The sequence below is a fragment of the Furipterus horrens genome, unplaced genomic scaffold (assembly GCF_987537825.1).
Source record: "Furipterus horrens unplaced genomic scaffold, mFurHor1.1.pri manual_scaffold_2, whole genome shotgun sequence".
Lineage (NCBI taxonomy): Eukaryota > Metazoa > Chordata > Mammalia > Chiroptera > Furipteridae > Furipterus > Furipterus horrens.
In genome coordinates this window covers 84,022,078-84,094,166 of record NW_028327172.1, presented here as the reverse complement: position 1 = coordinate 84,094,166, position 72,089 = coordinate 84,022,078, and the positions used below count along the sequence as shown (strand labels likewise).

General features: G+C 42.0%; 2 protein-coding genes across 2 annotated transcripts in view; both read right to left on the bottom strand.

Moving 5' to 3' along the window:
• The window catches only part of HTR3A (5-hydroxytryptamine receptor 3A), a 13,579-nt gene extending 6,658 nt beyond the window's left edge, over positions 1 to 6,921 (bottom strand). Inside the window, exons 1-4 of the mRNA XM_090267891.1 lie at positions 6,751 to 6,921; positions 4,373 to 4,539; positions 3,275 to 3,319; positions 929 to 1,038 (exon numbers count right to left, since the gene is read on the bottom strand). Coding sequence (XP_090124017.1) covers positions 929 to 1,038; positions 3,275 to 3,319; positions 4,373 to 4,539; positions 6,751 to 6,817 — 389 coding nt within the window. The 5' untranslated portion in view covers positions 6,818 to 6,921. The remainder of the gene's footprint in view (positions 1 to 928; positions 1,039 to 3,274; positions 3,320 to 4,372; positions 4,540 to 6,750) is intronic.
• Positions 6,922 to 30,784: 23,863 nt separating this feature from the next.
• On the bottom strand, positions 30,785 to 71,832 carry HTR3B (5-hydroxytryptamine receptor 3B). The gene is made up of 9 exons (XM_090267344.1): positions 71,787 to 71,832; positions 67,589 to 67,749; positions 41,889 to 41,933; positions 41,453 to 41,562; positions 40,867 to 41,036; positions 40,204 to 40,361; positions 32,112 to 32,322; positions 31,794 to 31,976; positions 30,785 to 31,020 (listed from the first exon to the last, which is right to left on the bottom strand). Exons 1-9 carry the CDS (start codon positions 71,824 to 71,826, stop codon positions 30,785 to 30,787), a joined length of 1,314 nt encoding a protein of 437 aa, XP_090123470.1. The 5' UTR covers positions 71,827 to 71,832.
• Between the last annotated feature and the right edge of the window lie 257 nt (positions 71,833 to 72,089).

Here is a 72,089-nt window from a genome sequence, read left to right as displayed (position 1 = left end):
CAGAGACTTTGTTCTGCTTTCTCAGTAGATTCCTGACCCCTAAGGTCTCCCAAGTGAGCACTGTGGCATGCAGTGGTCTGAGCCCAGGGTCCTGAGCCTGCAATCTTCTGTGGAATCGGGCTGAGAGATGAGAACTCAAGACTAAAGTTGCTTCATTGTTGCCAGAAACTGGAATTTCCCCAAATACCTCCAGCCTGCGCTACGCAGGGCACAAGCTCTAGGTCAACTGCCTCTTATGAAAAACTGTGTGAATGGCACCCCCTGGAGCTGGGCAATGCAGTGGGTCCTGAGTGGAGGATGACTGGCCCCCCTCCACCTTCTCCTTCCATCTGTCTCCCCCAGCCATCTTCTCTGCACTAGCCTCAGAAGCCCAGGCACCGGAGCCCGAAGGAACCCAAAGGATGGGGAGAAGGAATGTTGGCTGGGGCCAAAGAGACAGCGTCCGGCTGCTAAGAGCAAAGGCTAGTGGAACCCACTTCAGATTGAGGGTGCAATCTGTGGCTGGTCAAGCACAAGTGTGACTTGAGAGATGTGACTGTGTCCTAGTCCCAAGTCTCCCCTGTGGTCAGGAACAGTGGCCACCACCAGCACATCATTCCTTTCAATAATATTACTGTCCCTTTAAAAATGCAGCTGTCCCTCATTCGGCCATTATTAAGAGTAGGAATTCATTCACTAGCTTCCTTTCCCCAGGAAGGGGCCTGTGGGTCAAGAAGTACTGAGTTTCAACATTAAGCATAGAAAAACAGGAGTTTTTAAAAAGAAAAGAAGAGAAAGACCACAGGGAATCTGGGCCCAAGCTAATTGGCCTACAACTCCTTGAGTCTGGGTGGGACATCCCAAATGCAGCAGCAAAGGTCTGGTCTCCCTGCCCTGCCTGCCCAGCCTGCAGCTACCTGGCTGCCCAGTACCTGATGGCAGTACTCACAACTCATTGATGAGGATGTCTGGGACCCAAACACTGTCCGTGGGGATGGACATCTTGGTGATGTTGTCGTAGTCCTCGGGGTTCCACTGGAGAAACTCGTCAGTCCAGTACTAGGGAATGAGCAGGAATAGTCAGGGGCAGCCCCCTCTATCTCGGATGGGGGTCATCCCCAGCTCAGGCAAACTTCACCACTCAGTGCAGGAGACAGGTAGGCATGTTCCTGGGGAAGTCTGGGTGTCAGTGGCACCCAAATCAGTCAGAGGTGCCCGAGAGTGCCCCACCTCTGTACTCACGCATTCCCTCCATGCAAATACAACGCGGCTGCAGCCTCTCCCAGGGAAAGCATTCATTTATTTCTAATGCTTTGAATCTCCTGGCCACCAGCTGAGGGATCCTAAACATAGCTTCTCAGGTCTTGGTCTGCATATATGTAAGAGGGGATAATAGCATGCACCTCACAGGGCAGAGAAGGTTACTGCTAACTTTTGCATTCTCCGCTATCCTGCCAGAAGGACTGACCTAAAATATATCTATATTTTAACATTTCACATTCTATTTGAAAACATGGGAAAAAGATGGTGGGTCAGTGTAAGTGGTCTATGAGAACTGGCCTACTAAATATTGGGTGCTATCCTTCAGAAGTTAATAGTTATTTATTATCACGGATAACTAGACAACATAATGTGAACTAAATATAAGCATGATTAGATTAAAATAAGAATATATCTTTCAAATATCTAGGAAAAAAAGCAAAGAAAACACACATTGAAAAGGTTATTAAAACAGACTATAATGGATAATGCCATTACAGAAACAAAAATGTAAATTCTGTCGTGTCAGTCTCTTGGTTAAAATTCTTCAGCGGAGCCTCATTGACAATAGGATGAAGTTAATCCTCATGATCAACAAAGGCCTACATAATCTGCCTCCGTTTATCTTTCTAGACATAATCTCTATCCCTCTCCTCCCTCACTCCCGCCCCTCTTGTCATGCCTCTCTTGGAGTCTGCACTCCAGCCACATAAAATTAAACACTGCGGAAACCTCCACATCTCTAAATACCCTGCTCCGTCTCCCACACTGCAGTCTCTGTCTTCATTATCAAGGTGAGTCTTACTCATCCTTCTAGACTTAAACAAGGCACTGTCTTGTGCCATCCTGTGAACCCCATTCCTCAGGCAGGTTTTATGTGCTTTCTCTATGCTTTCATGGTTGACATCTTGCCTTGCTGCCTTGGGGCAGCTGCATGTAATTATTGTCTGTTCACTTGTCTATGGTCTGCACTAGTCTGTGAGCTCACTGTGGGCCTAGTTTGTGTCTCTAGTTTCAGTCTCTTAGCACATAATAGATTGGAATCCTCTCACTTCTGGGGCAGACAAGTGATCCTAGAGGTCCTGAGGTGGCACCTAGGCATTGTGTCCCAGGAAAGGAGTTCCAGGTTGCCTGTCTTTGCCTGCGTCCATTCCCTTGAGGCAGGGTGTGCTCTGTATTTAGGTATCTCCCTGAGACAGAAAGGGAGCAGTGTGTCAGGAATCAGCATTTGACTTCTTCCTTTATCCAACTGCCTGTCCCATGAGCTCGTTGCAGTGGAGTGCATCCATGAAGGGCAGGAAGAGATTTAACAGAGACCTGTGTATGCCAGGCATTTTCCCAGAGTCTCTCTCAGGCTTGACCTCTATGAACTGCCCTCATCTCCCTGCCCCCACCCCAGCCCCCTGCCCCTACTTTGAGCTGCTTTGGTTTCCCTCTGTTCTGACACCTTCCCCACATGCCAGAAGCTACCAGAGCAGGACATACCTGTGGATGGCAGCCTCCACTGTTTGCCTGCCCTCCCCCACCAGCTCCAAGCCAGAAATGTTGCTAAGGCCTCAGAGATTCTACACACCAGTGCCTAACCAATGTCTATCAACAGTAGGAAGACTCGGAAATGGTCAAGGACATGAAGACTCAGTGGATGGATTCATCCTGTTTCAATCACCCAATTTGGTTGTTGTCCAGTTTGGAGTGAAGTAGCTGTTTCTAGGTTCTCAGTCACTGAAGGTCTTCAGTCAGCAGAGGTTGGATATATACTTGTTTGGGACGCCATGAAGAACTTCAGGACCCAGAGGGGGTTCAGAAGATTTCTCCTCCATTGATTTTTCAGGTCCCTTCCATCCCCAGTCCTGGGTTAGGGGAGCCCAGACTTCTGGATCTCATGCTGCATATACCCACAAACCATCCCCTTCCTTCCCTCGCCAAGGCCTCTGACGTCCCAACACCTTGAGATGGAGAAATCCTTCCTGGAAGGATAAGTCCTGTTCCAGGAAATGAGACGGGGTGGGATGGGGTGAAGGGCTGGCCTACTCACCTGCCGGTACCAGATGTAGGTAGTCAGTACCTGATTCTTTTCATCCTGGAAAAGAAAAGGAAGCTTGGCATAAGTGGCCCCATTGGCTGGGGTCCACCCTACACACACAAACCCAAGAAAAAGCTCCTACTTTGTGTCCCTATTTCCTTGAGAAGTAAGAGTGAAGGGGCAGGAGAAGGGCCAGCCAGGAAAAGTTGGTCTTTTACTAGGATACAACTAGGAAGAACTACAGTGATTTCTTCTTCAACCACATACGGGTGTAATTATAGATACCTTCTATTATCTTCTATTGTGTCATGTATATTAATATGTCTATTGTTATATATCTATATTTTATATATATGATAAACATAAATAATAGAAGATAATAATATAAAGCATATATAACAGTACGATATGTATCTCTCTATACATTTATATCTGTTTCCTGCCTTAGTATGAAGTCAAGAGGTACAAAACCACATAAAGTAAAAAATTCATCACACTCCCTCTCTCCCATCCAATGACCAGTTTCCCTTTCCAAAACAGCCACATGGACTTCAGTGGAGACTGTGAAGTCAGCTCCCACCTACCCTAACCCAACACAATAGCCTGAATCTCTGCATCTTCACGGTTGCTTTCTTATTCATCTCTGCCTAGTGTCTGACCTCCTTTACTGGGTGATGCATCCCACCCTCCTACCATAATTGATGAAGGAATCAATTAATTAATTGAACTATGATTAACTCACTAGAACACCAGTATGTACCAGGGAACCTATGTAATGCATGGCATAGAGAGGACAGTCTGAACCCTCCACACAGCTTACATAGGGAGATGGTTACCATGATGCAATGTGTGAAGAACCACATGTGGTGAGTGACCCACTGGCTGTAGGAATGTGGGAGAGGCCGCCACAGAGGTGACCCCAGTTTCCTGGTTTGGGCAGCTCTGCAGGCAGTGGGTGCTGCAGTCTGTCCTGAGCCATGGTGCCAGGCTGCAGGTACTATGGGTACTTGAATGTCCACCATGCTTCCCAGGGGGTGACTTGGTTTCACGTGACCTCCCACCCCAATCAGCCCCTTCTGAGTTGGGGGCGTATTAGGGTTGAGCGCTCACCACGCTGAGGATTGCATAAACAATGACGTCAATAGACACAGTGGTTGGCTTTCTCCAGTCCCGCACCGGCCGCACACCCTTCTTGTAGTTGGTCAGGAGGTGATCTGACAGCCTCCGCAGAACAGGCCTGGAGGTATTAGGGGCCTGGAGGCCCCCCTTGCGCCTGGCTGGGAAAGAGAACAGTTCACAGTGCACATCAGAGCCTGAGTCACCTCACAAAATTTCCAGATACCCCCACCAACTGAAATTTCTACTTTGCAGAGATTCCCGCCAAAATGCAAAGGTATTGTCTCATAAAGGAGACATTTACATGAGAGAGGGAGCCAGATTGTAAGAGAAGGTGACACCAGACAAGTGAGGTCTGAAGTAGGCCAAGGGCTGAGAAAGGTTGAGAGAAGATACCTGCCCAGAGGAGGTCAGCCTGTGAGGCCCCGGTTGAGGGGATCTGGGGAAATAAGAAGGTGCTGGCTCTGGGTGTGTGATACTGGAAGGTGAGAGGGGTACAAAAAATGTGGTCCCAAGGGCACAATTTCTGAGCCCAGAGGTCTGCAGGAGGGTTTGCCTCAGTCAAGGTCCGATCTCAGTGTTTGCACGGCTTGTTGTCTCCTTGACCTCAGCCTACAACTGTCAAAGAAAGAGGAGAGGGCATCCAGTGAAAATTGACATCTTCTCTCCCTCCTGCAAAATCCTCTCCAAGAAGCTCCCCTCCTGCACATCCACGTGCACACAAACTGCTGGAAAAAGGTGTGCCAGGTCTCCTTCATAGGGTTGCTATGTGGGAAATTTGATGGGGTTAGGAAGAGGGTTGGGGTGAGCTGTGGAGGAATTAAGGAGAGCACAAATTGTTCCCAGAGCAGGAGGCCAGCAAGGACAAAACAGTGATGAGAAAACCCAGATCCTAGGCCCTCCTAACCCCATTCTCTGGGGATTTCATGTGCACCTCACATGTCCTTCTGGAAAACAATAGAAGCACTTCAAGAGATATGAAGGTGAAAGGCATGTGTGAGGGAGGGGAACACCCTAAAGGACCAGGGTACAGGCTACAAGGCCTTGAGGGGTCAGGCAGGGTGAGAACAGGTCACAGAAGGCCTGGTTCTCTCTAAAGAACACCGCTTCTTCTCTCATCTTGTCTAGCATGTATGCAACCTGTACCACAAATCGGTCATACAGAGTCCCCTTCCTGCCCCTACCACCTATCCCTGATAAGCTTCCAGCTTCCTCAGGACAGAAGAGTAGAGAGAGAGGAAAGATGAGAGAGCATTTACTGAGTGTTCTCTTTGGAATAATGTCAGTTAACATTTTTCATTTCAATCTTAGAACAACTCACTGGGGTGGCTGTTATGATAGCCTGCTTCACATAGAAGAATTTCCCGAGGCTCAGAAAGGTGAGTATTGTGCCCCACAAGTGGAGGAACTGAGATTTCGACCCAGAGCCCTGTGTGTCTTCACTGCAGCAGCAACAGCCCAGATCCGATCGTCTGGGATTCGGACCACTTTGGAGAGGGCCTCAGAGGAAAGGGCCATTTCGGGGGGGGGGGGGGGGGGACAGAGCTTCTGCTCAGCTGAGGAAGCCCCAGAACAATCATAACTTGCAGCCCAGGCCTGCTTGTTCTGCTGAGCTTTCCCAATGACAATTCATGGGGAGGAAAATCATCATGCCTTAAAGCCCTTCATATCTGCCCAGCCCTGTGCCCAACCTAATTGTACCCCAGCCCCAGCTTCAACTCAGCTCTGGATGAAAGAAAACCTTCAAAAATGAAGGATAAATATTGTTTGCAGCAAAGGAAACTGATCCTTTTGTGACTAAAACACCCTGTGTCTGCACGGGAGGCAGGAAAGGATGGGCTGGCATGCAGAGAGGTTTGGAGTTACTGGAGTGGAGCCCTGGAAGGAAACTTTGGGAAACAAAGGCCCAGAGAACCCATGCAAAAAAATCAGCGAAACTGAGGAAAGATGACTACATTTGTTCTGGCCTCCACTCTGCTGCGGACAAGCTGTATGGCCTTGATTGAGTGATCCCCCCTCTCTGGACCGCAGCATTCCCATTTATGACAAGGAGGGCCGGACCAAATGAGCTGCCTTTTGATGAGTTTAGGGCAGGGCAAAGAGGAGAGGAACCTCTCTCTGCACCTGTCTATGCATTTCCAATACAGCAGGCTGCTCCACACTCAGCTCAGGGCCCAACCTCCTCAACTTCCTAGCTGGATCGCAGTGTCTCAAAGTGCTCTCACGCTCATATGTGGTAAAATTCCTGACTTTCCTGCAGCCATCCACCCTCCAAATCCCAAGTTCCCCCAAGCTTGGGAGGAATCAGGCACCCCCTACCGCCCCTCTGTGGTGAGCCAGCCAGTCCTACATGTCTTCCACTGCCGCCTTACCTTCTCCCTGTGTCAGGAGCGTGGGCAGAAGCAAGGCCAACAGAGTCTGCGGCACCCACAGCAGCATGGTGAGTACCCAGGGTGTGGGGGCCTCAGAGTGCACTGGTGTTCAGGGTGAGTCCCGCCGAGGGCCAGCCTGTCTGCACTCAACCAGCCTCATGTCCCGGCCAGCCTGCCTCTCCAGCTGCTGCCAGCACCTTCTGAGGCTGCAGCCTCGTGCTGCCCGGGCCGCCAGGGTTGGGAAGCGGCCAAGTTTTCCTGCAATCAATCCTTCAGCTGAATCAGGTTTCAGGATGGGAGGGAAGGGGATAGAAGCACTGAGAAAGGAGCCTGCCTGTCCAGCTGATGTCATTCCCCTAAAGCTCAGTCCATGCATCTGTCAGGTCAGGGGTCAGGGGGTTGCAGGATCCCCCAGAGCCCCTGGAGCAAGAATATAGCCTGTCTTCTGAGAGGTGCTCCAGACAGCTGCCTTCATTTCTATCCTACGCCAAATATGTTTCCTAGCATTGGGCGGGGGCTGGGTGGGGTGAGGTAGGAGGAGCAGGAGGGCCATTCTCTTGTGCCACAGGGTGACATTGTGTCCTTAGCTAAGCAGGTAACTGGGCACCCCTGCAGACAGAAAAAAGAGGAACTGGGGTCACCACATGTCTGTCCTTTTGTCCTCATCTAAATATTTATATTTAAATATTCAAAAAGTAATATATATATATCTATACTATGCAATTATTTTATATATGCTATAATTATTTTCTATATACTTTATTATGCAAAGTTAATATGTATAGTTAAAATATAATAGCAATACATGCTCACTGTGGAACAAATGAAGAAAAATTAAAATCATCCATATGCTTGCTTATAGCTCAGAGACAGCCACTGCTCATATTTTGGTGTATATTCTTCTATAATTTCCTTCTGTAATATGAATACAATGAAGTAAATATACCATACATATAAACTTGTATCCAGCCCCCTTTATTTGTTTAATATCATTTCATGTGCAGTCACACACTTTTCTTTTAAATGTGGTTTTCTTGAAAGAAGTCTTTCTTTCTTTCTCCCTTTCTTCCTTTATTTCTTTTTTATTAAGTTAAATAGGCAAGTATCTATCCCTCATATACCCAACTGTGTGCCACCAAATTGTCTGAGAACAGAATTGCTGTAGATTTGTATTTGGAGATATCCTACCCCCTCTGCACCATTTGAATAGATGTGGACTTTTCTATCTTGAGTGTTTTCAAAGTGAGATGCACCTGTACCAAAGTGCAGTCATGTCAAACTTCAACCACAAAACACTTTCATTCCTTTTAATCCCCTTTCCAGTGTGCAACAGGCTGAAAACTCTGCAAGAAGAACAAATTTTCTGTATTTTAGTTGTTTAAAAAAACCCCACCTTGGTCAGAGGTAAGTCCTTCTTGGTTCTGTCTGGACTTTTGCTCTTACTGTTTGTGTGCAGGATGAGATCTGCATCTAGCATTATACCTTTTGTTGACATGGGTTTGGCCTTGGGATATTTAGTCAAGCTCAAGCCAGCATTACTCTTCTTTTAGGTCATGTGTTCTGTTACTGCACAATCTAGAAAAACAAGGAAAATCAGCTCCAAGGATTCCTTTTGGGGGAATGGAGATGAGGAGAAGTGGTAGAATAGGAGAAAATAAGGGACCCTAAACTTCTAGAGAACGTGAAGAGTCAAGTCCCCCTGCCCTGGAAAAAGGTGCTTGGATTCCAGGCTTGACAGCAGGACAAGGCAAGATTGGAAGACTAGGCTGCCCGTGTGCCTCCAGGCAGGCTCAGGTCTTAAAGAGGCTCCACCTCAGAAGGGCTCCTTTGAATTCCTCAGTGCACCCTCGAGCACAACATCCAGAGTGATGAGCACAGTTCTGAAACTCTCTCGCCTCCATTGCCACTTAGAAATCTGTTGCAGATTTCTAGGAGGCACTCTCTTCTTGTTTGTTTGCATGATGAAATCTGCATATAGCCTTATACCATTCACTGATGGAGTCCCTTCATATGGCAGTAACAAACCCACTTGGGGTTTCATTACAGTTGTTCTATCATCAAAGAACAAACAGATAATGAACCACTCCCCTCCATCCACTGACACACTAACCATTGCCCTAAAATGCTTCCCATCTCTTGCTCCAAACCAAGGCTGGTGTGGCCTGGTGCCCATTTCTTCCATAGAGCCAAGACATATGGAGACAGAAGGCAGCAAGAGGTGGCAGGCATGGCACTTTTTTCTGAAGGGGGCAATGCCAAGGCAAGAGAGAAAGGGCCAAGAAGAGGATGAAAAGAAACAGAAGAAAAAACTATAGAAAATGGGGAATCTGAAGAGGAGAAGGGAGAGAAGTAAAAAATAAAAGGAAGAAGAAAAGGAAAATGAGAAAAGAAGGAAAACTGGTAAGAAACTGAGGAGGAAGAGGAAGGCAGGAGTAAAAAAGGCAGGGAGGAAGAGGAGTAAAAAGAGGAAAATACTAAGAGGAAAAGAAGAGAAGGAAGAGGAAAAGAAAGGAGGAGGCAAAAGCCACTGGAAGGGACTGAATGTGGCTCACCCCTCCCCACCATGGCACTCTGGAAAGTGGACTCTCCACACTGTGGAGTGGAGTGCCAGCTGTGGGCATGTGTTAAGACCTGTCTCGGGGCAGTGAGAAGGCCCAGACATCCTCTCGTATGGGCCCCAAGCATGGAGTCCTGGAACCCTCCAGGACTGCCCAGTTATGTTAGAGAAGGAAGAGGATGTCTTCAGCACAGTGTGCATTAGAGAATTAGCTTCTTAGGTAACAGGATTAGAGCGAGTCAGGCAGGCCACAGCCTCAGATGGAGACATATTGCCTGGGAGCCTCTCTGATGGAGCAGCAATCAAGTTTCCCCTGAAGAAGTTTTTTATTAATGGATTTAATGGCACAACAGACAGTGGGGAGTTGGAGCTGTGGCCAGTGGCCGGGTGTAAATTGCCTCCAATGAAACTGTGGAGTCACTTTTGCCCCTTTTAAACAAGATAAGAATTAGTTTGAGGCCTTGATGAACTCCCCTTGGCCAGTGGAGATCAGGGAAAAGCAGAGGCAGAGCTAATTTGATTCCCACACTCCGGTTGCAGACGGCCAGGCTCCTCCCAGGGAGAGGAGGCAGACACGTGGATGGCAGCGATCCAGTGTGGGTAATGAAAAGCTCAAGCCTGCGGACCCACAGGCCCAGGACCGACCTCTGTGTCTGGCTGCTTCCAGCACCCCAGAAAGTAGGACTGTTTTCACACATGTGCCAAGAGCCTTCCACCCATTCGTCCATGTCACTCTTCCTGCTCCTATTTTCCAGGTTAAAACACAGAGCCCAGAAAGCCTTCATGACATGCCTCAATTCCCACAGGTAGTTACTGAGGGAGCTGAGATCCTCTAGACTCCTGGCTCCAGTCTTGTCCATTACAGCTGTGTTTCCCATCTTCTGCAATAAAATTTTACTGGTCTGTAAAACTTTCACCACCAAAGAGCCTGACCTTTTAAAAACTATAAACTTAAAAAAACTGCAAATGTGGTAACATCTGGCCCCACCAGAGACCCACCTGCTTGGGAAGAGCTGGGGGAGGTTTAAGGTTTATCATCATGGTGCTGAGTGAAAGCTAAATCTTATCCTCCCCATCACCTTGAGGAGAGGGATCCATGAAGCCCCACTAGTTAGACACCCAGGCTTGACATTTGCTTGGAGTCCCCAAGAGAACCACCTCTCTCTGCTCTGGGGATGGCACAAGAAGGACAGACAGGTGTAGCCTTTTCTCCACCCAGTTCGTTGGCCATGATACATCTTGGCCTGGAGGTTAAAAGATTAAGGCGTTGTCTGCCCATGGAGAGGGCGGAATCCAGCAGGATGAGAAGATACTTGGTTCAGTTTTCCTAGCTTCCCTGCCAAAGAGACAGCAGTGGCTTTTACAGAAAGAAAAGAGGATGAGCAACAATGTCCTTAACAGACATAGGAGGGTCTCTTCCTTACTGTCTTTCTTTTCTTGATATCCCATCATGCCCCATCATGGCCTTTTCTCTATTAAGGCCCTTGTGCTCAGAACGGCCGGATTCTGCCCCACTCCCCCAGCAGTACCTGCCATTTATCAAGCACATACTACATGCCAGACACTGTGCTAAGCCCTTTATCATATTTAATCTTGATTTCCTCTGAAGAAGATATTATTGTTCCCATATTGCATATGAGAAAATTGAGACACAGAGAAGTGAAGCAACCTGTGGAGAATTACATAGCTAATACGCAAAGGGTGTGGTATTAGGTCTTGTGACTTGAAAGCCTGGGCTCTCAACCACCTGGTTGCACTGAGTCCCAGAGTATTGCACTGGATTACACCCAGGCTGATTGGACCCTGGCTCCAGTCCTGGGAACAGATTCTTGCCTTGATTGCTCTTGTCATAAGGGCAGGCTCATTGCTCTGGCCCTACAGAAGCCTGCTAATTAAATTTTTTTTTTTGAAGAGTATCATAAATAAGAACACACAACTTAATGGACCATTAAGTTTAGTGTTTTCCTCAGTACAAAGTGGATTCAGCAATGCTGCACTCTACCATCCTGGTCCCAGAAAAACCAGCTTCCACAAATGTCAGCTGTACGGCATCGTGGCGAATTTGGGACTGGTGACCTCTGCAGCCCCTCCTCATGGAATGGCAGTGGTGTCAGAGTTCTGCTGGGCCCAGGTGCGTGGGCTGTGGCCTCCTTAGAAAAGGGTTATTTCTTCTCTCTTATCACCTGGGGAAGAGAACTTTTCTAGCCCTTTGATCAGGTAGGCTAAGATCAGGAAGTAAGTAGTATAGTGGGGCTTTTTCCCTCAGTACTGACCCCAAAAGGTCAAGATGACTGAAAGTTTATTTTTGGGAGGTCGGTGCTTATGTTGCCACCTTCCACATGCAAACAGGCAAGGAGAAGGAATGGAGAAAGCCCAGCAAGGGCCCGTGGAGTTGTGCTTATCTTTTGGGACTACATGAAACTGTTTCGGGATTCTGGGAAGGATGTGACAAGTCTGGGGGACCTGAGCACCCTGTGCCATATGAAACAGACTGTTTCAGTCTTCGCACACTGCGTTGCTTACATCCCCAGTCTCTTAGCTTTCATTCTCCACACTAAGAGGACACAAGGAAGGGGTCTTGGTTCCTGAGTAGACCAATGTGGTGGCAGCAGCACGGGTCTGAGAGAGAGAACCCAAGCAAAGTGAAACCCAAGGGACCACAGTGGGCTGCTTGGTCCCACCATCCATCTTACCTAGAGATCTTCCTGCTGTAGACTCTGGAGATTTGGGCACTTATTTTCTTTTTTGTTTAGTTTTTGTTTGTTTTTTGTTTTATTTTTTAAATTATACTTTATTGATTATGCTATTATAGTGGTCCTGATTTTTCACCCTTTGCCTCCCTCACCCAGCACCCCTACTCCCTCAGGCAATCTCCCCATCATTGTTCATGTCCATGGGACATGTGTATGAGTTCTTTGGCTACTCCATTTCCTATACTGTACTTTACATCCCCAAGGCTATCCTGTGACTACCTATTTGTACTTCTTAACCTCTCATCTCCTTACCCATTCCCCCACAACCCCTCCCATCTGGCAACCATAAAAACACTCTTTGTATCCATGATTCTGTCTCTGTTCTTCTTGTTTGCTTAGTTGAGTTTTAGATTCAATTGTTGATAGATATATATTTATTGCTATTTTATTATTCATAGTTTTGATCTACTTTTTCATAAATAAGTCCTTTTAATATTTCATATAATAATGGTTTGGCGATGATGAACTTTATTTTTTTCTTATCTGGGAAGCTCTTTACCTGCCCTTCAATTCTGAATGATAGCTTTACTGGGTAGAGCAATCTTGGCTGCACGTCCCTGCTTTTCATGACTTTGAATAGTTCTTGCCAATCCATTCTAGCCTGCAAAATTTCTTTTGAGAAATCAGCTGACAGTCTTATGGAAACTCCCCTGTAGGTAACTCTATTCTTTTCTCTTGCTGCTTTTAAGATTCTTTCTTTATCTTTAACCTTAGGCATTTTAATTATGGTGTATATTGGAATGGGCCTCTTTGCATTCTTCTTGTTTGGTACTCTCTGTGCTTCCTGGACTTGTATGTCTATTTCCTTTACCAAATTAGGGAGGTTTTCTTTCATTATAGTTTCAAATAGATTTCCAATTCCCTGCTCTTTTTCTTCTCCTTCTGGCACCCCTATGATGCAAATTTTGGAATACTTAAGGTTGTTCCAGAGGCTGCTTAACTATCCCCATTTTTTGGATTCTTTTTTTCTTCCTGTTGTTCTGAGTGGTTGCTTTTACTTCCTTATGTTCCAAATCATTGATTTGATTCTTGGCTTCATCCACTCTACTGCTGTTTTCCTGTAAATTGCTATTCATTTCAATTAGTGTATGCTTCATTTCTGACTAGATCTCTTTTATGCTGTTGAGATTCTTACTAAGTTCCTTTAGCATCCTTATAACCAGTATTTTGAACTCTACTTCTGACAGATTGCTTATCTCCATTTCATTTAGCTCTTTTTCTAGAGTTTCAATTTATTCTTTCATTTTGTCAGATCATGTACACCTGGACTTTGGTATATGCTAATCAACCTGGCCCTGGACTTTCCAGTTCCCAAAAGATATGTTGATGGATTGAAACTTTCCCACAGGAAATGCTAATGGACCTAGCCTGATATGTTAACTAAACTGGTGTGGGAGGGGGAAAGCAATGAGATGTAAATAACCTACTGACTATGCCAATAAGCAAACTCCCCCTTACCGAAAGGTGCATAAAAAAGGGTGCCTGCAGAAGTGCCAGTGGTGATTCCTACGAGCCCATGAGGAGGACTGGGTGCCACCTTTCCCCAGCTTCCCTTGCTCCTACGGGCCACGAGGAGGACCTGGAGCTACCCCAACCCCTTCCACCGCTGTTTCCCTTGCTCCTAAGAGGAGCTCCCCCCCCCCCCCCCCCGCCGCCATATTTCCCTATCTCCTACGGGCTGTTGAGTCAGTCCGGGAAATTGTCTTTCCCCTTAGCCCCCTTCCCCCTTCCTTTGGTCCCTCAATAAACCAGTTATCTGTTCCCACAGAAGTCTCTGGGCGATTTCTCAGAGCAGGGCTGCCCTGACACATTTGAGCCATGTTTCTTTGTCTCCTCATTTTGGCAGCCTCCCTGTGTTTGTTTATATGTATTAGGTAAAGCTGCTTTGACTCTGTGTCTTCGTAGAGTGGCCTAATGAGGTAGGTGTCCTGTAGGTTCCAGTGGCACAGCCTCCCCTATCACCCAATCTGGGTACTCAAGGTCTGCCCTTCATGTGGGCTGAGTACTCCCTCTTGTTGTAGTTGAGCCTTCGTTACTGTTTGCAGATCAATGGAAGGAATTTTCCCAGGGCGGTCAGCTGCAAGGGCTGGCTGTGACCACTGACCACCACCTTCTGCTCTCTGTGAAGAATCAGCTGTGCAGGGTCAGGGTGCTGGTGCTCTGACACGGTCCGTAGCTGCACACTGGGTGCACAGGCTCTGGGATTTCCCAGGTGGTGCAGAGCAAAGTCAGCTCCCACCTGTGTTTTGCCTTTGATTACCCTGCCTGAGCTATAAAGCATTCTGAGATGGCTGCTACTTGTGCTGGGCTTGGAGATTCCCAGGCATAGCCAAGCTGTGAATCTAAGCTGCTTGCTGCTAGTGCCAGGCCCAGGACTCACAGAAGTCAGCTGTTGCTTGTTTGAGAAGATTTAGGAAGTTGTGAAGCATGGGCTAAGACCAGCCATTCATATGAAAAAGAAGCTTGGGTGGTCCTGTAAATTGAGTGGGGTGGAGTCTCTGAGGATCTGAATGGTGGTGAGGCAAATTGTGTTAGCCAGGGTGATGGAGTCTCAGATATGGCACCAGCTTACTGGCTCTGTAGGGGGAGGGCTCAGAAAAGGGACAATAGCTTCTGCTCGCCTTGATGCCAGACACTTCAGTCTCTCCCATATACCACTGGTGCCTTTCAAGCTGCTACCCTGGTGCTGGAGCTCAGGGAGTGAGTCTGAGTAGGTGAGTCTCTGTGTGGGTTCTTTAAGAGGAACTGCTTGGGGCTCCAGCAGTTTCTTCCACTGACTCAATCCGCCCTGGCTTTTGCAGCCAGAAGTTGTGGGGACTTATATTCCTGGCATAGCAACCCTGGACTGTGGAGCCTGGTGTGGGGCTGGAACTCCTGAAATATCCCTTCTGAATTTTTATCCACCGCATGTAGATGTGGGAGCAGCCTGTTCTACATTTTGCCCCTGCTACCAGTCTGGATGGATGTGGTTTCATTATTTCGCTATTTGTCAGTCTTCCATTCAACTTGATTTCTGATGGTTCTGGCTGATGGTTGCTCTAAACTTTAGCTGTAATTCTGATATGTTTGTGAGAAGAGGTGAGCCATGTCTGTCTACACTGCCATCTTGACCAGAAGTTCAGGGACTTGTTTTCATATGGAGGTGGTGATCCTTCATACAAGCATGAGGGAATGATGGGTATGAAAAGCAGCAGAGCAGGCAGGGTCTGTCCTTCATTCTCCCTCTTCCCCTCCTTTCTGACACAGAGGGATGAGTAGTCCTTGCAGGTATCCAAGAAGGGCTATACCATCCTCCTGAGTATGTCTTATTCCTATAAGATGACACTTTCCCCCTACTTCTTCCCCCAAATCTATTTCAAATTCTAGCCTTTTCCTCTCCTTGAGGGTGAGACTTCTTTTTTGTGGCCTAAACAACAGAACCAACTCCAGGGTGGTCTCTAGAGTGTGTCAACTTGGAAAATGCTTCTAAGATTAGCAAAAGGGTGGCAAAGGCTAGGCCTTCATGCTGCTGGTGATCAGTCATTAGCCCATCTGGTTAACCCAAAGCTGAAGCTGGGTTTGAAGAGAGAATTAATAAATTCAGGATGGAAGGGGCCAGAGAGACCATCTTATTCCTGATGAGTGGCCATTAGTCGGTCTGGCCACCGCAGAGCTGGACCTGGGGCAGACAATGGTTTGGCTTAAATTTCTCTCCTACTCAAATTCTAATTTCCAGAGACAAAGAGACTAGAAAGATCTTTCCATCACCCCCCAACCCCTTCTGGGAATATTAGTGTCTTAATATACTGTTATTAGAATTTTCTGAGAAATTTTAAAAGAAAAAACCTTATAGGCCCCTTTGGGATTCCAAAACAAAGTTTACTCTAATATCTAACTTTAATTGCACTTGTAAAATTTGAATCATTTCCTTTTATGCTGTAGAAATGACTCCCATCTTCCATCTATCCTCTCCACTATCTCTGAGAGGCAACAAGAAGATAGTGGTCATTTCTGGGATCTTCCAGAGGTGAGAAAACAGACAGAGAACAATAACATTTGCCAAACTTTGTACATTTCTGCATGGTTTACAACGAACCTCCATGCATGTCCTCTCTTAGAGCCTGGAAAGGGGAAAGGGGAGACTGGAAAGCAACAGCTTAACTGTGACCCCAGTGGGCTATCAGCTTTTCAGATGTCACCTTTTAGACCATCTAAAATTACACTCCCAGTTCTCCCCATTTCTTCCTCCACCATCTAACATACTATATATTTTATTTATCTTGTTATTATCTGTTTCTCCCCATAGAATGTACGCTCCACAAAGGAAGAAATTATTTCCCCATCAGCTTCATTGAGGTAAAACTGACAAATAAGTTTATGCATATTAAAAGTGTACAATGTAATTATTTGACATGTGTGTACATTGTGAAATAATTACTACAATCAAATGAATGAACATATGTGTCACCTCACATCATTATCTTTTGTGTGCATGAAAGAATGCTTAAGAGTGATTCTCTTAGCCAACTTCAGGTATATAATACAGTGTTATTAACTATAATCACCATGCTATGCATTGGGTCCTCAGAACTTATCCATCTTATAACAGAAAGTGTGTTCCCTTTGACCAACATTCCCCCATTTCCTCTAGCCCCCAACAAGCCTCATTCACTCTACTCTCCACTTCTATGAATTTCATTTTAAAAAAGAAATTTCCACATATAAGTCATACCATATAGTGTTTATCCTTCTCTGGCTTATTTCACTTAGCATAATCCCTCCGGGTCCATCATGTTGCAAATGTCAGAATTTCCTCTTTTCATAGCTGAGTAATGACTATTCATATATCTATATCTATAGATATATTACTTTTTAAAATCCATTCATCCATGGACAGACAGACACTTAGGTTGCGTCCATATCTTGGCTATTGTGAGTAATACTGCAATAAACAGAAGTGCCGATATCTCTTCCAGGTCCTGATTTTGTTCCCTTTAGATATATACCTAAAATATGAATTACTAGGTTATAAAATAGCTCTATTTTTAACTTTTGAGGAACATCCATACTGTTTTCCATAATGGCTCTACCAATTTACATTGTCTCCAAGAGTATACAAAGGTTCCCTTCTCTCCACATTCACACCAATGTTAACTTCTTGTCTTATCTAGCCATCCTAATGGATCTGAGGTGATAATCTCATTGTGGTTTAGGTTTGCATTTCTCTGATCATTAGTGATGTTGAACACATTTTCATATGCCTATTGGCCATTTACATATCGTCTTTGGGAAAATGTCTACTCAGATCCTTTGCCCATTTTAATTTTATTTTTTTACTTTTTATTTTTTAGAGACTTTATCCATATATTTTTAGAGAAAGAGGAGGGGGAGAAAGAGAGGGAGAGAAACATCAATGTGAGAGAGAAACATTGATTGGTTGCTTTTTGTACACTCTCTGACTGGAGACCAAACCTACAATCCAGGCACATGCCCTGACTGGGAATTGAAGTGACAACCTTTCACTTTGCGGGAAGACGCCCAATGAACTGAGCCACACTGGTCAGGGCTTGCCCATTTTTAAATCAGATTATTATGTTTTGCTATTAAGTTGTATGTGTTCATTATATACTTTATATATTAAATGCTTATCAGATAGATCATTTGCAAATATTTTCTCCTATTTCATAGTTTGCCTTTTGATTTTGTTGATGATTTCCTTTGCTGGGCAGAAGCTTTTTAGTTTGATGTTGTCCCACTTGCTTATTTTTGTTTTTGTTGCTTGTCCTGGGTGCTATGCTACTTGCCTCATTAATTTATTAATTCTATCAATCCCTTCTATTTGTGACAGGAAGGAAATTAACAGCTGTGTAGTATGTGCCATGTCCACAATGTCAAGGAGCTTTTTTCCTGTTTTCTTCTAAGGAGTTTTATGGTTTCAGGTCCTACCTTTAAGCCTTTAATCCATTTTGAGTTAATTTTTGTAAATGGTATAAGATAGGGGCCGAGTTTTATTCTTTTGCATGTGGCTATCCAGTTTTCCCAACACCATTTACTGAAAAGACTCTCCTATAGGAGGAGAGATTTCTATCAGTTCGTAGTTGAATTTCCAGAACCTAGAAGAGTGTCTGTCACATAGTAGATGCTCAATAAAAAGCTGATGGGTGAATGAATGAATGGCACTAGCATAAGGGAAGAAAAGTAGGGGGTACTTAGCAAAGTCTACCTGTGCTCCGGAGCTCCCCTGGTTCCTCAGGGGCCTTGTGGACTGAAGTAGAAAGGATACCTCCAGCCACGAGCTGGATCCTTGGCTGGCCCCTCTGGTTCTGGGGGTGCACTGAGCAGACTGTCCTAGTCTCACTGCTGCCATGACTCTGGTCTGTTGCTCAGTTGGCCACCGGGAGGCCTGTGCAGTATGCTTTCCTTAAAATGGGGAACATTTGGATCCTCTGAACTGTTATTACCTGGAGAGAGGAAATACTCTAGGACACAGAGCCTGTAGTCTTCTGTGAGTAGATAGAGATGGGACAACATGGGCAAGACAGGCATGGGAGAAATCTCAGCCCCACTTCAGGCAAGGTGCAGATAGTAAGCTCTCCCAGCAGGACTCAGCTAAGAATCAGCTAAGAAGCATTCTTCATACACCACTGAGAAGAAAGGCAGGACCAACCAAGGAGGTCACATGGCCCTCCTGCTTCAGGGGTCACTCTGTCATTCACCTTGGCATTTATGGAAAAGCAATCTGTCCCTGAGCAAGATCCTCAGCACATCCCAGAAGACACAAGTTACTTTTTATCAATGTCCTTTACTTTAGAGTTAGAGAGATCATAGAAAACTCCCTTGGTCTTTAAAACCATCTAGCCCAGCCTCCACTCAGCACCTGAATCTCTTTGACATCCCCAGAAAATGATCTCTCAGTCTCTGCTTGCAGACCTTTATGATAAGGGGACCTCTCATGACAGCCCGTTTGTTTTTTGCTAATATCTTTCTTATGTTGTCCCCAGATTTATTTCTCTAAAACTTCTACCCATCCAGTGCTATCCTTTGGGACTATTAAGAAGTCTAATTCCTTGTTGATGCAAAGTCATTCCACCATCATGCCTTCTTGTCCAAGCTCCTCAGTTCTTTCAACACAGAGAACTGAAGCAGGAAAGACCCTGGACAGGGAGAGCAGGCACTGTACATGAACCACCTTGGAGCCTGCAGCATTGGGCCATGTGTCTGAGTCCTTACTGGTGCTTGATGGAGTCCACTGAATGAATGGATGAGGGAAAGAATCTGGTGCAATTTACAAGTAAGGAAAGTGAATCTCAGTGAGGATCAGTGACATCAACAAGGTCACACAATTCCTAACCCAGAACTAGCTCCTACTTCAGAGGGTTTTCCAGAATTCCATACCAGAGTGTTTAGAGACCTGGCATTGCTTTGTCTTCTCTTTTCCTTTTCAGGTTTGCCTGGCTGGCTTCACAGAGGTCTTTCTAGCCCATCAGCCTTCTTCCTGCTCCTAGTCTCACCAGTCATCTTCTTTATGCCTTAGGGCCTTTGCTCTAGCTCCTCTCTACCCCAGCTCTCTCGTCACAGATGGCCACTTAGCTAATTCCCTCTCATCTCCTTCAAATCTTTGCCTCAATCTTACCTGCTCAGTAAGGGCTACCCTGACTACTCCATTAATCCCTTCATCTGCTTCATTCCACCCCAGCCCACCTGATCCCTCTTACCCTGCCCTACTCTTTTCTTTTTTCCACGACCCATCACCTCCTAACATTCCACATGATTGACTTACATTGACTCTTTATTCTCTGTTTCCACCAATAGAGGGTTAGCTCCACAAGAGCAGGGAGATTTTGGGCTTTGTCTACGATATATCCCAAACATCTAGAACAGTGAATGTTACCTAGAAGGGACTCAAAAAATATTTGTTGAATGAATCTCCTACTCAAAGAACCTAGCAGGGCCTCCATTCTGAATTGCCTCCCACAAGACACAGTATGTGCTGAATATACACTTGTTAATAGATAGATGGATTGGTTACATGACACATGTTTGTTGCTCTGTAGCACTGTATCCTAATAAGAGGGAGGCAGAAGAAAATTTGATGACAGAGAGAAGGCCATGTGACGACAGAAGTAGAAGCTGGAGTGGTGAGCCTTGAAAATGGAGGAAGGGACCACAAACCAAGAAAATCCAGTGACCACTAGAAGCTGAAAAGGGCTAGAAAATGAATTCTCCCCTCAGAGCCTTCAGAAGGAACCAGTCCTGCCAACACCTTGACTTTAATCCAGTGAAACTGATTTTGGACTTCTGAACTTCAGAGCTCTAAGAGAATACTTTATATTTGTGTGGTTTTAAGCCACTGAGTTTTTGGTAATTTGTTACAGCAGTCACAGGAAACTAATACATGCTATTCCTCGGCTTCCCCTTCACAACCACCAGCACAAACCCAGGTTTGTTTTCTCACATTATACAAAATCTCAGACCCTCAGAAACCAAAGTTGAGGTGGGAGGACCCTGCAATCTCCTGAGTGATTTCACCCTGGTAGCCCCATGCTCCTCCTCCAGAGTACGGTTTGAGCTGAGCCACCTACCTACTCCTACTCTGGAGCTTTACACTGTAAAGAGGCCCTGAAGCATCTTGCTGGCCTGGAGTAGCTTCCCCCAGAGGACCATCTCAATCTTCCTGCTTCCAAGTATTTAATTAGTCCTAAATGAAGAGTTCTCCAAAAGTGTACAGCACTTTGCCCATTTGCTGACATATTCACATTTGCACATTTGCTGTTGCCACTAATTGTCATCCTGGAAACTTTCCTTCCCCTCTGGCTCCCCTGAAGGTGATTTCATGAGCACAGAGAACAGCAGCACTTTGCAAGGCATGTTCTCTTGTCTCATGAGAACCTTCTGAATTCTATAACTCAAGTTGTCATTCCATCACACTGAGGTTGCTTCTCTTCAGCCTTGGCAGGGAGCAGATGGAGTCCTCAGATTCTGGTCCAGGACAGTGTGTATATCTTTTGCTCGAGGGCACTGGGGCAGAGGCCTCTTTTCCTGTAGAATACTCAAGGGAAGCACACTGCATTGGGAAGCAGAAGACCCCAGCTCTCCTCCAGGCTCTGCAGTTGAGAGTAATACACTATTCCCTCACTTATTGCAGGTATTAGGTTCTAGACACCCCCGCAATAGGTGAAAATCCACAAAGTAGGAACCTTACATTTATTTTAGTATTTATATATATTTTAAGGCTTTATAAACCCTTCCCACACACTTATAAACCATTCCCAATCCCTTATTAACCTTTTCCACTCCTTTATTAACCTTTTCCACACTTTTATAAACACTCCTTTGTTCTTAAACATATTCTACACTCTTAAAACCTAAGTAACTTTAACAACATACATATACAGTACCACAAAATCCCATGATATAGCAAAAAATCCTCGATAAATAATTAAATATAATGTTTTTAAAAATCCTGCAATACAGTGAGGCTGCGATAAGTGAACTGCAGTATAGAGAGGGACCACTGTAATTCCTTACCTTTGTGGCTTCCACCCCAACAGGAGCTCATTTAACTGCCACAGCTCCCTGTGACAGAGGGGGCACTTGTTATTATCATCACCTTTCTGAACACTAGAGATACTAGATGCATCTAGATACTAAAAAGCTAGATATTACATCAGACAATCCTGAGTTCAAATTCTACTCTTTCACTTACTCATTGTGTGGTGGGCAAGTCATTTAACCTCTCCAGGCCTTGGTGTCTGTATATACAAATTTATCCTACCATAGGACTAAATTAGATACAACATGAGAAGTCCTCATGCAGTGAGTCACACACAGTAAGTGTCCCATAGGCAGTAGCTATCAGTAATCAGCATAATTACCATCATCTTCATCATTATCTTGGGTTTATTGTTATCCCTTCTGGCTGGTTTGGCTCAGTGGATTGAGCATCGGCCTGCGAGCTAAGTGTCGCTGGTTCGATCTTCCAGTCAGGGCACATCAGAGAAGGAAAACTCTGATTCCAAAAAACCTCCGCTGCCTTGTGGCATACCTCTTCAGGGGAAAGGCTAAGGGAGTAAACCCCGACAGAAAATCCGGAGCCGGAGTCCCTAAGGCGGTTTGACGTTGTAGTCAACACCGGCAACTCCTGCGGTGCACCTGAAGCCAAGCTGTATTGACTCCGTCTTTCCCTTGGATCCTTCAGCTGCGAAGAGAAGGGGGGTCTGCTGCATGGGCAACAGCAGACCCTCCATATCACCCTGCCCAGGCTCTGTAGCTTCAGCTCCACTGGAGAGGACACTCCAGCGTCATCGCAAGATGTCGATTCAACACGGGAGGAGACAGATACCCTGTCACTCCCGAGTCGGACTGCACAGCCATTCTCGGCGGTGCAGATAGACTCTTAAGAAGCTACACCATCGTCTCTCGAGACGGACGGCTGCCTTCCTATTGTTATCCCTTTTTAGCTTTATCTACAAATGAGAGCTTCAAACTAGCTGGTGTAGTTTCTTTCCAACTTTGAGTCACCACCTCAAACACACATGCACACACATGCCCGTGCAAGCACCCTGCTACTCAAAGAGACAGTGCGGGGAGCCCCAGGCCTGCAGAGCCACAGTGATAAACCTGGGCTCTGCACGGGTACTCTCAGTGTCAAGTTCAGGTGTCAGGGAGAGTATTGTGGTAGCTGAAAGGCAAGAGGACAGGGGTTGAGGGGAAGATGGTCTTAGTGGCCAGAAGGGTCTGCAGGCTATAGGGAGACCTGATGGCCAGAACTGGAGCCCCAGAGCCATCTCCTCCTGTAGCTTTGGAAGCAGTGCCCATAAAATCTGATGGGTGCTTGAAATCTCACCAGCAGGGGCAGGTCTGAGATGGAGACAGTTATCCCTCCCAGGGGCTGGAGCTGAGACAAGGTGGTGGGGAGAACAGAACCCTGGGTAGGCTTGGGACCTGATGGAGAGACAGGCTGTTGGCTTTACTTTAGTGGCACCTCCTGCCAGCACTGGTACTGCTGGTGGCAGGGTAATAAATTTAGTGACAGCAGCATGGCCTATCCTGTCACCTGGGGTTCTTCTCCTCTCACCCCCAATAGCCAGTGCTTTGATAAGAGATGGCAGCAAGGGGCTTCCCCTACTGCAGCTTGGCTGGCCTCCTTTCAGGGAGATTGGAGTGCATGTTCCTTCATGTAGAAGCCCCTGTGCCCGTTTCCTTGGCCAGGCTGGTACAAGGTCCGGAAGATACTGGAAGGGTGAACTTGGCATGGTCCCTTCGGTCTTGGGTATACCTCTTCCCGACAGAGGTGGATTTAATGGCAGGTGCACCAGACGCACACCCTGGCCCCCGACTTCTGAAGGGCCCTGCAAAAACCCCAACTTTATACTTTTTTCTAATGACACTAAGTTTGGTTTCATTACTACGCCGCATAAAATATGATTAACATGTATTTTTTTTCCCCTCTCTCTCTCTCTTTTTTAAGGGGCCCAGTATTTTCTTCTGCTCCCAGGGTCTCAACCGACGTTAATCTGCCTCTGCTGCCCAATGCTCAGTGTGAAGCTCTGGGGAGAGGAACGTGTTTGGGTGAACTAAGGAACTATACCTGTACATCACACAAGGCAAGGGATTCACACAAATGAGGTCCCTGGAGACCCTGAGGCCATGACACAGAAGGCAGGAGGGCTCATGGGTTTGCCCTCTGCAGTGAGTGGGTTCTGGGGGAGAGGAGGTTCCTGACTGCTAGTGGTGGCAGCTTGGTTCTCCAGAAAAGAGGGTGTCTGCTGTCAGGGGAAGGAGGACAGTGGAAGGGGCCTTCCTTTATCTCCACTCCCTTTCTCTTTGGACGGCACACAGAGAGCCATCGCCGTCAACTGCCCACAACCTATAATTCAGCCACCCAACCACACTGAGTGGTTGACTGTTCTGATTGTGGGGAAGGCAGATCACCGAGTGGATTGCAGTGATTGGCAGGTGTCTGGCCAGCCCAGCTGCCCTGGGAGCAGAGGCAGGTTCACACGAGCCTGTAACAGCCCTGAACACCTAGCTTCTGGGCCTGTCATGGGGATCCCTCCAGAGCTCCCACTCTCTCCCCCTACCTTCATCATTCTTGTGCTTCTCTAACTGTAATATGCAAATGTGAACCCCCTGGGACCTGGCTAAAATTCTGATTCCCATTCTGGAGGTCCAGGAGGGCCCAAGATTCTGCATTTCTACCCAGTTCCCAGAAGGTATTGATGCTGCTAGCCCAGGGACCACACTTGAAGAAGGAAATATTTAATGTTGACATAACTTTTTCACATACATAATCTCTCTGGGCTCTTGTCCAATAATAATTGTCGAGATCTCAATGTTTCTAGTGCAGAGCACTGTGCTGGGCACTTTGTAAAGTATCTCATTCAGTCTTCACAGCACCTTGGTTAAAGAGCTCTTTCCCAGAAGTTACAGGTGAGAAAACAAAAACAAAAACAAAAAACTGAGGTTCAAGGATAACTCAGTAACTTGCTCAAAGTCACAAATGGAATGAGCAGTGGAGTTGGAATTCAAACTCACATCTAACACTGGACCCTATGGTCTTCCCTTGAGAGTCAGTCCATTCACTTGTATTGCCTGTTTGCACTGAAGTACCCAGAAAAAAAATGATTGCATACCGCTGAGATGCTCAGATGGGCTATGTTATCATACCCGCTATTTTCCATATTCTGAGGCTGTGACATCTGGGGCCTTGCTGACCCTACACAGGTACTAGACATAGCAAACAACTGATCCATCTGTTCACTTCTCACATGCAAACCAACCAATCCAGAGCTCATGCTCCAACCACCTCCTTTCTGGGGTTCTCCTCCTTCAGCCCACACTATCCACCTGCCCTAACTACCCTAGGGACCAGGTACTAGGCAATTAGGGACAGTCAGCCTGCTGAAATCATTCAAAATAGCCTTTCCTACACCTGGTTACCCTGCCTTGCCTGTTTCTTCTGGGGAAACTGCAATGAAAGCTCTTGCCCAAACTTCCCCATTCCCTCTCTCTGCCTGCAATCAACACTGGTGTTTTCTTGTGTGGGTCCCCCCGCCCTCCCCCTCCCATGGCGTGCCCCCTCCCTCCTCCTGGGTACTATGAGTGATAAACTGTTTTCTCAGTGGCAGTTGTCTCTTGAAGTGTCATCTTTAGCACACCACAAGTTTTCTATTAGTACACTACATTCTAAAGCAGGAACAGAGCCAAAGGAGTCCCTCCACTTCCATGAAGTCTTAAGTTTTATCTGAATTCTAATTTTTTTGCTTCTTCAACAAAATACATTGGTATTTGTTTTTATTGGAAAGTAAATTATTTTCCTAACAACACCATACTGAATGAAACTAATGATCTAGAAGATGAGCCCTGTTCCTTCTGGGCCTTTGAGTACACGCAGCACACTGCAGTGCCCCTCTGGGGACATGCATGCCCCAGCTGAGATTTTGGCATGACCCCTCTCACCAGTTAGTACTTGGGGATAGTTGAGTTTTAAATGACTGTCTAGGAATGGGTGTAAGTGGAGGGGTTATTATTGATTTGGTGCATGATGTTGGAAAAGATAGACTTAGGAAGAGCACAGCAGTGAGAGGTTATTTTGGTCAGTGTGGTCACATAGGTCCCCAGGTAGACATAGAAGGGGAAGAGGAAGAAGAAGGAGCAGACAGAAATTTAGGCAAACTTCAGCTATTGCAAACCTTGACTAAATTCAGTCTTTGTGCTCAAGAGGCCAGAAGGTGGGAGGAGGCAGCAGGAGGATGGAATTGGGGTGGAGGAGGAAGCTTTTATGGGGAAGAGCTGAGAAGCCAAGATTGGGTAGAGAGGTGGAGAGATAAAGAATGGTCTGCTGCCCCTCAATTTCCTTGCTTTCAGCCTGGAGCTCTCCTGAGAGGATTAGCAGGGTGACTGGGAGTGGGGTCTGACCAACGGCTGGTGGTCCACTTGCAGCTTGGCTCCTAGTGACACTGCACAGGGATGATAATCCCACTAGACCTGAGAGGGCTCCAGGTCTTTGGAGCCTGGCACTAGGCTGGGGGAGAGGTTGGGAGCCCAAGGTGAAGGGGAGCAGGGGACTCCCCCACCTCCAGACCTGGAGTCTGTTGCCTGTCACAGAGCTTGCCCACTGCCCCACAGCTGCTTCCCACTCCTACAGTTGCTGCTTTACAAACTGCCAAATGAAGCACAAACTTAAATACATCACCCCCCTGACAGGACAGGGAGGGAGCTGCTCAGTCCCCCAATCTAATCACTGGCGTGGGTCATTTCAATTACAGACACCAGAGTGTGGTTGGGGGTGTGGCTGCTCATAAAAGCCTCCATGCTGTTGCTCAGCTAATTATGAAGCTCTTACCATCTCGGCAGGTAGATAACTCAGAACTGAGAGGTTCTGGTGGCTGAGATGGAGAGTGAGCCAGGAACAGGAGAGGGAGATGCCTACGATGGGCCCCAGGGCACAGTTGGAGTTGCAGGGAGGGAGGCACAGCCTTCCTGGAGGGCACATGGGAGCAGAGGTCTCAGCTGTGAGGTAGCCATCACAATCCGGGAACTTATGGAGGAACGCCTTACCTGCAAACCGAAGATTTGAGGTTTTCTAGACAGCTCAGAGCCACAGGGTAGGGTAAGCATGTAAGCTTCACCCCTGCTGCTGACCCTGTAGATGTATAATTAGCTCCTTGAGGGGTGAGAGGATCTGGGAACCTGGAGGATGTGCTGAGAGGTGTGCTAATTCTGTCAGGGGCAGTCTCATGCTCGCAGCTGGTTGGTTTGTCACCTTGTCTAATCCGTCCAGGCTTACAGCCAGACCACCAGAGATAATTTGGTCCTAGACATCTAAGAAGTAAGGGTTCAGCTTCCTTAACCACAACAGCTCCTCTCCTCCAGCACAGCCTGAGGAGATAGGGATGTCTTGGGAGAAGAGTGAGACCCTCTGCCACCTAACTAATGGCCATGCAAAAGGCTGCAAAGGCTCTGAGAAAACAAAACAGCAGCACTTGGAAGTTATTCTGAGACATACTGACAAACAGAGGGCTGCCTATCTAGCCTGGGGCTGGGCTTAACTAACTCTCTATTCTAGACTTTGGTGAAGCCCCCAGCATTGGAACTGTGATTTCTTGGTGAGTGCTAAAACTACCTTAGGTTCTGGGGAACAACAGATGGTAGAAGCAATCACAGCTGGGAAAATCTCATTTTTGCTCTGTTCTTCAGTTTCCTTCCCAAACAGGGGAAGGAAACTGGAATTGGAATTAATAAATATTTGGAGGAGCTGAGCTAAAGCTTCTCTGTAAATAAGGGCTGCTGGGATGCTATCTTCCTCCCAGTGCAGAGGGACACTGTCTCAGGAGCAGGTCTCTAGTGCCATTTGTTAATAATGGTATTGCTTCAGAATATATTATACAATAGATGTGACCCTAGGGCTTAGAATGAGTTCCTGGTTGCCATGTTGATATCAGGGACACTTGGCACATGAACAGAGGAGGGACCAGCTTATCAGCCAGTTTCCACTCCTGAAGAGCTGCTTCTTACAGGCTGGCCTAAAGAACTTGAGACGCATTCTCTGGGAAGGGAGCACAGGAAGGAGGTGTAATAGAAGTGGAATAGAAAGTCCCTTTGGCAGCCCCCACAACTCAAGTCCCTTTCAAGGAAGCAGGTGATGGTTTCAGCCCTTGGCCTTGGGATCCTAGGGTAAATGCATTTCTGGGGAGTACCAGAGCCTATAACTGGATTTGGATGGAGGTAGCTGGAAGTGTAACCTCACATCAAAGACTCAAAACTGGGATCCATCTAATTAAAGCAGCCAGGTCTTATTTTTATTTTGCGATGCATTATTTACTTTTTAAAGTGCTGTTAAATACATTGCTTCATTCTGATCTTCAAAATTCTGTAATATGGGTACAGTAGGTACAAGCAGCCCCAATGTCAAACAGGATAAGCTGAAGCTCTGAGACGTTAAGCTTAAGATTCCCCCAGCTAGACAGTGGTGGAGCCAGGACCCAAATCAGGTGCTTTCTCTAAGACATGGTTGGAAAGGAAGAAGACTCCATAGTGGGGAGTCTTTTTCCTCCTCTAATAACTGAAGAAGTGAAGAGAGATTGAGGGATCAACTTAGAGGCTAACTGAGCAGGTTGAGGCAGAGGAAGCCAGTAGTAGAAAGTAGGAAGTGAGGAGGGAAACAGGTGGAGGTCTGCATGGCCACTTCCTGTTCACAAACTTCTTATGTTCCTCATTTCATTAACAGCAGCAGTGGAATTTCATGGACAATTGGCATTGAACAATAACTGGGAGGTAATGAGAGAGAAGGGATGCAGGTAAAGGCTGTTTGAATTTAAATTCTTTTTCTTCGGGAGGGGGGATGGAGGGTGACAGATTTTTTTTAAAGGCAATTTTAGTGGTGGAAAAGTTTCTAGCAAACAGCTTTGGACTTTTGTGTCCTCTGGCAGTGTTAGAGTATGACTGTCATTCAGCCCACTGTGTTCTTCTATCCACCGACTCCTGGTGGCTTCCCTGAGTGAGGGATGCTGAGAGACTGGGTGTCTGATCCTAGGTAGATTTTGTCCCTCAGACTTGGGAAGACACTCTAGAAATATTTCCACCATCAATGAGCTAGAATCAGTTGCTCTGTGATAGCTATTGCGTAATTGCCATAAGCAAAATTCTGTATGGATCTGGGCAAAGGTGAGGGATAAACTAGAAACAGAAATTAGCCTTACTGTTCTAACAATGTGTGACCTATCTGAAAAGTGACGTACACACACACACACACACACAGCCACAAAACATTCAAAAGGAAAAGGATAAAAGGTAATGTAAGACTAAAGATAGAGAAGAGGACAGAGTCATGAGGTGATAAAGTGAAAAAGGTTGGAGGAAGAAGGTTGTTTTGATCAGGATTCTCATTGATATACATGTTGGTGAAACAAAAGTGTATTGTCAACTAAGTAGAGGCCTAAATGGAAATAAAGCCCTTCCTGAGGAGGATGGCAAGTGGGTTGGCTTGTTTGGATTAAAGACTCTGTAACAGAAAGCAATGAAAAATGAAGAAAGTCAAGTATACGGGAAGGGAAATTTTGTGGAAGGCTTGAATTCTAATCTTAGGATTCAGGATATGAAGCCACAGGAACTGCCATAAAATAGGCTAATCAATGCAGATTAGGCTATAAAAGAATACAATCCAGAAATTGATTAGTTACCAAAGTGCCAGGTGATCTGGGCTCTTTTGTTGAAGACGAGTAGCTATCGGCATAGATAGCAAGCTAAGAGGTCATCAGGACTGTGACGGTTAACTTTATGTGTCAACTTGGCTAGGCCACAATGCCAAGATATTTGGTTAAACATTCTAATGTTTCTCTGAAGACATTTTTTTTAAAGATGGGATTAACATTTAAATCAGTAACTTTGAATAAAACAGATTATCCTCCAGAAAGTGAGTGAGACTCATCCAATCATTTGAGGACCTTAATAGGAAAAGACTGACCTACCCATAAGAGGAAACCCTGTCAGTAGTGCCTTCAGGCTCAAACTGTAACTCTTGCTTGTTGTCTCAAGCCTGCTGGCCTAGCCTGCAGATTTTGGATTTTGCTACGCCTCCACAATCGCATCAATGTTGTGGGCTGAATTGTCTCCCCAAAATTTACATGTTAAAGTCCTAACCCCTAGTATCTCACAATATGATTGTATTTGTATACAGCGTCTTTAAAAAAGTAATTAAGGTTAAATAAGGTTACTAGTGTGGGTCCTAGTACAATATGACTAGTTTCCTTATAAGAATAGGAAATTTGGACAGACACATACAGAGAAAAGACCACATGAAGATAAATGGAGAAGGAAGCCATCTATAAGCCAAAGAGAAAGGCCTCAGAAGAAGCTATCCCTGCCAGCACCTTGATCTTGAACTTGAGGCCTCCAGAGCTCTGAGAAAATAGGTCTTCGTTTAAGCTACCCAGTCTATGCTATTTTGTTATGTCAGCCCAAGCTGACTAATACAGGATAGCAGATTATAAAGTCCTTGAACTCAAGGGCCATGCATTAAACCTATGTATCCCCCCAGCTCAGTGCCTTATATGTGGTGTGTGCTGACTAAATGTTGTGGTAGGTTGAGCTTGGAAGCCTTGGCATGCGGATTCCCTCCAACAGTAATGCACTGACTGCTGAGGTGGCAAGGGGGAAGATGGACTCAACTAGGGTAGTGGAAAAAGAGCTTCAGGACACAGATATGGTGGAAATTTTGTGTTCTAGTTGATACATGGTTGACTTTAGGCATAAAGCAAATAAAGAATAATCTGTGACTAACTTGTATTTTCTGGCATGCTTAACACAATGCATAGACTTAATTGAATGATTGACTGAATAAGTGACCAAGACTAGGCTGAGAGATGAAGGGATCTTACACTAAAAAAAAAAATAAATAAATAAATAAACCTGCTAAAAATACATGATATGCTTGTATGTACCTAGAGATTTTCTGAAAGAGACTGCCATCAGTGATCACTTGGGGGGAGTGAACTGGGATAACAGCAGACTTACTTTTCCTTGTATGCCCCATACTATTTATGCATTTTCATCGTGACTACATTACTCCTGGGCCATTTAATAGCTCATTAGGTGTACATAACTGGACTGAATGAAAAGAGGCAACCGGGGCTGAAGAGCTTTTTAAGCCGCCATTTCTCTCCTCTAATATCCCCACAAAAAACATTCATCGTTCCCAAAGTGCTGTGAGAGCATATTGATTGAGACCAGACAGCTTCAGTCTTCACGAGCTGCTCCAAAAGGCCCAGAGGGAGCACAGGGTGATGGCATACAGTCCCAACACGACGAGGTAGCCTTGAAAGAGCAGTTGGTCAAAGCGTTCCAGGAAGGCTAGCCACTTAACCTCCTGTCGGTCCATCTGGTCCTGGGTTTGGAAGTAATTGCTGATGGAGTAAAGCTGGGACAAGACTTCATTCAGGGTCCCTGACTGGGCCTGGTGATCTTGACAGATAAGGGACTCTGTGTGAGAGAGGAAAACACACTATGTCAGCCAGGTACTACTAAGGCCCCTCCACCTCCAGACTTCCATCTGAGGCTGATGGCCTCATCCTTCAAGGAAGGTTGTGGGAAAAACTGGGAAGTGGGTTGACTTGGAGTTCAGGACTCTCTCCCTCCCTGCTGAGGGGAGGCAAGACTGCTGAAGGAAGCCCTAAAGAACATGGCAGACTTGTTTTTTGTAAATAGGGTGTTTAGGCTAGATCGCTCCAGGAGATTTTCTGAGGTAAGGGCCAGCTCCTGTTAACTCAGTTGGAGCCTTAATGGCTGAGATGATTCTTAAACCTTTTCACATTAAACAATATGTGTGTCTGAAAATAGAACAAGCTTCCTTGGCTGCTGTGACTCAGTGGATTGAGTACTTGCCAGCACACCAAAGGGGTGCCAGTTCGACTCTCAGCTAGGGCACATGTCTGGGTTGCAGGCCAGGTCCCCAGTTGGGGGCATGCAGGAGGCAACCACACAGTGATGTTTCTCTCCCACTCTTTCTCCCTCCCTTCGCCACTCTCTAAAAATAAATAAATAAAATCTTTTTTTAAAAATAAGACTTTCTGGGAAGCCAGGAAGAAGTGGCCTTTGGTACCCAGAAAAGTAATTTAAATGCAGCGCAGAGGCTAAGAAGCAGATGTTTCACATTTCCATACAGCCAACACACAGCCTGGTACTCCACCCATGGGAATTGCTGCTGAGGGTGAGAAGGCAAGACAGAGTAGGGTACTTCAAGGATTCTCACAAACCTGTCACCCCAACAAGTTGAGCCCTGGGATCCATTCTAAGCCCATCAGCATCAGTCTCCCCTCGAAGGCAAAAGAGGGGCTGCTGCTGCCCGCTGCACTGCTCATTGCGAAGGAATTTAACCAACAAAATGGACTTTGATAAGCTGAGAACCAGGAAGGCCATGCAGACTGTGAAGAAGACCCCTGAGAGAAGGAACCAGAGAAGGCGAAGTTAGCTGGAGCCTCAGGGGCCTCTCCATCCCCAGATCTGAAATGCAACAGCAGGTCTTCACCAAGAGTCATGCAAGATGGGTGTCTGGCACCCCCAAGGCTGCGTACCAATCAGAGGGGTGCTCACTGCACTCCGTGGGATCTCATCAGACATGTTGACCCTGAAGACGGTGTAACCCACCAGCACACTGGTCTTGAACACAATCCTGGCACGGCAGGTAGGGGGTAGGTAGAAGCTCCCTAAGTCCACAAGCATGAGGAAGATGCTGGGAATCAGCAGGCTTACCACATAGACCAGTGGGCGCCTGCGAATCACCACCTGGCCAAGGACAAGAAATCTGTTGAAAAGAGGGTCTAAGCCTATGGACTAATATTTGACCAAATCCATAGCCCTGAAGTCCCAACATGTCTGCATATGTGAAAAGTCTATATAGTTTAGAAATAGGAGACTATTTTGTGGTTTAGAAAGTAGAAAAAAATCTTTAAAGTTTTTACATACAGTTGATATTAATATTATTAATAATTATAATAATAATAATAAGCTACCATTTATTTACCACTTTCTGTTTGCTAGGCACTGGACTGTTTCATATGTTTTGCCTTAGTTAATCCTCCTCACAATGACTCTAAGGGCTGGATATTATTATCTCCATTTTATAAACAAGGAAACAGAGGTTCATAGAGATGTAATTGCTTGTCTAAACTCACACGGCTGGCGAGTGAGAAACTGTTTTAAAACCAGGTCTTACACCAATTCATTCTTCTTAAACCCCTCATTATGCAACATATTGCATTGTCTTGGGTTTAGTCTATCTTACTTGGAATGAGAGCTTCTTAGCACCTGTTAGTGTATCTGTCAGAGTCTGGGCAAGAGCAAAGCATAATTAAATTGGAAAATCTGAGGAGGGTTTAATAATGAGACTGTTTACAAGGTATGGGCAGGGCATAGGAAAGCCACAAGAAAGAGGGCAGTGACCCAGGGATTTGGGGGGACTGGGTGAGCTCTTCCTAGTCTTAGGCCTGAAGGGACCAGGAGACAAAGCTATATGAAGAGGACTGTGGACAGCTGTGGCTTCCTCGTAGGGACAAAGCCAGCCAGGTGGTGATTCCACAGAGAGGAAAATGGAGAGAGAAGCATCCCACTCACTCCAGTCTTCTGCCACTGCATGACCAGGGATCCTATCTCTGCAGGCCACAGCTCAGTCTCCTGGAGCGCGGAGCACCGGGAGAAGGGGAACATGGATCTGTGTCAGGGGCCAGCTGAAGATACCCAACATGGCCTACAGTGTGGCCGGTGTACTGAGCTGCTGAGTTCATTTTGTAGCTGGGAATTTGAACCTCATAAAAGTATCGTGATTGTTGTTGTCATTTTTTAAGTTTCTCTGGGATGGTGACTAAGCACAAACTATTCTCATCCTTCCTGGAAAGAGACCAGGGAATGACAGGGCTACTTTCCTTACCAGATGGTAGACGCTTTGAGGGTGAAAGCAGCAACTTTTAAAAATCTCTCATAGAGCCAAAAATAATACCTATTTTATACCTATAGATGTTTATTGAACGAATTAATGATCTGGGTGTTTACTGTTGGATTTGGAAAAAATAATGTCTGAAATTTTATATTTCTCTGATTCACGAAGAAATTTCAGGTTTCCTATATGTCAGAGAGTGCTCTCGATGCTTTTATGCATGTGGTGTGATTTTAGTTATTTATCACTGTAACCTTGTTGGCAGGTAATATATAATATCCTCATTTTATAGATTTTAGAAAATAAAGCTCAGCCCCCTTAAGTAAGGTAAGTGGCAGGGCTGGGGTGTTCCCCTACATCTTCGGATTCCAAGCCCAGTGTTCCTGTTCATATAGCAGAGCTATAACTCTTGATCTGACCAGACCTCTGAGTTCAGTTCAGGGCTCTTCTCCCTCATCCCTGTCTTCTGCTCTGGAAGAGAATCACAGAGAAATCAGCCAGATAGTTGCCAAGGATGGTGCAGACAGTGGCAGGGAAAGAGCTTGACTGGGTGAGACCAGACATCACCTTGCTGATGAGAGCAGGGACCTCCCCACCCCGCCCCGCCTCAAGCCATTGGGACTGAGAGCATATTCCATCTCAGACAGGCCAGAGCCGTTTGGTGGATTGTAGTCCGGCTATTGTCTTTCACATGAAACATAATTGGCTGCAGATATCTAAACCAGAGCAACACTCACTGCTTTGCAATAATTTGGTTAAAACACTTTTCTACCAAAGTGCAATCAATAAGGAAAACAATGATAAAATGAACTGCCATCAACCTGCACCTTTTTAGGTCCCTTCATAATGCTGTGACTGAGCTGGCTGTGGTTAGGTGGGGGCAGTAAGCAGGGAGCCAAGTGGTCAGAGTCCACAAGGGTCCTGGATTGTGGGCCCAGGCTAGTCTATTGGTGATCCAGACATATAGGATGGTGGTTGGCAGGGTTTGGGCATGGGGTTGGAACCAAGCCTGCTGTCTCTGGTGGGTAGAAGCAGAAGACTCCTTAGAGACTTCATGGCAGTTATTACCTGAAGGGGATGAAAGTATAGGAATACCGCCATAAAGAAAAGTACAGGTAGGCACACTGGTTAAGCAGAAAACAGTCCAGATGTAGTCAAGGAAACATGGTTCCAGAGTCTTCTGGTTCTAACTGCCTACATGTGCTAGTTTCATGATCCTGAATGAGGTATTTAACCTCTCCATGGTTGATTTTCCCTTTTTAAAAGAGCAATTTACTTTTGCCTTACCAAACATCTTGGGTACAATTGAGATCAGCTGTTGTACTCTTTAAATAAAGTTCCTGTGTAAATACATGTGCTGAGGTGACTCCTCTCCACTCAGTGGAGATGCAGAGGATGGATGTAAATTTGGGCCAGAACCCAAAATAGGCTGTGTGGCTTCTCTGAGTCCCTGATGTCCAAGAAAGTGCAATTGCCAGAGGAGAGATGTGGCAAGAGCTACGAGGTTAGGAGGCAGGCTATCTCCATGGCTTGGACCCTCCTAGTTGCACAAAGCCCCACATTTAGAAGCGCCCTGCACTTGGTTCAGTGCTCTGCTGGTGTAGTTTTGAAATTCTTAAATAATTTTTTAACCAAGAGCCCTGGATTTCCACTTTCTACAAGGCCCCACAAATTATGTAGCCAGTCCTATCAGGAAGATATTCCTCACTGGATCAACAGTAGCTGAAAGGAGAGGGAAAACAGTAGGAACAGAAAGAGACAATTAGTTTCTGGTGCAACATAAAGCAGAAATCTCTCCTGTCTTATGCGCTCGGGAACCAGACTCTGGTGGTTAGATATTTCCCAAGTCCAGAGATGAAAAGGAAGTTTACTCCAGAATGGATCGTACCCAGACTGTATGTCTGATTTAGATAATGATATTTGGGTTCTTTGGTTCTTTTGAGTTTATATTTAGATGATACTTTGATCTTTGGGTTGGAGCAGGGATGAGTTAAAATATTTGGGGATGTTGGGACAGGGTGAATGAATGTATTTCGCATTCAAATACATACACAGAGAGTGGTAGACTGTAGTAGGTTGAATAATGAGCCTAAAGAATTCACATCCTTCCTGGAAGTTCAGAATGTGACCTCATTTGGAAATAGTAATTAGTTAAGATGAAGTCTTACTGAAGAAGATGTGCCCTTCATCCAATATGACTAGTGTCCTTTTAAGAAGAAGAGACACAAAGGAGAAGGCCATGTCAAGATGAAGGCAGAGACTGGAGTTACACATCTATGCGTCAAAGATTGCCGGCAACACCAAAGCTGGGAGAGAGGCATGGGACAGACCCTCCCTCAGAGCACTCAGAAGGAACCAACTCTGCTGACACCTTGACTTCAGGTTACTGGCCTCCAGACTGTGAGAGAATTAGTTTTTGTTGTTTAAAGTCACACAGTTTGTGGTACCTTGTTGTGGAAGTTCTAGGAAACTACTATAGGTGACTTGCCCAGTAACGCACCATGGACAGATGCCAAAGAATGGACTGGAATATATTGCATTATGTTCCATTGTGTCGTCATCATATAGAATTAGACGTGCAGTTTCTCAAGTTACATTGCCTGGGTTCAAGTCCTGGCTCCACGAGTCACCCTAAAACCTTGAGCAAGTTACTTAACTTTCCTGCACCCCGATTCATCCATTCATAAAAATGCAGATAGTTAGAGCACTCATCTCATAGAAGTGTGAGGATTACATGTACAAACTCTTAAAATGGTGCCTGACATAGAGGAAATGCTCAGTTTTGTGGTTATTGTTGTTTTGTCTCCCTGGGAAGATTTTGAAGTCTATGATAGATAGGTATCAGAAACCTTGTTTTATTCATGTCTGTGTTCTCAGTGCTTACCACTGAGCCTGGTTGCATTGTAGTCTATCAATAATGCTATTTTGAGTTCAATGGGTGGGATCATGGAGTTAGCCCAAACGGCGGTTCTCCGACTGAGGTGAGCCCCTCTGAAGGCTACCTCTCTATGGGTTATGTCAGAGGCAGCAACCCTGCTTATTCTGGGGGGAAGGTATGTCACCAGCTCAGTGGCACACTCATTGCTCTCTGTGGAACTGCCCCTACCTAAAGCCCAGCATTTCTAATGGACTGAAGGAGCTGGTGCCTTTAAATTTCACAGAAAGGGAAGAAAAAGCACTTTAGTTTCAGTCTGTGTTCTCCATTAGACACCCTTCAGGTGTTAGCAATATTATGCCACAATTTCATTATCCATTAAAGCCAGGTAATAATAAGTACACAAAGGTATTTGGAGCCTATTGTTGTTAATGAAAGAGATCAATCTAATTCAGAATGTGTGTGTGGAGAGCTCCTTAGAGATGGAATAAGCCCCAAGGTTAGCTTCTAATTGCCTCCTTGATGGTAGACCCCACCAGTACTCAATTTTGCATGACCGTCTTTATGACATAGTTGGAATTTTGACGCCCAGGCTCACGCTTCATACAGAAGCCCATTTTCCTCTTCTCCCAAGCCTCCCCAAACATTTCTAACCCAGAAATAATGGGAAAGTTGCTGCCATTTAAATAAGATCCTTCCACAAGAGTAAGAGTTTCTCAAACGTGGACCATGGCTTGGCTGGATTAGCAGAACCCATGATTCCAGGATTACTTGAGTGATCCTGGAAAGATTTCCAGGGCTCTAAATTCTCTCTCTCTCTCTCTCTCTCTCTCTCTCTCTCTCTCTCTCTCTCTCTCTCTCTCAGCCTGGTGGTGCTCAGAAGGATTTTCTATCAAGTTTATGAGCTGCATTCAACAGATATCTCAACAGGACAACTCTAAACTAATAAAAAAAAAAGTCAGAAAAAGAAGATAAATGAGGCACCCTCCTTTGCCAAATGCTCCTCTGCATTTTCATAGATGTTCCCTGTGGACCCTCCAATTCCTGCCTGAATGTACACTTTACTCAGTGTGATGATTTGTGGTTGGACTTACTTTAGTTTCCAGAGCTGTCTATACTTTTCTATTTAATATGAGTTCTTAAATTTTATTTCTACCTCCTCCTACTGCTACCCTCATTCTTAAAACAAACAAACAAACAAACAAACAAAAAACACCACACAGAAACTGAATCTTCACCCTGCTGTTTCTGAGAACTAGTCCCTTTGATAGTGTGTTGGAGGAAACCTCCTCTCCTGAGGCTGCTTGATCTGGTGCCCGGCTGCACACAGATGTCCTCAGAGGCAGAACGGTCTGTGCTTTGGGTCCCCTGTGGAATGCAGCCCAACTCCAAAGCTTCAGCAGTGACCTCTGAGAAACAAGACGTGTCCTAGAGCTGGCAGATATGATTGTACATTGGCTGGAACTAGCAGGGCATCTGGAACATTGGATTTCATTTCAATGGCAGCAGTGTACATCAGGCCCAGGGTGACAGCATATCTAGAATAGATTGTTGTATCTCCTGCCTGCTCCAGTTGTCCCCAACCCCCTGCAGGGCAGCCTGGTCTGGGACACAGCAGGGGATTAGATTAAGAGGAAGATGACTCTGCTGTCAGGACCCTGGCAGACCCAATATTTGAATGGCACTGGTCTCTAAATTTTGCATCATTGGCCAAGGGATGCTGAAGGACAGGGATTCCTCGGTTACTAAGTTCAGAACAGGATCTCTGGTATGGAGGAAGAGAACATGAGCCCAGCCATGGTGCACATAGCAGGAATGGGGAGGCAGGGAGGCTCAGACAGGTTGAGGAAAACAGTATATTGAAGTAGTCACCAAATCTCCTTTAACCTCCTGAGTCTGGCTCCCTGACTTATGAGATATGATCTGTGACTCTACTCATTCCCTACTCTCTTCCAGAGGGCCAGGATAGAAGCCAGCCCTGCTAGATAAACCGCATTAGCTCCCAGGGCAAAGGAACCCAGGCAAGAGCTCCGAGAACATGCAATCATATGTCATCATATGTCTGCCCCCCTCCAGTATGCCTCAATGTAAATACTGTGAATGGAGAAGCAGCATGGTAGTGAAGAGAACAGAGTATCTGGACCATCGTTCCTGACATCCAGGGAGGCTTCTCCTTCCTTAAGCAATCTTTTATACCTCTGTTCATCATAGTACATAGAAAATTTCTTGCCACTGTTGAGAAGACAAATTAATATTTAGGGTGAAGGGTGACAGGTATCTACAAATAATGACTGCCCTGTGGGGAAGTTGAGTGTGTGTGTGTGTGTGTGTGTGTGTGTGTGTGTGTGTGTGTTTATCTGCCCCATCTCTTCCTTTTGCTCATCTCTTTCTGTGCAGTGTAGGTAATGGTGTGTGCAGCATTCTCTGGAGTGCTTGGTAGGTGACTGTGTTCCACCTTGCACGTGCTACTCCCTCACATTTCCCTTTAATGCTCTCCATTATTTGGGCTGCATTAATAATGTTTGTGGGCTGATATCTTTAAAATTAATGAGGTGTTTACTCTTAGCCAAGAAACTCATTGAAATTAAAAAAGCTTTCTTTCTCCCCCCTCCCTTTCTTTCACTAAAAAAAGTGGACAAACAAGCCACAATGCAAGCTTTGCTAAAAACCAAGCAGAATAGGCAAGAACCCAAACCCTACCACTACAAAGGTATGAGCTATGATTAGCTAGTACCCAGAGTTACACTTTAGTCAGGTTCAAACCACATCAGTTTCTAAGAGGTTCCAATTTAACAGGAGCTTTCCTTGAAAGCTGCATACAATACCTTTTAACCAGTGGAGGGGCATCTGTGACCTCGGTAACAGCTTATTTCATTACCACTATCCCTTAGCACATAATTATCTGTTGTAACCCTAGCACCTTAGTCTAGTTGGAATATTCCTTATTATTCAAAAGGTTTATCTCCAGGATAATTCATCTTGTGTACAATCCTAATCAGTCGGTAGTCTCTACTTTTCAATCGAATCCATTACCCGGCACTAGGTGACTTCATGCAGACAAGCAGAGCTGAATGCTAATGATGTGAATCTATTGGTTGCATGAACTCGCTGTAGCCCACATGTCAGGATGGTTTGCCAGGAGCACCAGGGTAGGGAGAATGACTATCTATGGAGTGGAAAGTAGTAGGCTTCACTGTCCTGCACCCCATGGACTCCCAGAGCCCTACTGGACAAATTTTCTCTGAATAATGCAGCCAGAAGCATTCTGGGTGGCACATCTGAACAGTTCAGGTTTTCATCACATGCTTTTTGGGCAGTTTTTCTCTCAGATCCAGAAACCACCAGTCTCTGAGGATCCTGCAAGTGATTTGTTAGCTAATCCCTCAAGATATTCCAGTTAATAATATGGTAATTTTATGCATCTATATCTGGAATTAATTAATAATTTACTCAATTAACAACAGGACAGTAATGTTGAAGAAACACTCTTCTCTCAATTTTTTCGTTGTTTTTGTGTGGGGGTTTTTTCCCTCTCCATAGCAATTGGAAATCAGGGTGTTAGTTATACTAAAAGGCTGAGCGTTCCTGCTGTGGTGGGTGGCTCATGTCTCTAGTATATGAAAACCATTCTCTTCATATTCATGCGTGGAGTATCTACAGCAGGAGTCCAGGATCTGTGACTGAATCTCCTGCCCTTGAAATGCTAGAATGCAAGTGTATGTCCAGAGTCATCTGAATCAGCAGTTCTTGAATGATAATGAATGAAAAGGTGCAACAGAGCAGAGATTCCTCAGCCCAGTATAGAAGGCCAGAGATTGCAGAGTAGTGGGCAACAGGAACAGGAAGTGAAAGGACCTACGTGAAACTGAATCTGTGCAAAATCTCCAGCGCTGTTCTGGAGGATGTTGTATGTTGAGGACACAGAAAGAAGTTCCCACTTGCTGTCATTCAAAAATGCTTTTTTGTCATGCTTAGTGTCTTCTCTGCTCCTCAGGAAGGCGAGGTCTACATCATCCACTAAAAGCAACAGAAACAATTGACTTCCTTGTAGAGAGAGAGGCACCAACATCAAATCTTTCTTTTTACTCCTGCCTCTACAGGTACAGTCTTATTCAGATGGAGGGGTTTCAACATAACCATTTTGAATTAGGGGTAGAGGTGTGGAATAAAATCTTTCTAGCCATGAAAAAGACTATGAATTTATGGTTTGGATTCCACTATTCATAGAATGATGAAACTGCTTCTGTGACTTCTATAACATTCTCAATGGCAGTGGAAGCCTAATATTATATTCCTAAAGCAACAGCAGCAATTGGGCTATATATCTGGGCACAAACTCCTCTTGGTTTGAATAACAGCAGGAGCCAAATAACTGCAGGAAGAAATTTAGATTTGAAAAAAGTCAATGACATGCAAGAATACAATGGACCTGAGGAGTGGCATAATATAATTATGCCTATGTGTGCCAACAACCCAGCACAGGTATGTTTCCCCCTATAAGACAATACCTCTCATGGTTTACCTGTGTGCAGAATACTATTGAAGGTTAGGCTGCAATTCTGGATATCAAATGGAAAAGCATATGTCTCTAAACTGCATGCAGAGACCACCTGGATGAACTTAGAGTTCTTAATGGTCCCAGATGAGTTCACATAAACATAGGGAAGGTCAGGTAATCTTTCAATGTCCACACTGTAAGAAACAAAAGAGACCTTGTTGCTACAGAGAGAGCTTTAGTTGTTTCAATACACAGAATGGATTATTAGATGGTAGTGAACATGACACCCAGGACTAGCCCAGAAATGCAGACAGAATCACTTTTACTCAAGATAATTTACCCTAGCAAAGATGGGTTCAGTAATGACAACCTCATAAATGAACTCACTTGCAACACAAACATAATCCACTAGTCACCTCAAGCATTAGTAATCAAATCTGTTATCTTAAGTGATATCAACTCATGGTACTTTTAAGCTGAATATTTCTAACAATATGTTCCTCTTCAACTTGAGAAACAAAAAATAGCAACAATGAGTGAAAGTAAGCAGAAACTGGCCTGAATATTCTAAGCACTCTAAACCCTACAGAAATACACCTGACACACTTACAATTCATTAATGATGATATCAGGGGCCCAGATGGCACTTAGAGGTAGGGAGATTTCTCTAATATCATCAAACATGCTGGAGTTCCATGATAAAAACTCATCATCCCAGACCTGTTAGGAGCAGACAAAAAGGAACTTGTCAAAAAGAGGCAATATCAACTCCATCAAAGAATTAAAGAGAGATTTGGATAAATAACCTAATTGATTATCCTATTGATACTATCCGTTAGGGTAGAGGACTTACGATCCAACTCTCAAAAACAGTAGTTCCAACCAGAAACCATGGCCATACACTTATGTAAATTCTAATAAACTAGGTTTGCTGCAGATCTAAGGGACTATAAACACAAAGATAATATCTATTCCCTAGAATAATAATATTTTTCAACACATCAAGATCAGGAGTGCAGCATGCATGGAAGAAAACAATTAGTTACCTCATGGTACCATATATTTGTCTTTAATTTTTGATTCAGTACATCCTGCAAAGCAAAATGAAAATACACAGCAAATATTAACATGCCAGTGAAACAAAGCCCAGTTCAACAATATGTCAATTCAGAGGAAGAAAATCAAATGTAAATAAATAATGCTGATTTTAAAAACATTATCTTGACTTTTCAAGATCTGCATATTTTCAGTTCTTGTTTATTATACACACTGGTCACTGAGCTTTACTATATATATTATCTATAACAAAATGACTACACTTGACATCTTGAATGATTTGCTAATCTCTCTCCCTCTCTAATTAGTTACTCTGCCATTAATCAGACTAAAAAATGATATGTAGCTGTAGCCAATTCAGGGCTAAAAAGATGAGACCAAGCTTTTTATTTGTAATCGAGATATTATTCATACTCTTTCAATGAGTGTTATCTCAGCTGCTATTGGCAGCCATTCCTGTTACCTTATATTTGGATTTCTTGTCTTACAAAACAGACTAAATGAGCTTATATAAATGAGGTATATTTTTGATGATATAAATAGATGTGACTTCCCAGGTCTGCAATGAGTCAGTGATTTTTTAAAAGACCCCCCAAAACAACCCCCCCAAAAGCTTCTTACTAATTTTTCATATCTAATCTAGTAAAGAACATTCTAAAACTACTATGTTCTTAGGAATTAACAGAAAAGATATATCATATCATATAAAAATTAACTATAAAGGAATCATAAATCTAAGTGTAAGAGCTAAAACTGTAAAACCTTTATAGAAAATCAGGAGTAAATCAACATGACTCTGAATTAGGCAATGGCTTCTTAGATATTACACCACAACAAGCAATAAAAGAAAAAATAGATGGGACTTCATCAAAATTAAAAACTTGTGTGCTCTAAAAGTACATCATCAAGAACTAAAAAGACAGCTCACAGAATGGGAGAACATATCTGCAAATCCTTTATCTGGTATGGGCCTAGTATGTAAAATATAAAAATAACTCATAACTCAACAACAAAAGAAACCAAACAACTCAAATAAAAAATGGACAAAGTGCCAATGCAATCTTGAGAAAGAAAAATAAAGCTGGAGGCATCATGCTCCTTGGTTTCAAACTATATAACAAAACTATGATAATTAAAGCGGTATGGTATTGGCATAAAAACAGAAACATAGATCAATGAAATAGAACAGAGAGCCCAGAAGTAAACACCTACATATATGATCAATTAATTTACAACAAAGGAGCCAAGAATATACAGTAGGGAAAGGATAGTCTCTTTAATAGTGTTGGGAAAATTGGACAGCCACATGCAAAAGAATGAAACTGGCCCACTATCCTACTCCAGTCACAAAAATTAACTCAAAATGGGTTAAAGAATGTAAAACATAAAACCATAAAACTCCTAGACGGAAACACAGCTGGTAAGCTCCTTGATGTAGTTCTTGACATTGATTTTTAAAAATCTGACACCAAAAACAAAGGCAACAAAAACAGGAATAAACAAATGGGACTACATGAAACTAAAAAGTTTCTGAACAGCGAAGAAAACCATTAACAAAATGAAAAAGCAACCTACTGAATGGGAGAATATAATTGCAAATCATACATCTGATAAGGGGCAAATATTGAAAATATATAGAGAACACGTACACCTCAATAACAAAAAATCTAATTAAAAATGGGCAGAAGATCTGAATAGACATTTTTCCAAAGAAGACACACATAGATACATGAAAAGATGCTCAACATCATTAATTATCAGGGAAAATGTAAATCAAAACCATAATGAAACATCACCTCACAACTCTTTGAAATGTTATTATTAACAGACAAGAAATAAGTGTTGACAAGGATGTGGAGAAAATGGAACCCTTGTGCACTGATGATAGGAATGTAAATTGTCGCAACTACAGTGCAAAACAGTATGGAGGTTCCTCAAAAAATTAAAAATTGAACTACCATATGATCCAGCAATTCCACTTCTGGTACTTGTTTAAAGAAAATGAAAGCCCTAATTCAAAAAGATATATGCTCCCTTATGTTCATTGCAACATTATTTACAACAGACAAAGAATGAAAACAACCTAAGTGTTCATCGATGGATGAATGGATAAAAGAATTGTGGTACATATATACCATGGCATATTATTCAGCCATAAAAATAATGAAATCATGCCCTGACCAGTGTGGCTCAGTTCAGTTCATTGGGTGTCCTCCCACAAAGTGAATGGTCACCAGCTCAATTCCTGATCAGGGCACATGCCTGGGTTATGGGTTCAGACCCTGGCCAGGACATGTATGAAAAGCAGCCGATCAAAGTTTCTCTCTCACATCGATGTTTCTCAGCTTCTATTTCTCCCTCCCTTCTCCTCTCTCTAAAAATAAATAAATAAAATTCTTAAAAACAAAAATAACAATAACAAAAATAGTTAAGCATAGCCCTGGCCAGTGAGGGTCAGGTGGTTGGAGCATCATCATGTAAACCAAAAGGTCGCAAGTTTGAATCCCAGTCAGGGCACATACCTAGGTTGTGGGTTTCATCCTGGGTGGAGCATGTAGGAGAGGTAAGATCAATGTTTCTCTCTCTCATCAATGTTTCTCTCCCTTTTTCTCTCCTTCCCTCCCCCTCTCTCTAAAATCAACCAGCATATCCTCAGGTGAGGATTTAAAAAAAGAAGTCTAAGCTCATAGAGAGAAGATTGGTGGTTGCAAGAGTGGAGAGTGGGAGAAATGGGTGAACTTGTACTTTTTTAAGTTAAGTTAAATTTTAAAGTATTTTTAAAATAAAACAGAAAACAACTTGATTTCAATCATAATGAAGGTTTAAAAGCTTTAGAAAGCTCTATAATTCTTATTGATTGTAAGCCGCTGCTTATAATACATTAGTTTTCTAAATGATAATTAAATTTGAGCAGAAAGAATTGTAGTAAAAATAATCTTAAATTTTGTATTACATAAGAAAATCATAATATTCAAAATAAAACACTCAAAAGAACATCTACAAAGGCTTTGAAGGTTATGTGCTTTATGCAATGCTTATTGGCTTTATGGTTAAACACACAGTTCTCGTTGATTTCTTTTCAAATGTAAGGAAAATTGAATTTCTCTATGAGAAAATCCCATGCAGAAAAAAAATGAACAAAGGACTGAACAGACATTTCTCCAAAGGAGATATACAGTCATGCAGCACTTACCAACTTGATATAGTCTGAGAAATGCATCATAGGTGATTTTATCATACTGCAAACATCATAGAGTTCACTTACACAAATACAGATGGTATAGGCTATTACACACCTAGGCCTATGGTACAGCCTATTGCTCCTAGGATACAAACCTGTACAACATGTTACTGTACAAAATAACAGGAGATTAAATCAAGCCCAAGAGAAAATAATATTGTACATTCAAGAAATACAGTAAGCACGATGTTTATGAGGCTGCTGCCAGCATATCATAGAATGCTGTTTAACAGCAAACATTTTTTTATAAGTAGAAAGAGTACACTCTAAAATAATTATGAAGAGTATATATTGTAATTACATAAACCAAGAACATAGTTGTTTATCATTATTAACTATTATGTACTATACATAATTGTATATCTTATACTTTTACAGGACTCAGCGCAGTAGGTTTATTTACATCAGCATCACCACAAACATGTGAGCAATGGGTTGTGCTATGATGTTACTAGGTGATAGAAAATTTTCAGCTCCTATTATAATCTTATGGGACCACCACCATATATGCAGTTCATCATTGACCAAAACATTGCTATGCAGCATGTAACTATACAGATAGTTAATAAGTACATGAAAATATCTTCAACAAAACAGCTATGGACCAAATTGTGTTCTTCTAAAGTTCATGTGACTATTTGGGGATAGGGCTTTTAGGAAGTAATTAACATTAAATAAGGTCATAAGGGCAAGGCCCTAAACCTTAATAAGATCAGTGGCCTTAGAAGAAAAGGAGATATCATATGGTATTTGTCTTTTGCTGCCTGGCTTATTCCATATGATATCACCTAATACAGGAAACTAATGAACAACACAAACAAATGAGCAAATTAGAACCAGAGGCGTGGAAACAAGGAACAGACTGACGGTGACTGGGGGGGAGGGGGAGGGGGAGAAGGAGAGAAAGAAAGGGAAAGGTCTAGTCAAGGAACTAGTATAAATGACCCATGGACATGGATAACGGGTGGAGATTGACTGTGGGAGATGGGGTGGGCAGGGTGGGGGGGAGCAATGGGGGAAAAAGTGGGACAGCTGTAATAGAAAAACAATAAATAATTTTTTAAAAAATAAAGAAGAAAAGAAAGAGAAAGATCTCTCTCTTTCCACCATGTGATGGCACAGTGATAAGGTGGTCATCTACAAGACAGGAAGAAAGCTCTAACCAGGAAAAAAATTGGCTAAAATTTTGATGTTGGGCTTCCTAACTCCAGAACTATGAGAAATAAATTTCTGTTGTTTAAGCCACCCAGTCTATGGTATTTGTTATGGCAGTACGAGTTGATAATAAGATTATTAATGATTAGGGAAATGCAAATCAAAACCACAATGAAAACCAACCACGTCACACTCATTAGGATGGCTACTATTTAAAAAGAAGAAGAAGAAAATAACATGTGTCAGTAAGATAGGAAGACCCTAAGCACTACTGATGGGAATGTAAAATGGTGCAGCTGTTATAGAAAACAATGTGGCAGTTCCTATAAAAATTATAAATAAAATTATCATGTGGTCATCAATTTCATTCCTTGGTATATATCCAGAAGAATTGAAAGCAGGGACTTGGATGGATATTTGTAAACCCATGTTCATAGCAGCATATTCACAACAGCCTAATGCATGGAGGTGTCCCAAGTGTGCGCCAACAGGTGAATAGATGAACAAAATATGGTATATACATACAATGTAATATTATTTAACCTTAAAAAGGAAAGATATTCTGACACATGCTTCAACATGAATAAACCTTGAGACATTTTGCTAAATGGCATAAGCCAGCCACAAAAGAACAAACACTATGTGATTCGACTTAATAAGGTACCTAGAGTACACTAATTTTTAGTGATAGAAAGTAAAGTAGTGATTGCCATGGGCTGGGGGAAAAGGAACAGGACATTAGTGTTTAATGGGCATAGAGTTTCAGTCTTGCAATATGAAAAGAGTTCTGGAGATGGCCCTGGCTGGTGTGGCTCAGTGGATTGAGTGCCAGCCTGCAAACCAAAGGGTCACTGGATCACTTCCCATTGAGGGCCTATGCCTGGGTTGCAGGCCATATCCCCAGTTGGGGGTGTACAAAAGGCAACCACACATTGATGTTTCTCTCCCTCTTTTTCTCCTCCCCGTCCCCTCTTTCTAAAAATAAGTAAATAAATAAAATCTTTAAAATTTTTTATTTAAAAGAAAGAGGTCTGGAGATAAATGGTGGCGATGGTTGCATAACAATGAGAATGTACTTAATACTATTAAACTGTACACTTCAAAGTGGTTAATATGGCAACTTTTATGTTATTTGTATTTTATCACAAATAAAAATAATTTATAAAATGAGCAAAGGACTTTAATAGATATTCTCCAAAGGAGATAGACAAATGACCAAAAGCACAGGAAAAAATACTCAACATCCTTCATAGTTAGGGAAATGCAAATCAAAACCACAATGAGATACCACTTCATCACACTAGAATGGCTAAAATTTAAAAAAGGCAGAAAATAACAAGTGTTCACAAGGATGCAAAGAGATTGGAGCCCTCATACATTACTAGTAGGACTATAAAATGGTGCAGTCACTTTGAAAAACAGTCTGATAGTTCCTCAAAATGTTAAACATACTTACCTTATAACCCATAAATTCTACTCTTAAGTATACAAGGGCTGTCCTGAAAAAGTCCAACCATTGTTAATATAACGAGAGTGGTTTGTGTGACCTAAGAGTCAAGGAGAGTGGACTGGAATGTGGATGCATGAACAATGATGATTTATTTCACTATACTAGTCAGTGGGGATGGTAAATGCTGTTGAGTGAGCATGTGTACTGTGTGGCCATCACATTCAAAATTACTGAGCAAGTAGAAAAATGAATCTGCATCAACTTTTGCATTAAGTTTGACCATTCCTCCACAGAATCTATGCAGATGATTCAGAAGTCTGCAACCATGGGCAACTGGTGACTAGCAGCTTCATTGGACAAAATGCCTGCTCATACATCACATCTGGTACAGACTTTTTTTGGCAAAACATCAAACCACCCAGATGACTCAGCCTATGTTTGGCATTCTGTGACTTCTGGCTTTTCCCCAAACTAAAATCACCTTTGAAAGGGAAGAGATTTCAGACTGCCAATGAGATTCAGGAAAATACAACGGGGCAGTTGATGGTGACTGGGAGAACTGTGTGAGATCCCAAGGTGCCTACTTTGAAAGGGACTGAGGTGTCATTGTCCTATGTACAATGTTTCTTGTATCCTGTATCTTCTTCAACAAATGTCTCTATTTTTCATATTATATGGCTGGATACCTTCTGGACAAACCTTGTATAACCAAGAGAATGAAAACGTAAGTTCACACACAAAAAAACCTCTACAGGAATGTTCATAGCAGCATTGTTCATCATAGTCAAAAAAAATGGGAATGACCCAAATGTCTATCAACTGATGAATCAATAAATATGTGGTATATGTATATAATAGAATAGTAGTCAGCAATAAAAAGTAATGAAATACTTATACATACTGCAACATGGATGAATCTTGAAGATATATGCTAAGGGATTTCAGGCAACATAGTGGTATAAACACATTACTCATATCCTCCCACAACCACATCAAAATTACAACTAAACTAAAGATCCATTATTGAAATCACCTGAAATCTAGATGAACAGAAGTCCTACAAATAAGGATATAAGGAAGAAGCCATGTGGAGATAGCTAGGAGGAACAGAGACACAGAATAGGCTGGTCCCACACCCATATATGGTGGGAAAATTGGGAAGGATAGCTTGGCTGCAAATGTTCCCCCCACCCCTGAGGAGTGAGGGATCCCGGTTTCAAACCAGCCCCACTCCTAGCACAGGGTTCCAGCTCCAGAAAGAGAAGTCCCTGTAACTTGTGGCAATAAAAAATGGCAAGGGTTGTGACTGAATGAGACAGAGGGCTTCTGGAGTCCCAGGCATTCCTTCTTAAAGGCCCTGCACATGGACTTATTCAGACTAATGTTCTCTGAGCTCCAGAATTGGGGAAGCAGCTGGAAAGGCACCAGGGACATATAGGGAGGAACGGAATTGTCCAGCATCAGGGCGAGAGCTGTGGGGGGATAAGGGGGGGCAGTGGCAGTTTTCTCCTGGACAGAAGTACTAGCATAGGCCACTGTTTCTTTGATGAGCCCTCTCCTCACAGAGCTGGCAGGTGGGTGCCATATCTGAGTTTCCATCAACCTGGCTCACACAGCTCACCCTACATCTATTATTCCCTGAGGCCCACCCTCAGCATTTGTGGGCCCACCCAAACTGTTTTCAGTGGCTCTTCCTTACAAAAGGCCTGTCTTGGCTCATGCTTCAGACTTCCCTAAAATCTCTCAAACGAGCAGCATCTGCTTTTGGCATGCCACATATTTCTTGCTAAGTAGCACCAGCCAAGTACCAGCAGAAGCTGGCCTTAATTCACGGCTTGGCCTTGCTGAGGCACCTTCAAACCCAGCTCAAGTAGCAGTCATCTGCATATTGCTTTGTAGTTCAGGCTGGGTGGCCCCAGGCAGGGCACAGCTGGTGACTGACTTCCTAGGAGGCTCCAGAGCCACCTCCACAAATGATACACTCAAGGGGTGAACTCAGTGGGCACCAGAGCCCTGCTGAAGTAAGTCCTGTTCCATGGGGTGGGCCTCTTCACAGCTGAAACTCCACAGTGGTGGTACCCAGTCCTTGTAGCTAATCAGCTTGGGGATAAATCCCTCCCAATAGCAATCAAGGCTCACTACAATAGAAGAGGGTACACAGCCCACACAGAGGGTGCACCTAGAGTGCCCAGTTTATGTGATTGGGGAGGTTCTGCCATGGGACCCTACAGAACACCTACTACATAAAGCCACTCTATAAAGCCTGGGAGACACAGAAGCTCTTCCTAATACATAGACACCAACACAAGGAGGTTGCAAAATGAGGAGACAAAGAAACATGACCCAAATGAAAGGACAGAACAAAATTCCAGGAAAAAAAAAAAACTCAACTAAATGGAGACAAGCAATTTACTAAATGCAGAGTTTAAAACCCTGGTTATAAGGAAGCTCAATGAATTTAAAAGAAGAGTAGATGAACTTAGTGAGAATATTAACACAGAGATAGGAAACATAAAAACAACTAGAAAACATAAAAAAAAAAAAAAAAAAAAAGAACCAGTCAGAGATGAAGAATACTTTAACTGAAAGTAAGAATACATTACAGGAAATCAACAGTGGAGTAGATGAAGTAGAAGATCAAATGAGAAATTTGGAAGATGAAAAAGCAAAAAACACCCAATCAGAACACCAAAAGGAAAAAATAATTTAAAAAATTGAGGATAGTATTAGGAGCCCTTGGGAAAACTTCAAGCATACCAACATTTGCATTGTAGAGGTGTCTGAAGGGGGAGAGAGCAATGAATTGAAAACCTATGTGAAAAAATAATGACAAAAAACTTCCTTAACCTAGTGATGAAAACAGACATACAGGTCCAGGAAGTGCAGAGAGTCCCAAACAAGATGAACCCAAAAGAGACCCACACCAAGATACATCGTAATTAAAAATGTCAAAGGCGAAAGATAAAGAGAAAATCTTAAAAGCAGCAATAGAAAAGTAGTTATCTACAAGAGGGCTCTTGTAAGACTGTCAGCTGATTCCTCAACAGAAATTTTGCATTCCAGAAGGGATTGGCAAGAAATGTTCAAAGTAAAGAAAATCAAGGACCTACAACCAAGATTACTCTACCCAGCAAAACTGTCATTTAGAATTAAAGGACAGATAAAGAATTTTCTAGACAAGAAAAGGCTAAAGGAGTTCATCACCTCTAAGCCAGCATTATAAGAAATGTTAAAGAATCCTCTTTAAGAGGAGAGGGGGGAGAGGGGTGGAAAAGGTGAAAAGATTGAGAAGTACAATTTGGTAGTTACATGACCTGGCAAGGTGGTTCAGCTGGTTGGAGCATCATCCCATACACCAAAAGGTTGTGAGTTTGATTTTCAGGCAGGGCACATACCCCAGGTTGCAGGTTTGATCCCCATTCTGGACATGTATGAGAGGAAACCAATCAATGTTTCTCTCTCACATCAATGTCTCTCTTTCTCTCTTTCTCTCTCTCTCTCTTTCTCTTTCTCTCTCTCTCTCCCTCTATCCCTTCCTCTTTCTCTCAAATCAATAAACATATTCTTGGGTGAAGATTTTTTAAAATGTTAAAAAAAATGAAATTGGTAGTTATAGAATAGTCATGGGGGTGTGAAGTACAGCATAGGGAACATAATTAATAATATTATAATAACTATGCATGGTGCCAGATGGGTACTAGACATCAGGGTGATAACCTAGTAAGTTATATAATGTTTATCACTGGCTTGTACACCTAAAACTGATAGAGTATTGTCGTCGGCAGCCGTCCGTCTCGAGAGACGATGGTGTAGCTTCTTAAGAGTCTATCTGCACCGCCGAGAATGGCTGTGCAGTCCAACTCGGGAGTGACACGGTATCTGTCTCCTCCCGTGTTGAATCGACATCTTGCGATGACGCTGGAGTGTCCTCTCCAGTGAAGCTGAAGCTACAGAGCCTGGGCAGGGTGATATGGAGGGTCTGCTGTTGCCCATGCAGCAGACCCCCCCTCTCTTCGCAGCTGAAGGATCCAAGGGAAAGACGGAGTCAATACAGCTTGGCTTCAGGTGCGCCGCAGGAGTTGCCGGTGTTGACTACAACGTCAAACCGCCTTAGGGACTCTGGCTCCGGATTTTCTGTCGGGGTTTACTCCCTTAGCCTTTCCCCTGAAGAGGTATGCCACAAGGCAGCGGAGGTTTTTTGGAGTCAGAGTTTTCCTTCTCTGATGTGCCCTGACTGGAAGATCGAACCAGCTGGTTCGATAGAGTATTGTATATCGACTATAATTTTTAAAAAATTTATGTAAAAAAAAAAAAGACATGCTAAGTGAAAAGAAGTCGCAAAATACCATTGATTATATGATTCAATTTATATGAAATGTCTAAGATAGGCAAAGTTATATAGACAGAAAGTAGATTAGTGTTTTGCCTATGCCTGATAGGAGTGAGGCATGGAGTGTGACTGCTAATGGTACATCAATTCTTTCTGAAGTGATAAAATATTCTGAACTTAGTGGTGAGGGTTATGTAACTCTGAATATACTAAAAACCACTAAATTGTTAATCTGCTAATTTTAAATTGTATTAATAAAGACAAAGGAAACCCTTTTAAAGACATTTCCAAGGAATTTGTAGTAAGAAGGCTGATACAAACTGTTAATGGAATCACCTTGCACTTATATTTTTCATTCCTTTCCATGTGCAAAAATTGCATCCTTGGAAGAAGAAAAAAAGAAATGAAAGATTCAAGATGAAGACATGTGAAATAAAATATGTAAAACATTTCCCCTGATGATTTAGGTTCAGAGCTAAGAAGCCATTTAAGTAACCTTTGTATTTCTGTAATATTCAGTACAATATCAAATTTTAACAAAAATAGAGTTTGAGGAATTGATGGCATGAAAGCAAATCACAACTCCATTTTCCTCCCAGAACAGAGTATATTAAATTAATTACCCAGTCAATTATCCAACCACATCAAAAATGTATCATTTTTGTGCAAAGGTCAAGACTACTGCTCTCTTCAATCCAAGTTGGGTGGTGGATAAAGAGATACCATTGATATTTAGTCTATTTGAATGGTTCGTCTGGAATTGTGCAATACACAGACTACACAGACATACACAGGAGGGCATCATTTGAAAGAGAAACAATAAACGTTTTAGATTAAAGTTCCCTCTTTTTGTAATCAAGAAAGCAAGTTGCTGATCAATAAGCATTTCTAGGTACCTGTAAAAAGAAGAAGGAACTTTGAGCAGCTGTGGAGTAGCCCTCCTTTAGTGGCTCCACAGGGCTGAGTCCAAGTGAACTTGCTCTACAGATTTTTGTGGACTTCAAATGAATGCTTGGGAAAGGTTGGTTTTAAAGTAGTGTACAAAGTGAAAAGACTGAATTCACAAGTATTTCCACAAGGAACAGCTTGGATGAGGGTCAGAGGGGACGTCCAGCCAAGATCAGAGATGCAGGGGGTTTACCAGTGGGAAAAAGACCTCTACTGAGAGCTCCAGGCAAGGTGACAACACTCCCTTCCAGGTTAGCAGCTGAGAGATCCTGAAATAAGCCAGGTCTCACCCATGAAAGCACAAAAAACTCAGTTCCAGGTTTGGTTGCAGTTAATGAGGGTTCCCCACAAAAAGGGGAAAAACAAGTCCAAATGCAGTTCATGTTACTGGGAGATATAGCTGTTAACTACTCTTTCACAAGAAATACACTTCTACATCAATGAAATGCCTTGACCAGTTTCTTTATCACTGCCATGCCAAGTCATGAATGTATCTCGCTGACTCAGTCATGTGGCTGGGAGAAGGTCTCTATATTTTAATAGTTTATTTTCACTTTATTTTTATTCAGTTGATTCTTATTAAGTGCCATGTTGAAGCTGTAGCTCATTTTTCTCTTTTTACCAATTGCTTTCCCATATTATATGCAATAATAGTATTAAGAATTTCTTTCCTAACAACTTATGGGAGTGTCTGGGAGGATTCGTCATTCAGCCCTAAAGAACACAACGTCAAAAAAGAGTTTGATGCAAAAGCTGAAATCTTTTTTTATTTTTTGTCAGAGGAAACAAGTTTCTCAATGCCAGCTGGTGAACATAATTGGTTCTCTAGTGGCATTATTCACGACTTTTCTCTCTGTGTATCTTTCTCTCTGTTTTTTCTTTAGCTACCTTCCATCTTGCTTGTTAAAAGTAAAGGATATTTCAGAGAATTGGAATTCATTAGTCTTCCTAACAGAGGGAGCCTATTTAGATCTAAATTGGTGGTTAGCAAATATAGAGATAATTCCCGCACATTCTTGTTTATCTTTCCCAGTTCTGAAGACTATAGAAACAGATGCCTCAACGTCTGGCTGGGAGGCTCTAGTCAATGTACTGGAATCCAAAGGTATCTGGGATTCCGAATTGACAAAAACTCAATAGAAACAAATGGAAACTTTTTACTGTTGAATAGATTATCTCTATAATCAGATTTCCCTAAGGTACTGATAATACCCAGAAATTCTAAGACAAGACTGTATAGTCTTTTATATAAATAAAACAAGAGGCAAAACATTAAAATGGAAGTGATGTGTAGTGATGAAAGCTGGGCTGGAAGCTCTCCACTCCAGACAAAAGTTTCCATCACTTAACACCGCCGGCAGATGCATCCAACAAGTTATTTATTCACATTGGGAGTGTGCTTGTCTGAGCAGAATCTGAATGATTTGATCAAGTCCTTCAACACTGGCCTTACCTTTGGAATGAACTTGAGATTTAACTCACCAGAATGTAATAAAGACTTTTGCAAAGCATATTAGACTAAGCCTCTCATAAAGACAACCCTAGAATTCATAGTTACATATTTTAATTAATTAATTAGTTTGTTAGACAAATATCTTTGAAGTAAGATATACCGTGTTGCATATTGGAAGAAATATGAGTAAGAAAGTCCTTTCCTCAAGTAGCTTATTAATAAATTAGGGTATGTGACATTTTAATAAATAACTATGTCCATTGAGAAATATATAGACTTCAGTGGATTTAAAGAAAGGAGACATTGTTCGTCAGCGTGGAGAATTGAGGGGAAATTACACTAGTAGCTGAGATTTAAAGGACTATAATATTTTGCAGATGGAGAATGAAAAGGCATTCAGTGGAGCAAACAGCAGAATGAGTGGCATACAAGAAGGAAACAACAAGGAGCTCATTTGCAATGAAGCATTGAGCACACATAGACAATAAAGTTAAGACAGTAGATAAGAATTAAAATAGAGTAATGGATTATAAGATATTTGCAGATGCCTCAGGAAAGTTTGCTATATCCAATAATATATGTCTCACATAGTCTAGTAAAAATTAGTATATTCTGCAATAGGAAAGAAAAACATGTCTTGAAAAAAATAATAGTGTTCTCCTTAATTACCACAAGGAATATGATTTTATTAATTTTTTTATTAAGGTAGGAAGAGTTAGGTAAAATTTTCAACTTGATATAGTTGTTCTAAGGGAAAATATTAATATAAAGACCTTACTCCTTTTCTATATTTATCTCCAAAAGGCCTCTAATGAAAAGTCTAAACAATATTACTTTATATTAATCAACTTGAAGTTAGAAAGTGGAAGGATGAAGAGAGACCTAAAGGTAGTGTTAATCCTTTACTCAAGGCTGACTATTCCTCTGCCCCAAGTTTTGATATGGTTCATATTATGTGTCTTTATTCAAATCATGCTTCTTCCATTCTGCTATGTCTGATAATAACTCACTGACAACTAAGTAGCAAGGACTAGTTTTCTTAAGTAGGTGAAGATATAGCCCCAGGAAATTGTCTCCAAAATTCTAGTTCAATATCCAATTAGAAAAGAGACTTGAAGGAGTTTTTTATTGGAGTTTTGTGTAAGAGTAGGTATTTGGAGTAGAGGTGGGTATTTCCTGGCATTTAATTGAACAATGTTTTCTGGGATCTCAGATCTAGTATTTTACTGGTGTGAGTGAGAAAACTAAAAGGGGGATTTTTTGTTGTTGTTGTTATTATTTAATATTTCTTGTTTACAAATAAATAATGATTAGGGATTTATTTAAGCTGAAGGAAAACTATTCTAACATAACTTGCATCAGACAAAAAATAATTTAAACCTTCTTATATCAATTATACTTTTAGTTTTAAATTATTTTTTGTCAATTTCAACGCCTAATTATTAATCAGAAAATCAGAGCCTATGATTCACAGGATAGCAGTAAGATACTAATATAGAAAAACACCTCCATTGGTTCCTCAAAAAATCAAAAATGGAACTGTCTTATGAGTCAGCAATCCTACTTCTAAGAATATATATGAAGAAACCCAGAACACTAATTTGAAAGAATATATGAGCCACTATGTTCATTTCAGCATTATTTACAACAGCCTAGATATGTAAGCAACCCAAGTGCCCATCAATAGACAATGAGTGATTGGACCTAGAGGGTAATTAGGCTAAGTGAAATGAGCCAGACAAAAAAAAACAAACAAACAAAAAAACATATGATTTCACTTATATGTGGAATCCAAAGAGCAAAATAAATGAACAAACAAAGAAACAGACTCATAGATACAGAGAACAGACTGATGGTTGCCTGAGGGGAGGTGGACTGTTGGCGAACTGGATGAAAAAGGTGAAGTGATTGAGAAGTACAAATTGGTGGTTATGGAATAGTCATGGTGATGAAAAGTACTGCACAGGGAATATAGTCATTAATACTGTAATAACTATGTATGGTGTCAGATGGGTGCTGGAAATATTGGGGGAACCTTTGTAGAATAGGTGCTTATCTAACCACTATGCTGTTACATTAGAAATTAATACAAAATAATATTAAATGTGAAGAATTATAATTGAAAAATAAGATTTAAATAAGAAAGAAAAACATTAAAATAAAAAAAATTATTTTAACTTAATTAAATTTAAATACATTAAAATAATAATATTGTTTTGTGGGGTATATTATGCATGTAAATGTAAAATTGAGGACAAAAATTAGTACAAAGGATGAGGAGCAGGTAAGTGAAATTTTACTGGTGTAAGATTCATACATTTTATGTGAAGTGTAATAAGTACATTATATTAATTGAATAGTGGATATGGAAACCCCTAAAACATTTTTTAAAAAAGCAATATAAAGATGAATGCTAATGGCCTTTAGAAAAACTAAAATCAAATTTAAAAAAATTTAATTTACCTATAATAGGATAGGATAATAGGAACAGAAGAACACAAAACAAAACTAAACAGATGGGCAACTAGAAAACAAATAACAAGATAGTATTGGTAAATGGACAAAACACTTCAATTAAAATGCTTAGATTAAGACTTCTGGCCAAGATGGAGGCATAGACAGACACGCTGTGTCTCTCTCCACAACTAAGAAGGAGTACAACTACCTCAAAACTAGAAACAACCAGAAGTACCAGAAAAACAAACTGCATGGAAGTCCAGCAAACAAAGATATAAAGAAGAAATACTCATCCAGACAGGTAGGAGGAGTGGAGCTGGGGCAGAGAGGATGCAGCTTGGTGGCGGCAGCAGCAGCGACAGTGGCAGGCCAGCGGAAAGTGCAGTCACACATTTTAAAAAGTCGGGAGGGACAGGGACGCCTTGGGAGTGTTCCCAGCCCCTCACTGGACCTCACAGCTCATGGTTCCAGTACTGGGGAAAATCATGCCTCATTGCTTCTGACCCTGCAGACCAGTGGGGGATGGGGTGGAAGAAGACACTGCTGGTCTCTCAGCAGGGTCTGCTTGTTTAAAGGGCCCCCACAGTTCTAGAACGTCCACAGACCCACTCACTCTTGGGAACGATGATCAGGGCAGCAGCTACAGGGGTGCTAGTATGCTGTGGAAGTGAAAGAGGTGCCTGGAAAAGGGGCGAGTGCTGGGCAGGCAGCATTGTTCCCTCTCAGACCCCTCCACCACATACAGCGCCACAATGTGTTGAAACAGGTCACCCTGTACTGATGAATCCCTAAGGCTCCACCCCTTACAACATAACAGGAGTGACAGCTCTACCTGGGATGCAGAGGCAAATGAACACAGGAGCCTGTCAGAATGAGGAGACAGAGAAGTATGGCCCAAAAGGAGGAATGGATCAAGGTTCCAGTGGGAGAACTAAGTGATGAGGAGATAGCCAACCTCTCAGATGAGGAGACAGACAACCTAACAGACACAGAATTCAAAACACTGGTGATAAAGATGCTCACAGGCTTGACAGATATGCTTGAGTATGGCAGATGCATAAGGGAAGAAGTGAAGGCTATGCTAAGTGAAACAAAGGAAAATCCACACAAAACCAATGGTGAAGGGAAGAAAACCGGGGTTCAAATCAATGATTTGGAACATAAGGAAGAAAAAAAGAGTCAACCAGTGCAGAATAAGGAAGCAAGAATTGAAAAAAATGAGAAAAACTTCCCAAATTTTGTGAAGGAGATGAACATACAGGTCCGGGAAGTACGGAGGGACCCGGGCGAGCTTGACCCAGATGGGACCACACCAGGATGCATCATAACTGAGATGCCAAAGGTGAAAGATAAAGACAAAGTCCTCAGGGCCTCAGGAGAGAGGCATAGAGTTGCCTACAGGGGGGTGCCTATAGGACTATCAGTTGATTCCTCAGAGGACACTTTGCAGGCAGGAAGGACTGGCAAGCAGTATTCAATGTGATGAAAGACAACCTGCAACCAGGACTACTCTCTCCAGCAAAGCTATCATTTGGAATGGAAAGGCAGATGAAGTGTTTCCCAGACAAGGTGAAGCTAAAGGAGTTCATCATCACCACGCCATTATTATATGAAATGTCAAAGGTACCTACTTAAGAAAAAGAAGATCAAAACTATGAACACTAAAATGACAACAAACTCACAACTATCAACAACTGAATCTAAAAATTAGAAACAAAATCCAACTAAGCAAACCAGAATAGGACCGGAATCATAGGCACGGGGATCATTTGGAGGGTTATCAGCTGGGAGGTGGAGGGGGAGAAATGGGGATGTGGTGCAGGGATTAAGAAGCATAATCAGTTGGTACAAAACAGACAGGGGAAAGTTAAGAATAATATAGGAAAGGGTGAAGCCAAAGAACTTATATGCACGACCAATGGACATGAACTAAAGGGGGTGGGATTGCTGGAGGGACGGGGGTACTGGGGGAGGGGAGCAAAGAGGAAAGAATTGGAACTACTGTAACAACATAATCAATAAAATATACTTTTTAAAAAATGCTTAGATTGACTGGTTTAAAAAGTAATACCCTAGACTACTGCTCACCAGCAAAAAGGAATGAACTATTGATACACACAACAGCTTTGAAGAACATGAAGGGAATTTTATTGAATAAAAACTCAGTCTCAAATATTACATATGGAATGGTTCCATTTATATAATAGTCTTGAAAATACAATTATAAAGATGGAGAAGAGATTATTGACTGGTTGCCAATAATTAAGGATAGGAAGGAGAAAGGGTTGTAGCTGGAAAGGAATAGAACCAGGAATCCCTATGGTGATGATAGTATAGCTTGACATGGTGGTGGTGGTGGTTACACAAAGCTACACATATGATAAAATTACATAGAAGCACACACACAAATTTGAATACATGTAAAACTGGAGAAAACTGAATGAGCTCTGTGAATTATACCAATGTTATTTTTCTAGTATTGATACTGTACTATATTAATATAAGATGTTAATAGTGTGAGACATTGGGTGAAGGTGCAAAGAATCTCCCTGTAAATTTATTTATAACTTCCTGTAAATTTATAATTATTTGAAAAAAATTGGAAAAAATCAAGACCCACCTACATGCTGTCTCCAAGAAATGACTTCAAATACCTCACAGGAAGATTGAAAATAAAAGAATGGCAATATATATGCCATGTGAAAAGGTAGAAAAACTTCAAGAAAAAAGAATATTACCAGCAATGAAGAGGGGCATTTCATAGTGATAAAAGAATCTGTTCATCAAGAATACATGATGTACCTAAGAACAGAGTTGAGAAACAGACAAATCACAAATATAGTTAGGGATTTTAACGCTCCTCACTATAAAATTAATGAAACAACAAAAATATAAAAGAGCAGATTTTGACAATGCTATCAAACACAGTTATCAAATTGATATTTATAGAACAGTATATCCTTTTATTCAGCACTGTATTGGAGGTTCAAGTCATTGCAATAGGCAATAAAAGGACATAAAGGTATAAAGAATGGAAATAAAGAAGTAAAACTGTCTTTATTCACAGGCAACATGATCTTCTACACAGAAAATCTGAAAGAATCTACAAAAAAAAAAAAAAAACAAGAGCCTCTGAAACTAATAAGAGATGGTAGAATCACAGGATTCAAGACCAATGTGTACAAATCAATTGCATTTCTGTGTGCTAGCCACACATAGAGATTCTATGTAAGTTTCTGGTTATACCAGCATCAAAAATGTAAAATGCTTAGGGATAAATTTAACCAAATATGAGTAAAACACTGAAAACTACACAATATTATTAGGAGAAATTAAAGAACTAAACAAATGGAAAGATACACTGTATTCACAGATTGAAAGACTATTAAGATGTCAATTCTCCTCAAATTGATCTATAGATTTAATGTAATCCCAATAGAAATTCCATCAGATTTTTCCTACTAGAAACTGATAAATTGATTCCAAATTTTATATAGAAATGCAAAGGATCTAGAAGAGTAAAAAAAATTGAAATAGAAGAACAAGTTTGGAAGACACACTATCAGATTTCAAGAGTTCTATAATACTACAGTAATTGAGACAGTGTACTGGTGTAAGGAGGAACATATTGAACAGCTGGACAGAATACAATCCAGAAATAGACCCACAGTATTTATAAATAACTCTTGCAACTCCATAAAATAATAAACAACCCTATTTTAAATGGGTAAATGATTTTAACATTTGTTAAAATGTTATCCAAAAGATACACAGTTGGCAAGTTAGCTCACAAAAAGATGTTCAGTATTATTAGTCTGTAGTAAAATAAAAGTTAGAAACCACAGTGAACCACCACCACAAATCTACTAGAATGGTCAGAATTTTAAAAGATTGACAATATCAAATGCTGGTGATCATGTGGAGGAACTGAAACTTTAATACATTGAAGGTCGACCTCAAAATGATGTCACTTTGGAAAACAGTTTGCAGTCCTTTATAAAGTTAAACATGGAACTCAGCAATTCCACATCTAAGTATTTATCCTCAAGAAGTGTAAACATATGCAAATGTTTAAAGTGGCTATACCCTGGCTGGTTTGGCTCAGTGGATTGAGCGTCGGCCTGCGAGCTAAGTGTCGCTGGTTCAATCTTCCAGTCAGGGCACATCAGAGAAGGAAAACTCTGATTCCAAAAAACCTCCGCTGCCTTGCGGCATACCTCTTCAGGGGAAAGGCTAAGGGAGTAAACCCCGACAGAAAATCCGGAGCCGGAGTCCCTAAGGCGGTTTGACGTTGTAGTCAACACCGGCAACTCCTGCGGCGCACCTGAAGCCAAGCTGTATTGACTCCGTCTTTCCCTTGGGCCCTTCAGCTGCGAAGAGAGGGGGGGTCTGCTGCATGGGCAACAGCAGACCCTCCATATCACCCTGCCCAGGCTCTGTAGCTTCAGCTCCACTGGAGAGGAACTCCAGCGTCATCACAAGATGTCGATTCAACACGGGAGGAGACAGATACCGTGTCACTCCCAAGTTGGACTGCACAGCCATTCTCGGCGGTGCAGATAGACTCTTAAGAAGCTACACCATCGTTTCTCGAGACGGACGGCTGCCGACGACGACGAAAGTGGCTGTATTCATAATAGATACAAAGCGGCAACAACTCACATATCCAACAACTGTTAAAATAGATAAACAAATTGCAGTACATCCATACAGTGGAATACCACCAAAGATAGAAGCAACAACACAGTATGGATGAATTCCAACAGCATTATGCTAAGTGAAAGAAGCCAAAAATGAAGGGCAAAATACTATATGATTTCCTTTATACAGCACTCTGGAAAGGTGATACTATAATAAGAAAAATAAGTACAGTGGCTTCCAGGGACTGAGGATAAGAGGAAGAGATTTGCTTAAGAAAGAAGAATTTCATTTTGTTTAATTTTTACCTCAATTTTAAAATGTTTCAAAATTTTGTAAGATGCAGCAAAAGCAGTGCTTAGAGGGAAATTTACAACTTGAAATGTTAATTTAGAAAAGAAAAAAGATTATAATCAATAATGTAAGTTTCTACTTTAAAAAATAGATAAATAAAAATTAAATGTAAAGTAAGAAAAGAAAAAATAAAATATGAGCAGATATCAGTGAAATAAAAGAACAAACAAGAGAAAAATTCAAAAACCAAATTTGATTTTATAAAAACAATTTAAAAAATTGATAAATCTTTGGCAGTATTGGCCAAGGGAAAATAAGAGAGAACACAAATTACTGATATTAGAAATATAAAAAACAATATCACTAGAAATCCTATGGGACTTCCAGCCAAGATGGAGGCATAGGTAGACACGCTGCACCTCCCTCTTGACTAAGAAGGAATTTACAACAACCTCAAAACTAAAAAACCCCAGAAGATCAAGAGAATCAAATTACATGGAAGTTCAACAAACAAAGAAATAAAGAAGAAATACTCAGCCAGAGAGGCAGAAGGGGTGGAACCAGGACAGAGACAATGGCGTGGCATGGTGGCAGCAGTTGGTGGCGGTGGCAGCAGCACAGGGGCTGTAGCTGTGGTGGAAAATGTACTCATAAATGTTAAACCTGGGAAGTGATCCCAGCCCCAGAAAAGACCATGCAGCCCACAGTTCCAGCACTGGGTAAAATAGAGCCATATTACTTCTGACTGTGAAAACCGGTGGGGGGTGGAGTGAAGGAAGAAATTGCTGGTCTCTCAAGGAACTCAGCTTGTTTAGTACAAGAAGTGGGAGAAGTGTCTGGAAAAAGGGCGAGTGCAGGGCAAGAGGCATTGTTCCCTCTTACACCCCTCCCCTGCATACAGTGCCACAATGTGGTGAAATTGGTTGCCAGTACTGATGAATACCTAAAGCTCCACCCTTTACAACATAACACTTGCGCCAACTCTACCTAAGACTCAGAGGCATATATAGAAGACTGTCAAGTTGAGGAGACAGAGAAGTATAAACCAAAAGGGGGGGGCAATCACAGTTCCAGTGGGAGAACTAAGCGATAAGGAGATAGCCAACCTAACAGATACGGAGTTCAAAACACTGGTGATAATGATGCTCACAGACTTGACAGACAAGACTGAGCATGACAAATGCAGAAGGGAAGAAGTAAAAGCTATGCTAAATGAAATGAGGGAAAACCCACATGAAACTGGTGGTAAAGGAAAGGAAACCAGGATTCAAATGAACAATTTGGAACATAATGAAGAAATAAAGAGTACAGAAGGAGGAAACAAGAATGGGAAAAAAAATGAGGAACCTGTGGGACAACTTTAAATGTGCCAACTTCCGAATCATAGTGGTAACAGAGGCAGAAGAGGAAGAGCAAAAAATTGAAAGCTTATGTGAAAAACTAAAGAAGGAAAACTTCCCTAATTCGAAGAAGAAAATAGGCATACAAGTCTAGGACGTACAGAGTCCCAAACAAGCTAGACCCAAGGAGGCCCACACCAAGACACATCATAATTAAAATGCCAAAGCTTAAAGATAAAGAGAGAATCTCAAAAGCAGCAAGAGAAAAAATGAGAGTTACCTAAAAGGGGGTTCCTATAAGATTATCAGCTGATTTCTCAAAAGAAACTGCAGGTGAGAAAAGACTGGCAAGAAGTATTCAAAGTGATGAAAAGCAAGGGCCTACAACCAAGACGACTCTATCCAGCAAAGCTGTCATTTAGAATGAAAGGGCAGATGAAGTGCTTCCCAGATAAGGTCAAGCTAAAGGAGTACATCATCACCAAGCCATTGTTACATGAAATGTTAAATGGACTTATTTAAGAAAAAGAAAATCAGAACTATGAACATTAAAATGACAACAAAATCACAACTATCAACAAGTAAATCTAAAAAATAAAAGCAAAACCAAAAACAAACTAAGCAGACAACCAAAGTGGGAAAAGAATCATAGGTATGGGGAGCATTTGGAGGGGTATCAGCTGGGAGGGGGAAGGGGGAGTAATGGGGAAATGGTGCAGGGATTAAGAAGCATAATTGGTAGGCACAAAATAGAATGGAAGATGTTAAGAAGAGTACAGGAAAGGGTAAAATCAAATAACTTATATGCACAACCCATGGAGATGAACTAAGAGGGGATGGGATTGCTCGACAGAGGATGGGTGCTAGGCAGAAGGGAGCCAGGGGCAAAGAGCTTGAGACCACTGTAACAGTATAATCAATAAAATATACTTTAAAATATAATAACAACAAATAACTAGAAAATAAAAGTATAAGTAAAAAATTTAAAGTAATATTTATAATGACATTTAAAATACTTTGAGATAAATGTAATAGGAATATGTGTAAAATCTCTACATTAAGGTTACAAAACACTGCTGAAAGCCCAAATAAATGGGAAGACATACCATGTTCAAGAATTAGAAAACTCAATATTTTTAAGCTGCCAATTCTCCCCTAAGTATTTCTGTAGATCCCACATTATTTGAAAAAAACTCCAAGCAAGTTTTGAAAAAAATAGAAATGGACAACGGCTCTCTCTTTCTCTCTGGAGCATGCCGATGTCTTTCCCCTTTCCATCCCAGGATCCTCTCTGCCTTTCTTTCTCTTCTTTTGCCTCTGTAACTCATTTCTTAAGCCTACACAGCCCAACTGGCTCACCTTTACTACCTCTCTGTGTCTTTCTAAATAAACTTTCTCTTATTAAAAAATAAAAAAACAAATAAATAAAACTAGAAATGGACTTATGAAGAGCCCTAGCTGGTCTCCGAACCAAAATGTTGCCAGTTCAATTCCCAGTCAGGGCACATGCCTGGGCTGTGGGCCAGGCCAGGTCCCCAGTTCAGGGCACGCAAGAGGCAACCAATCTTTCTCATATATCGGTTTCTCACCCTCCCTTCCCCACTCTCTAAAAACAAAAAAGTAAAAAAATATTTTAAAAAAACGTATGAAGAAATACTAAGCCCATAAAATAGCTAAGTTATTTAAAATGAAGAACAAAGCCCAAGGACTTATACTACATGATTTCAAAAGAAATAAAGCAACACTTATCAGTTAATTTAATTTTCAACCAAGGCACCAAAGCAATTCAATGGGGAGAGAAAAGCCTTTTTTAAAAAAGTGAACAAACAAACAAATAAACAAAAAACCAAAAACAACAAAAACCTTGACATGCCATCACAAAAATTAATTCTGAACTAAAAACTATAAATCTTCTAACATAAAATACTAGAAATATTTTTGTGAACTTGAATGGCAAAAGTTTCTTAGTACCCAGAAAGTACTAATGATAAATGAAGAATTGATAAAAATAGACTTCACTAAATTTAGAACTTCCTGTTCATCATATGACCAGTTAAAAGATGAGTAGACAAGCTACAGACTGGGAATAAATATTCACAATACAGATCTGAAAAAAGACTTGTGTATAAGCAACTCCTATAAATCTATAATAAAATGACCAACAGCCTTATTTTTAAAAAACGAAAGAAAATACTTAAATAGCTATTTCACAAAGAAGTAGCCAATAAGCACATGAAAAAGAGCCCCAAATCATTAGCCATCAAGAAAATGTAATGTAAAACCACAATAATATAGCACTACACTCTTACCAGAATGGCTAAAAGTTACAAGTCTGATAATAGCAAATGCTGATGAGGATGTGGAACAATGGGCACTCACAGAGCTGACTGGTGGGAGTATAAAATTACAACCACCATGTAAGTCAGTCTGGCAGTTTCTTAGTTATTCCATTTCTAGGTTTTACTTAAAGGAAATGAAAACATATGTACACAAAAAAACTTGGGCAGGAATATTCATACCAGTTTTATTAATAATATCCTAAAATTGGAAACAACCCAAATGCTTATCAACAGTATAATGCGTAAACAAATCATGGTATAGTCATATCAAAATACTACTTATCAATAAAAAAGAGAAACTACTGACTCACTCAACAACATGAGTGAACTCAGAAACATTATACTAAACGAAAGATCCAAATACCAAAGAGGACATAAAATAAAATTTCATTCATATAATGTTCTAGAAATGGCAAAAATAATCTATGATGAAAGAAATCAGAACAGTGGTTGTATCTATGGATGGAGGGGATGGGGACTGACTGGAAAGGAAATGAAGAATCCTGCTGGTGTTATGAAAATATCTGATATACTGATAGGTATGAATTATATGGATGCACACAGTTATTAAACCTCATCTATGCATTTTAATATATGCATCTTATACCTCAGTTAGAAAAAATAGTTTTGAGAAGTACATTGAAAAAACAATCATTAAACTACTTTAACAAAACAAGCTGAGGAAAGTCTGCTTATAATAGAAATCAATGTGTGGTGCCAGATGGGTACTAGCCTTATAGGGGAGAACACTTTTTAAGGTACATAAATGCCTAATCACTATGTTGTACACTTGAAACTAGTATAATATTGTATGTCAACTGTATTGAAACATAAATTAAAATTAGAGAAGTCAAAATAAATTTGGAATCTATTATTGCTATTGAAGATTTTGTAATTAAGAAAAATGAAGAGGAAGCAGGGATAGTCACTGGCGCCATTTATTGAGGGCTTACTAAGACCTTGCTGTTCCTGGCTGGTTTGGCTCAGAGGACTGAGCGTCGGCCTGCGAGCTAAGTGTCGCTGGTTCGATCTTCCAGTCAGGGCACATCAGAGAAGGAAAACTCTGATTCCAAAAAACCTCCGCTGCCTTGTGGCATACCTCTTCAGGGGAAAGGCTAAGGGAGTAAACCCCGACAGAAAATCCGGAGCCGGAGTCCCTAAGGCGGTTTGACGTTGTAGTCAACACCGGCAACTCCTGCGGCGCACCTGAAGCCAAGCTGTATCGACTCCGTCTTTCCCTTGGACCCTTCAGCTGCAAAGAGAGGGGGGGTCTGCTGCATGGGCAACAGCAGACCCTCCATATCACCCTGCCCAGGCTCTGTAGCTAGCTTCAGCTTCACTGGAGAGGACACTCCAGCGTCATCGCAAGATGTCGATTTAACATGGGAGGAGACAGATACCGTGTCACTCCCGAGTCGGACTGCACAGCCATTCTCGGCAGTGCAGATAGACTCTTAAGAAGCTACACTATCGTCTCTCGAGACGGACGGCTGCCGACGACTAAGACCTTGCTAACTGCCTCACATGAATTATTCTCAGTTAATCTCCACAACAACCCATTTTTCAGATATAGTAGAGAAAACATGATTTGGTAAACAAATCTTCCCCCACACCATCCTTAGCAAAAACCTTAGGTATAAGGCCCTTTATAGACACAATACCATGACAATTTTTTCTCTTTTTAAATTTTCAGGCAATAACTGGCAGATGTCTTCTCAAATCTACTATCTCTAAGAAATGTGAACCATAGGGAAAAAATGACTATTTCCATTTTTTGTTTCAGCAATACTCATAAAATGTGCACCAGAATTCTTGAAACATCTTAATTCTGTGAAATTCATATTACTAGACTATCTTCCCCTTACAATATCAGTTGGGGGCTAGAAAGCATGATTTGCCTAATAAATATTCTACCTCCTGCTCACTGCTAAAATGAGCCTAGCACAATTCCCCTACCATCTCAGCTAGAATCTCAAGAATGAAACTACTCCTAAGCTCCTGTGTAAACAGCAGGCAGTGCTAAAAAAGGGTAAGATGGTCCTTACCACATCCAGTACAGCACGGACAGATACGTCCAGGTATACAGTGGTGGTCTCCATCCAGTTGTGAACAGGCCTCACTTCCTTGTGATATTTCTGTAATAGCTGCTTGAAGAGATGATACAGAGCAGAATTCCTGGGATGAGGTATGTCTATGGCTAGAATTCCTGGAAAAGGAAACTATCATTGTGAAGATGAAAATAAGAGGAACTTAGCATCTTCAAAAGATTTCGGACTATTCCAGATTCAGTGGCTCACCCCAATCTGCTTAAGTTCACAACCAGATAGCAAGTTTTTTGGCAGTTTTAAATAACTGATGTAAATAAGCTGGTGACACAAGTGCCCAACAGAGAAATCTCATTGCAAAGATAAATTAATCAACCCCATCTCCAAGGATGCCAAACTACAGCCATGATTTTATTTTTGCAGCAACCATGTGTCTTAAAGACAGAATCCTTTCTTTGTTCCTGTATTATATCCTCCTGGTACACAAAGAAACCTTCTTATCAACTTTCCCTTTGGATTTTTTTTTCCATTTGTAATTCAACAGTTAAATAGAAAACCCAGGCAAAAACATAGACAAACCAATGAAGCCAAAGATCTGTGTGGATTTCTAAATAATGGGATTAACGAGATTCTAATTCTTACTTTTCTCCTCAAAAAAAAAAAAAAAAAAAAAAGTTTTCTCACTTGGTCTGCATTTAAATAAAATGAACTTGTCAGAAAATGAGATCTTTGTTTTGGGAAAATTCTCTTTGGTTCCAGGGAACAACCATTTCCTATAAGCCAGGAATCTTGATTTGTAGAGGAGCAGTGAAGGTGTTGAGGGAGGAGAAGGGAGGGGAAAAGAAGCAAGAGAAATGAGCATCAACAATTGGAAGTGACAAATTTGTGAGGGTTTTCTCTGAATTGCAAAAAGATATTTTGTTCACAAGCTTTGCCAGCCCTTGGGGAATTGAAAGCTTCGCAAAGTCATTGGACTGAAGCAAATTGCACACCTCCTGCCACAGTCCGTGAGTGAAATCTATCTGTGGTGTCCTGCATGTGAATTCGTCTGGGTTTGATGGTTATTTTGATGAGCTGTTGCAGGTATGAAGGATCCAGCAGGAAACTGTAAATGAGATATCTTCTCCCTGTGCAACAATCCTGTTTATACCCATTTCTTTATGAATGATGTCATGTCACTGGCTGCCACAGGCAGCCATTTCTATGATTTATCAATGTCATTGTGACCAAAATGCTAACAACAACGCTGATGATGCAATTCCAGACTCATTGTGGGCAGTCGAATATTCACTTTCATTACCATCAGAACTGGGAGACTAATGAGAATATTAATTTCCTAACTGTTCACCAGAGAAGATGCCTAAAGTGGCATCAGCTATTCAGGCATGCGAGACTATGATGGTGGCTTGCATCAGGCATCATTTTTAGGGTGTTTTGTGAACTGCGATTGTCAAAAATGTGCTGTGAATCTCTCTACCTAAGATCACTTCTTGCTGGCATTCCCTAGGGGTGAGAAGTCAGAAGCACAAAGCAAAGCTTGTCTGGTGCTTTTTCTGCAACTTTGCTTTGGGCAACTTCACTTTTACTTCGCTTGGAAGCTCCCAATTCAAGTCCCAGTTGGGGAAATACTGAAATTGCATGTTTCAATACAGGAAACTGCCTCAGAGAGAGTTAAAACATAATTCTGAGAAATGAACGTGTGTTCCCTACACCCTCTGCTCATAAAGTCTCAGATTCCCCTCTTACTATCTTTTCTAGGAAAACAATCAATAGGTCCCCTATGGATAAACACATATTTCCTAGAACATGTCAAGGTCTTTGAGTAAAAACAGAAAGCTCTGGAAGGTAGAACTAGGAACAAAAGAGAAGCAAGCAATGGTAGGAGAAAAATACGAAGCAAAAGGAAGTGTGCTTAAGTAAACTATAAGGAGAAAAGAGTTCTTTGCTTAAAATGGGATGAAATAATAAATTACATTTCTACTATGAATGCAAATTTGCCTGAGGAAAAAGATCTATTACAGAAGAGAGATTAAAGATTTAAGTGACCATTAATTAGCAGTAAATTATGCCCCTTGAAAGCTAATGTGACATTCACACAAGCACTAAATGACTCACAGCTAAGTGATGTTTCAACAGACACTGATGGAAGCTATCAACAGACCCAGGGAAAATTCCTCACTGGCACTGCCTCTTAATAATCAGCTTCAAATAATTCACTTGTAAGATTTCTGGAAAGTAGAATGAGTTAGGAACTGAGATATGAAACACTTTTAGGTGGAGATTTTTTTAAAGATAAAAATGGAATTATTACTTTGTTTTCCTTATTTGAATGAGTTTCTCTTCACACACCTATCTTATAATATTCTGTGCACTTTGATTAAAAGAGCTTGTCTGGCTTTAGTGAGTATACTATCTTTAGGATTATGAGAGTTATACATACATCTGAGAGGTTACAAGGAAATAGAGGTTTAAGCATGTAGTGCTACTGAACACCTAACAGTGATTGAAAATTTGCCATATGTCAGGCAATAGTCTAAAAGCCCTCTGCATGAATTAACTCATTTAACTTTTACAACAGCCTATGAGATAGATAGTCTATGGTCTTATGAGTCACTATTATTACAGGCGAAGGACTATAGACTTAATGAGGTTAATATCAACTAAGGTCATACAGCTTGCAAGAAAAGAGGCTGAAATTTATACAGGACTGATCTGTGACCTGGCTCCCTAAAAATATTAGGAACAGCAGCAGGTAACCTTGCCAAAGAAAGATAGACACATTGCTTGCTGTACATTATTGGGCAGAATTAGCCCATTGCTATTTTCTGTGTATGTGTGTTTTCAAGTCGATAGTACACATATATTATATTTGCATTGCACCTTACAATTTCACCATGCTATCTTAATTGATCTTCATGAATGTACAAAATGTATAGTTAACCCAGGTAAAATTTCAAAGGGTAGGTTTTTTTTTTCTGCAACAAATGTACCCAATGCAATTTATCTTCAAGCACAGATTAGTAGACAGTTAAAACACCTTTTTTTGCCACATTTAGAATAAAAATCAAGCATAATACAAAACATTAGAAAAAGACATATTTAAGAAGAACTTCCTCTGTTTTCTTACCTTCATTTATCTATTTTATCTTAGTTTAATGTTCACAATTATTTTCTGCTAAGAAACCCGCTTGGCATTTAATGAAATTTCCTCTGTTTTCATTTTTATAATTAAGATAGGCTTTTTATCCTTTATGTTCAATACTCAGGATTTTTATATTTTAATGATAAGTGGTTATTTTTTTCTTCATTCAATAAAATTTTTAGTCTCTCTGATTATTTCTAGTCTCTTGACTGCCAAATTCCTTCCTCATTTCCATAATTGACTCACTTGACTTCCAGCTATATTTTAAAACATGGGCATTCAGATATGGGCTCTAGGAGAACCCTCAAGAAAGGAGGATATTGGGAAATGCCAGCATAAAGATAAATTCTTGATTTGTGTAGGTTTTCTAAGTATCAATTGTATCTTAGCTGAAATGCTTCAATTCAGTAGAGTTAATACTGGTAACATGGAAGCTTAGATCCAAAAATTTAGGAAAAATATATTAGCTTCTAAGTATTTTTAAGAGGAATTGTACATGCAAAACATGCAATTTAACATGCCTTTAGAGACATATTCACCTACATAGACTTTGTGGCCTAACATAAAGCCCCTAATACCAAAATAGTATTCAGATATCTCTAGCCATGATGTACCTAAGGAACTCTTTCTCTGGATTACTAAAAGCTTATGATGAAGTCAAGACTTTTTGTTGTTGTTGTTAATAAAAGTATACAATTCAGACACAAAAGCAAATCTGAAAAAGTATGCTCATACTCTCCATGTCAATCATAGCAAAGAGAGTGATTCCTAGAGAAGCAGAGATTTAGCAAACAATGAGAATATTTCAGAGCCTATTTTCAGTTATGTGTAAAAGTCCTCACTGTGTGACCCTGTATGTGTGTGTCTGTTGTTGTGGAAGCAAAGTCACAACAAATCAGCGGTCTCCTTGTAGCTTCACGGGACTGACATTTTACAGATGAATGTACATGAGCACGCACGAAGAGTTAGTCACATACAGCACAGTGTAGGAAAGTAGTATCTCTGGTTTCTGACAGTTAATATTCAACACCTAGTTAAATCATTCAGAAAACTCACCTGAGGCTGCCACCAGGATGAAGGGCCATAGAGGAGCCATCACACTTGCCAATGTTTCTGGATAAAGAGGAGAAACGCAAACTTGCCTATTAGATGGAATGCCACTCAATTTTTCCTAAAAGGGCTTCTCTGCACTTGGTGGTTCTCTGTTTGCCAGTTTATGCTGTCCTTGCTAGTGCTATTTTGTGAGCACTAAATGGAAAACTAAGGCAATGCCAGCACTACAGAAATGTATTGGAATTGGTACCATCTCCATGTCCCTGGATCTGCATTTGGTTCTGCCTCAGGGACAGATCATGGCCA

What these genes read in the sequence shown, in the direction of transcription:
- HTR3B (XM_090267344.1), bottom strand. Translation starts at nt 71,826, where the DNA reads ATGGCTCCTCTATGGCCCTTCATCCTGGTGGCAGCCTCAG. An exon ending in GATATCATCATTAATGAATT is followed by an intron (nt 41,037 to 41,452) that starts GTAAGTGTGTCA and finishes TGTTTCTTACAG; the next exon opens with TGTGGACATTGAAAGATTAC. An exon ending in TCAACTTGTTGGGGTGACAG is followed by an intron (nt 31,021 to 31,793) that starts GTTTGTGAGAAT and finishes TCTCTCACACAG; the next exon opens with AGTCCCTTATCTGTCAAGAT.